The following is a 58749-nucleotide window of genomic DNA, read 5'->3' on the forward strand; positions in this document are numbered from 1 at the left end:
TCATGTTTGAAAGTCCTCTTGACCGGGTAACCATCATACTTTCTAACTATTTCTCAATTTTGCAAGACCATTTCTCGCATTTCTCTTGAGCAGGTTCAGGGTATGGAAGCCTCATTAGCAGCTCTGTTGCCGCCATCGCACAAACTCCAACAGCTGCCGGGACACCAACTCCCAGCTCTGCTGCCACCATCACACCAACTCCAACAGCTTCTGGGACACCAGCTTCCACACCTGTACCTACATACAGCACCTCACCATCACCTACACCCAATCCACACAGGCGAAAGTGTCGTAAATGGCAGAACTCATACTATTGTCCTGGCTCTTATAAGATGAAGGCTGTTTGCAAAGACGGATATTGTGTCTGCACTGGTCAAGGCTATAACTATGACACTTGCTTGCGTAAGTTGTTTTCTTATGATTTCAACATATAGGTTACAAAAAGCTGACGCTCAGATGTCGGCAGAAGACGTACAAAGGTGCCAAGACAGAGATATAACCACATCCCACAGCCAAAAAGGGCTGGCGCTTTGCATTGTCCCGCCTACAGCTGACCGTTTAGCACGTTGCTAATCATTTTGAAAAGAAGTGCTACTGTTTTATTTAAACAGAGATTTAGCCTTTTATTATGTCTACTCAAAAAAAAGTTTTTAGAATATGGAATCTTTATCTTTGAAGGAGGTTCCAAAATGTGTCGTTTAGGACTTCCCAGATTTTTTCTAAGAGAGGTCACATTTTCTTAAAAACGAAAACATTAATGGAAACTGCAGTTGTCTAAATAAAACACTCGCTCTTTATGGAATAACCATTATCACTGTTGGAAAGAGCGCCTTAAGACTGGAAACTTACTAAGTTTGAAGGTGATACGTTTAAAGGAAGCAGAGATATTGCTCCTCAAAGTCGCGAAATTTACAGACGTTTGCATGGTGGGCTCGACCTTGCCCCCCTATATTCAAACGTCGGTAAAAATGGGCGACTCTGCGCAGTAATATCCTCGTTGATGTTCAACAAATCACGTTCAAAATTGGCTTCTTCTTGTTTTTTAAGGCGTTCGTCTCAGCTGTGTTTACAGATTAATTTTCGCTAACTGGTCCAAGTTAAAAGTTGAGAAAACCGTGGAAGGGTCTATTAAAAGAAGAAGAATTGGTTAGACCACCAGTGATGCAGCAATCCCAAACATCAACTCCATCTCTGCATCTCTGATTGTGATTATTTTGTTCTATTTATGCTGATTATTACTCTGGTAACCTTTTCATTTCTTCAGCTGATGCATATGGATGTAAAATTGAGGTGAATTCTGCTACAGCTCTTGCCAAACCAAGGGATAACAACCAAAGGCGCCTGACCACCTACAGCTGTACCCCTGGCAGCAGTTCCACACAGTATGAGGTCCACATATTGACTGTGTACGAGGCTGAGGCTCTCCACAGGCGTCCTCCAGTAGGTGAAAATGCTAATGTGAATATCGTCAGTCGGGGAAAGCCAAATACAGCTATTGTACTCGTACTTGGTAGCTACGAACCTGTAAATTGGATTCTCAAGTTACCCGCTGGTATTTCCATCAGTAAAGTTATTTTGGTAAGTACACTTTCGTAATAGGAACTGATATTAGCGAAATTATTGTGTTAAAAGAAACCTTTTATATTGGAGGTAAGTGTGGTACGACTGAGGTACAGTCAAACAAAAGTGTTTGTACGAACGGGGTGTCCGTATTAAGCGGTCATGTTATTGAAGTCAAAAAACCCCTTTTTCACGAGAACAAAATACCAAAGAAATAAAAGAGGACATATGCATCGTCAAATTCAACTTCTCTGACCTTTACAAAGCCGTCATTACGTGGCTTAAGTCCACGGAAACACTTAAAAATCGCTCATTTACAAATCATCCTATCCAGTGTATAGTAGCCCCGGGAACATCGACATGCCGTCGACTGAAGGATTTTTTACCTTCGAAATGGAAAGGTCTATCACAGCCCACAGTTGATGTGTCCGCATTAGCAAGGTTAACTTTCTATGAGAATTCGTTGATTAGGCAAGAAATAAGTGTCCGTTCTTCGCATTAACAGGTGTCCGTATTAAGCGGGTTAAATTTAGAGAAAATGTAAGGGCTTTCCTCAGAGACTGTTTGTAAGAGCCATGGCTCTTGTTGTCCGTAATAACGAGGTGTCTGCATTAAGCGGGTGTCCGTAAAGCGGGATTCGGATGTATTTTAACACTACATATTAACGTAGGTTCAAAATGTTTGGGGGTGTTAGAGTAGTTGTTGAAAATCGATCGTTATAATGCACTTAAAAAGGTTAAATTGGTCAGTTTACCTTTGAGACGTAAAATCTTATGTTTTGAGCAATTGTTTTGTCACAAGAAGTTAAATTATTTGTCATACCTATTCAACAAATCTTTTAAGGCAGTTTGCTTGCCATAGCAGGTATCAATGTTGGGAAAACTTTCACCAAACTTTGGTAATAACTAAGAAATAATCCTATTTATGTCCTTTACGAAACGAAACAACGTGTAATATGTTGATGGTGATTTGTGTTTTATTTGTAGGTTGCTTATTATGTGGATGAAAGTTCCGTTACTGGAGACATAAACCAAGTGAAGGCAATTGAACGGAAGGGTTGGCGTAATTCAGAGTGGCGAGTGGGATTGGGCAGTGATTCGGGAGGAGGTGATACAGTGGCGCTACTTAAGTGAGTAACCTTACAGCAAAATAAAACATATTCAGGGTGATCTCCACAATTTTTACCATGTCTTAGTGACTTATCGGTTAGATTTTCACGTGCTTGCCGTCAACAGTGTTTTTGTAGCAACCTTTCCACCGGCCAAACACAGTCCCAATATAATGAAAAACCGTTATATTTGGGGGTATAGAGAGAGGGACCTGGAACAAACCATAATACAGTCAAAGAGAAAATTAAACAATATATAACGGGACCGATGATTAGAAAAGTTATTGGATTGCGGGAAATAGTCTAAAAAATAAGGGGAATTTTTCTGGGGTGCTTTCATAAATACAAATTTTTCCCAAGACTTTTGTCCATGGTTGTAGTTTAAGGTTTACAAGTTTTTATTTCAACATTAAAAAGCGAAAATGTACTCACTGCTCTAGCTATCCGCAATAAGCAGGGTTAATTTTGGAAGGTATTTTTGATACAATTTTAATGAAACACTTTGATATAAGAATTGTGTCATAGCTGTATCCCTGGTACTGTCGGTTTTGCTTGGAGTATCCATATAACTAAATTTCCCTTTTTTGTAGACAAGTTCACAAGAGATATGGCGTGGTGACATCATTTACGAGCACTTACAGAGCAGATGAATGGTCACTGAAGTTGTCTTCCTCACACGGTAACCAACAAGTACTTTATTCAGTACCGAGTTTAAAATGAAAGAGACCTCTTGTGTGTTTCAGGGACGAAATTAGCGTAGACTTCGGACAGCGTTTAAGCCACAATTATTTGTACCTTAATTAAACGCAAATTGAATTGCTACAATAGTTTGCTATAATGGTATAGCCAAGGTCTATTGGAAGTCAGTCTGTTTAAAATTTCTCCTTCTATTGTATTGCTATCATGACTTACCTATAGAGTGGCAATAAATATTAAAAGATTTGGAAAGGAGTAAAAACTATCGAAAAACTATGGAAAAGAGATGTACTAAAGTAGAACTGTAAGGTGAGGGCTAAAAAAGCTATTACAGTTATGCCGTGACATTCCCAAAGTTCAATGTCAATTAAGTTATATGCATTCTTAGAAGAAGACTTGCATTTGGACGAACATTTATCGTATTTATAACTATAATTATTGTTTATCATAATCGGTCTATTTCAAATATATACATTGTAGAAAGGGTATTATTTCAATTTGGCTCAGCCATTATACTCTGCTCTTGTCAACCGCAAAAAATCAGTGACTGTTTTTTATCAGAGTTCACTTGGATTATACTATTTTCCTGGTTAACTTGATTAATCTGATTGCCAAGAAATTTAAAAGCATCATTTTTGGGAAGTTGTTTGTGTACTATAGGTTACACTATAATTTCTGTCAATTTTAGATTTTACCAGACCATTTTTCGCATTTCTCTTGAGCAGGTTCAGGGTATGGAAACCTCAGTAGCAGTTCTGTTGCCGCCATTACGCCAACTCCAACAGCTGCCGGGACACCAGCTTCCACACCTGTACCTACATACAGCACCTCACCATCACCTACACCCAATCCACACAGGCAAAAGTGTCTTAAAATACGGCAGAACTCATACTATTGTACTGGCCAATATACCAGAATGAAGGCTGTTTGCAAAGACGGATATTGCGTCTGCACTGGTCAAGGCTACAACTATGACACCTGCTTGCGTAAGTTGTTTTCTTATGATTTCCATAGATCGCAGGTAGAATAAGCTGACGCTCAGATGCCGACAGACGACGTACAAAGGTGCCAAGACAAAGATATAAACGCATTCCACAGCCCGATTTAGCATTTTATTATGTTGACTCAAAATAACTTTTTTAGAAAATAGAGCCTATAGTTTTGAAGGAGGTTCCACACTGTGCTGTTTAGGCCCTCCCTGATTTTTTTCTTAGAGTATGAGGTCGCATTATTGCCTGAATAAAACACTGGCACTTAGCGAAAATCCATAAACACTGTTTGAAAAAGCGCCTTAAGATTGGGAAACTTACCAAGTTTAAAGGTAATACGTTAAAGCAACAAAGATATTGCTCCTTAAAGTCGCGAAATTTTACAAAGTTTGTAACGTGTGCTCGAACTTCCCCCCAAGATCCAAACGTCTGTAAAATTCGGCGGCTTTGCACAGCAATATCCTCGTTAATGTTCAAGAAATCACGTTCAAAATTGGCATCTTCATTATTTTTAAGGCGTTCTTTTTAGCCGTGTTTACAGATTTTCGCTAACTGGTCCAAGTTAAAAGTTGGAAAAACCGTGGAAGGGTTTATTAAAAGAAGAAGGATTGGTTAGTCACCACAGTACCACCAGTGATGCAGGAATCCCAAACATCAACTCCATCTCTGCATCTCTGATTGTGATTTTTTTGTTCTATTTATGCTGGTTATTACACTGGTAACTTTTTCATTTCTTCAGCTGATGCATATGGATGTAAAATAGAGGTGAATTCTGCTACAGCTCTCGCCAAACCAAACAACCAACAACAACTGGGCTATTCTACTTATAGTTGCACGCCTAGCAGCAGTTCCACACAGTACGAGGTCCATGTACTGTCTGTGTACGAAGTTATTAACAGGCGTCCACCAACAGCCGGTAACGCAAATGTGAATATCGTCAGTCGTGGAAAGTCAAACAGACCTATTGTACTCGTACTTGCAAGCTACGAACCTGTTAACTGGATTCTTCATTTACCCACTGGTATTTCCATCAGTAAAATTGTATTGGTAAGGACATTCGCACACCATGAACTTAAAAGGAAAAAAGTCATTCTACCCAGAGACCTGTCGTTACGCAATTTTCTCGACCAACAGCATGTCAATCAGGGCGGATAAAGGTTGGGCGGTGAAACGAGCGCTCCGCTCTTCATTTAATGTGTGATGCGGAGTAGGACTGGCACGAGCGCTCTTTCCGCGCTTCCGGTGCGCTTGAAGGCCGGCGAAATTTTCCTTTTTACAAACCGGAAATCCTATTTTCTTTCTGTAATTTTAGGCCAAAATGTTAAATAGATAAATTCGTTTCATAACAATATCAATAAACAGTTTCATATGTTTGTGTCTGTACGTCTATAAGTCAAACTTGTTGGTCGTATATAAGCCAAAATTTGAGTTTAATTTGAAAGTGTTGAATACCTCCTCCTTCCACTAAATATCACCTAATCGTCTTTCCCCGTTTCGTTTGCAAAAGCTTAACACTTGTTAACCTCAATTTTTACATATGTTAAAGGGGGATAAATTTTATACAACATAACAAAAAATTAGATTGATATATATTGATATAGTGGCGTTGTACTTCTTCAAACTTTGCTTCTCGGGTGCAACGCGCCATGGCGATTCGCGCAATGCGTTGAAAATCCGGCAACTGCATGTAAACAAAATTTAGTGAGGTTAGTTGTAAGGTTTTTTCTCCTTTTTTCTCTCTAAAACAAAACAAGGTAAACAGTAAAAACTGAGGGAAAACTAACTTTGAAGTTTCGAAGAACCAGAAAGACGTATGAGATGTTTTTTTCATAATTGAAAAGAAGGATGATGGTGATTGAAATTAGCATAATTTCACCTTGCACGAGCTTCACGCGTTTATAAAATACACGTCATCTAGTTATGAAGCACGATTAGTTTTGCCATGGATGACATGGATGAGATTTTCCTTCGTGTTTTAAACAGTACTTAGTTGCTTTTGTTTTGGAATAACATCGACATTGGCGAGTAGCAGAACGAAAATATAATTCAGTGGTAGAGTCATGGAAGTAATAAAAGAAACCCTTTGAAAGAGATGTTTGTCTACTCCAACTAAACCTCCCGCAAAAAATAACAACATTTGCCTCTCGGAGACAGCGTACCAGCACAAAGGAACGAGGAAGAAGTGCAAGAAAACAAATCAAGATGCCATAATTCAGTGACAGCGGCAGTGTCTAACGTACAAACCACATCGCAAGCCCTGACCGAAGTCGAAAACAAGCGACATTTCTAAGCAGAGTCCCAGTCCTCTGCATCACACCTTTTTGCTCGGACGGGCTCGTTTCACCGCCCAACCTTTATCCGCCCTGATGTCAATTTTAGGGTATGCTTTTTGAAAATATTGTTATTATACTTTCGGAATAAAACATAGAAATAATAATCGATCTTGTCTTTGAAACAAGAAAAGAAATGTTTAATGAGCAAGAGTTGTGTTTGATTTGTAGGTTGCTTATTATTTGAGTAAAAGTTCTGTTAGTGGAGATGTGAAGCAAGTGCAAGCAATTGAACGAAAGAGTTACCGCAATTCAGAGTGGCCAAGGGGCTATGGCAGTGATTCAGGGGGAGGAGACACAGTGGGGCTTTTAAAGTAAGTCCTCCCTTATTATTAGAGCAAACTGAATAACATTCTTTTTTGCGACCGGCCCCCCTCTTTTCTCTCCCCCCCCCCCCCCACCCCTTACCTGAAGGTCTGGATCCACCACCACTGCTAACTGAACAGCAATAAAGTTATTCGAGGTTATTCCACGTTTGTTATAGAAAAATTTCCACGCATCCTCAAGTCTGTTCAGATCTTGATAATTTTGATATAAGATAGTTTTATATTGTTCATTTTGCATGCCAACTTATATTTTGCCCATTTCATAGAAAAGTGTACAACAGATTTGGTGTGGTGACGTCATTTACAGGTACTTACAAAGCGAATCAATGGTCACTGGTGGTACGCTCCTCAAGCGGTGTGTATACATAATGTTTTGTCTTTTTTACAACCGAAATAACAGTGATGTTTTTGAAAAAGGTTTAAACCCGGGAGTCATATTTCACAAGTACGTTGAGCATAATTGTCTGGGTGAACATATAGTCCTGACTACGCTCATCTGGGCAACCACCCTCAAGCTACTTAAGTAATGTTTTCCATAATGTAACTACTTGAAGCTACTGGCAGTTTGTTAAAGATATGTGACCATGTTAGGTTCGTTGTTGTCATGTGAATAACAGACAAACAGCAAATTGATTGAAACAATTTATTACACAAGGAAAGTAAAAAAGGGTGAAAGCAGCTAAGGAAACAACAAATTACAAACAAAATAATTAAACTAAAAGAAAGCTAAAGAAAACTAAGAAAAACTATTTACAAAGCAAATAAACAGAAAATGGTTAAATGATAAAACTAGCCATTCTCGTTGTGAGATCTTAGTCACACAATAAACAGACAATAGACTAATGGTAAAATTGATCTGAAACTTATAGCTGAGTGAACACAAGAACAGTTTCACAGTGACTAATTTGTGAATTCAACGAGGTAATTGACCTAAAAGGAACTGAAACTGCTCATAATCACAACTAAGGAAGTAGTAAAAGGCTAAATACCGTAAGAAAACAAGGACTGAAGGTCACTAGAGTAGAACATAACAAAGCAATCTCATACCAAGGTGCTGAAGGTTGACTTGCTTGAACTACAGAGGTGTAGCTTCTGAAATGTGCTCTCCTCAAAGGTTTGAGTGCAACTGACCAACTTAGGCTAAAACTAGTGAATATTTAGTGCTAGGAAACTGGGTTCACATCCTGTTACTTAGGGCATAGAAATGTAGAACTCACCCACAAACTGCCATACCTAAATTCTCTTACATGTAAGCCTAGAAAACATTGAAGTCTTATTTACTTGCAGGCTTCTGTTTACTTAAAAGGAAATAAATTCTAACCACATTTGCTTTTATGCTCTAAAACCAGCTTACCTAGGACATGACACAAGAATGTGGTTTGTGCATGTAACATATGGAAACACATGCTTGCATATTTCTAAAGAAAAATAAAATAGCTACCAAAAGGGAAAATAAAAGGAATAAAATAATAATATAAAGTGAACTTGGTCACAGATAGTTCCATTTTCTGGTTTACCTGATTATTGTGGTCGCAAAGAATCTTTGGAAGCACTTCTTGTGCTTGTTACACTATAATTTTAATCAGTTTTAGATTTGGCTAGACCATCGATGGCATTTCTCTAATTCTCTTCTCTTGTTTCTCACCATCGTCACACAAACTCCAACAGCTGCCAGGACACCAGCTTCTACACCTGTACCTACATACAGCACCTCACCATCACCTACACCCAATCCACACGGGCGAAAGTGTCTTAAAATACGGCAGAACTCATACTATTGTCCTGGCCAACATAATAACATGAAGGCTGTTTGCAAAGACGGATATTGTGTCTGCACTGGCCAAGGCTACAACTATGACACCTGCTTGCGTAAGTTTTCTTGTTATGATAATGAAAAGCTAATACCTCATATATTGGGTGAAAATTGCTTTTTTTGTTCTATTTATGCTGATATTGCTCTGGTAACTTTTTCATTTCTTCAGCTGATGCATATGGATGTAAAATAGAGGTGAATTCTGCTACAGCCCTCGCCAAAGCAGAGTATAAAAACCGCCGACAGCGACCTACCTACAGCTGCACACCTGCCAGCAGTTCCACCCAATACGAGGTCCATATATTGACTGTGTACGAAGTTATTAACAGACGTCCACCAACAGCCGGAAACGCTATTGTAAATATCGTCAGTAGCGGAAAGTCAAACAGGCCGATATGTCTCGTCCTTGGTAACTACGAACCTGTAAATTGGATTCTCAAGTTACCCGCTGGTACTTCCATCAGTAAAGTTATTTTGGTAAGTACACTTTCGTAATAGGAACTGATATTAGCGAAATTATTGTGTTAAAAGAAACCTTTTGTATTGGAGGTAAGTGTGGTATGACTGAGGTACAGTCAAACAAAAGTGTCCGTATGAACGGGGTGTCCGTATTAAGCGGGTCATGTTATTAAAGTCAAAAAACCCCTTTCACTATATTGGAGGTAAGTGTGGTATGACTGAGGTACAGTCAAACAAAAGTGTCCCTACGAACGGGGTGTCCGTATTAAGCGGGTCATGTTATTAAAGTCAAAAAACTCATTTCACTAGAACAAAATACCAAATAAATAAAAGAGGACATAAGCATCGTCAAACTCAACTTCTCTGACCTTTACAAAGCCGTCATTACGTGGCTTAAGTCCACGGAAACACTTAAAAATCGCTCATTTACAAATCATCCTATCCAGTGTATAGTAGCCCCGAGAACACCTAAAAAGGTTAAATTTGTCAGTTTACCTTTGAGATGTAAAATCTTATGTTTTGAGCAATTTTTTTGGTTGGGATCACCGGCAAATATGTCACAAGAAGTTAAAATTATTTGTCGTACCTATTCAACAAAACTTTTAAGGCAGTTTGCTTGCCATAGCAGGTATCAATGTTGGGAAAACTTTCAGCAAACTTTAGTAATAACTAATAAATAATCCTATTTATGTCCTTTACGAAAAGAAACAACGTGTGATGTGTTGATGGTGATTTGTGTTTTATTTGTAGGTTGCTATGTATGTGGATGAAAGTTCCGTTAGTGGAGACTTAAACCAAGTGAAGGCAATTGAACGAAAGCCTTGGGGTAATTCAGGATGGAAAGTAGGATGGGGCAGTGACTCGGGAGGGGGTGATACAGTGGCGCTATTGAAGTGAGTAACCTTACAGCAAAAGAAAGCATATTCAGGGTGATCTCCACAATTTTTGCCAAGTCTTAGTGACTTATCAGTTAGCCTTTCACGTGCTTTCGACCCCCTCCCCCTTTTTCAACAGTGTTTTAGTAGTAACCTTGCCACAGGCCAAATGGAAAAGTGCTATGTTTGGGAGTATGGAGAGAGAGAGAGAGAGAGAGACCTGGGACAAAACATAACACAATCAAAGGGAAAATTAAACAATTTCTAAAGGGACGGATCATTAGTAAAGTCATTGAGGGGGGGGGGGCGTTCGATGAAAAAAAAGATCTTTACGCAAGAAAAAATTGAAGGGAATGTTAACGCAAAAAAAAACAAAACAACAACAACAACAACAACAACAACGTGCAGGTTGAAAACTCCCCACCCCCGCCAAAACTTTTCTAATGCGTCACCCCTGAAAATATCTGCCTCTGGCGATGGATAATTTCGTTGGTATTCTTAAACAAATAAACAACTTCAATCGGCTGCACAAGAGCCCTTGGGAAAGTGAAGCAATATTTGTAATTATCTGTAATTTTTGGGTGCTCTCATAAAACTGTACTACCTTATGGAAAATACCTTGCCAGTTCGTCCCAAGACTTTTGTCGATGATTGTAGTTTAAGGTTTACAAGTTTTCATTTCAACATTAAAAAGCGAAAATGTACACACTGCTCTAGCTATCCGCAATAAAGAGGGTTAATTTTGGAATGTATTTTTGATACAATTTTATTGAAACACTTTGATATAAGAATTGTGTCACAGCTATATGCCTGGTATTGTCGGTTTTGCATGGACTATTCATATAACTAAAGTTCCCTTTTTTGTAGACAAGTTCACAAGAGATATGGCGTGGTGACATCATTTACGAGCACTTACAGAGCAGATGAATGGTCACTGGAGTTGTCTTCCTTACACGGTAACCAAGAAGTGCTTTATTGAGAATCGAGTTTAAAATGAAATACCCTGCGAACAGAGGCTTCATTTTCGCTGTGTGAGCTGTCGTGCGAAAAGTAGCCTCTGCCGACAACCGTTCAAATCCGTCCAGAAATCTGGACGAATAAATTTAAAAAACGGGTTTTTTTCTGTTCTTGACCGGTTTAGAGCATTGCGTGAGTCTTGCGTAGCAGATCAGTGTTGTCGCAATTCTTTTAATTCCCGCGAAACTCGCGCCATTTGACGACAGACTGACGATTAATTTTGCTTACGAATCTCGTGACGACTTTCGCGCATGCACGATAGAAAATTTAACGGTTGTCGGCAGAGGCTACTTTTCGCACGCCAGCTCACACAGCGAATGTAGCCTCTGCTCACAGGGTAAAAATGAAAGAGACCTCTTGTGTGTTTCGGGGACAAAATGAGCGTACACTTCGGATAGCGTTTAAGCCATAAATTGAATTGCTACAATAATTTACTATAATGGTGTTGTCAAGGTTTATTGGAAGTCATTTTGTTTAAGAATTCTTCTTCCATTGGTATCATAACTTACTTATACAGTTACTATAAATATTGAAAGAAAACGTAAAACAGGTTTGGAAAGGAGTAGAAACAATCGAAAAACTGTGGAAAAGGGATGTACTCAAGTAGAACTGTAAGGTGAGGGACAGAAAAGCTATTACAGCTAACCGTATGTGCCATTCCCAAAGTCCATGTCAATTAAGTTATTTGGACGAAAATTTATCCTATTTATTGCTGATTTATCATTATCGGTCTGGCTCAAATATACACATCGTAGAAAGGGTATTATTTCAGTTTGGCTCAGCTAATAAACTCTGCTCTTGTCAACCGCAAAAAATCACTGTTTTTTTTTTTATCGGCGTTCAGTTGGATTATAGTATTTGGCTGGTTAACTTGATTCATCTAATTGCCAAGAAATTTCAAAGCATCATTTTTGGAAAGTTGTTTGTGTACCATAGGTTACACTATAATTTCGATCAATTTTTTTATTTTACCAGACCATTTTTCGCATTTCTCTTGAGCAGGTTCAGGGTATGGAAACCTCAGTAGCAGCTCTGTTGCCGCCATCACACAAACTCCAACAGCTGCCGGTACACCAGCTCCCAGCTCTGCTGTCACCCCCACATCAACTCTAACAGCTGCCCGGACACCAGCTTTCACACCTGTACCTACATACAGCACCTCACCATCACCTACACCCAATCCACACAGGCAAAAGTGTCATATATGGCAGAATTTTTACTATTGTTCTGGCCAATATAGTCAAATGAAGGCTGTCTGCAAAGACGGATATTGCGTCTGCACTGGTCAAGGCTACAACTATGACACTTGCTTACGTAAGTTGTCTCGTTATGATAGCGTGAAAGCTAAAACCTCAGATAGCGGGCAGATGTGTCAGTGAAAACTGCATTGCTAAGTTAATAGGTGTTTTAAGAATGGCTCCTTTTTGATTAACACAGAGGCTTTGCACTAATCTGTGACTACTTTAAAGCATAGTTTTGATATAGAGGGGTCTATTGCTTGGAAGGGGGTTCTCAAGAGTGTTGTTTAGGACTTGCTCTTCTTAGATGTTTCCTAAAGACACACTCACTTTAATTTATTAAGGCAAGCTGCAATTGACTGAATAAATCACGGGCTGTCTGGACAACCCCCAAAACCATCTCCATCTTTGCTACTCTAACTTACTTTTTCATTTCTTCAGCTGATGCATATGGATGCAAAATCGAGGTGAATTCTTCTACAACCCTTGCCAAACCAAACATCCAACAACAACAGAGCTATTCTACTTACAGCTGCACGCCCGGAAACAGTTCTACACAGTACGAGGTGCACGTATTGTCCGTGAACAAGGTTCTTAGCATGAGTTCTCCAACACCCGGTAACGCTAATGTGAATATCGTCAGTCATGGAAAGTCAAACAGACCGATTGTACTCGTACTTGCAAGCTTCGGACCTGTTAACTGGATTCTTAATTTACCTGCTGGTATTTTCATTAGCAAAGTTATATTGGTAAGTACATTCGCACATCATGAACTAAAAAAGCGAAAAATCATTCGACTCAGAGCTAGACTTAATAGTCTTACGCAATTTTCTTTTACCAACAGCATGTCAATTTTAGGGTAAGCTTTTTTGAACATGTTATTATACTGTCAGAACAAAACCAAGAATAATCATCTTGTCTTTCAAACAAGAAAAGAAATGTTAATGAGCAAGAGTTGTGTTTGATTTGCAGGTTTCTTATGATTTGAATAAATGTTCTGTTAGTGGAGATGTGAAACAAGTGCAGGCAATTGAACGAAAGAGTGTCTCCTCTTCAGACTACGGGGATATTGGCTATGGTAGTGATTCGGACGGAGGAAATACAGTGGAGCTTTTAAAGTAAGTCATTATCTGAACTACAAAATTACTTAAGGTTATTCCACAATTCTTATAGAAAAATATCCATACATCCTCCAGTCTGTTCAGATCTTGATAATTTTGACATAAGACAGTTCTATATTGTTGTTTAAGATACCAACTTACATTTTGCCTTATAGAAAAGTGTACAACAGATTTGGGGTGGTGACGTCATTTACAGGTACTTACAGAGCGAATGAATGGTCACTGGTGGTACGCTCCTCAAACGGTACGTTTACCTAACGTTTTACTATGTTACCAACCAACATTACAGTACTGTTTTTCTTAGCTACTTGAACCTCCTTGCGGTCTGTTTAGATAGTACCATTTTCCTGGTTAAATTGATTAATGTGATTGAAAAGAAAATTACAAGTATCATGTTTGAAAGTCCTCTTGTCCGTGTTAACATCATACTGTCTATCAATTTTAAATTTTATCAGACCATTTTTCGCATTTCTCTTGACCAGGTTCAGGGTATGGAAACCTCAGTAGCAGCTCAGCTGTTGCCGCCATCACACAAACTCCAACAGCTGCCGGTACACCAGCTCCCAGCTCTGCTGCCACCATCACACCAACTCCAACAGCTGCCGGGACACCAGCTTCCACACCTGTACCTACATACAGCACCTCACCATCACCTACACCCAATCCACACAGGCAAAAGTGTTATAAATGGCAGAACTCATTCTATTGTACTGGCCAATATACCAGAAGGAAGGCTGTTTGCAAAGAAGGATATTGCGTCTGCACTGGTCAAGGCTACAACTACGACACTTGCTTGCGTAAGTTGTTTTCTTGTGATTTCCATAGATCAGGTAGAGTAAGCTGACACTCAGATGCCGACAGAAGACGTACAAAGGTGCCAAGACAAAGATATAACCGTATTCCACAGCCCGATTTAGCCTTTTATTATGTTGACTCAAAATAACGTTTCTAGAAAATAGAGCCTATATTTTTTAAGGAGGTTTCATACTGTGGTATTTAGGACGTCCCTGATCTTTTTCTAAGAGTATGAGGTGTGAACACTGTTGGAAAAAGGGCCTTAAGATTGGGAAACTTACCAAATTTAAAGTTAATACGTTAAAGCAAGCAAAGATATTGCGAGAAATTCGCGAGAAAGTCGCGAAATTTTACAAGGTTTGTACTTGCCTCCAACGTCCAAACGTCTGTAAAATTCGGCCACTTTGCGCAGTATTATCCTCGTTAATGTTCAACAAATCACGTTCAAAATTGGCATCTTCATTATTTTTAAGGCGTTCTTTTTAGCCGTATTTAAAGATTTTCGCTAACTGGTCCAAGTTAAAAGTTGGAAAAACCGTGGAAGGGTTTATTAAAAGAAGAAGAATTGGTTAGACCACCAGTGATGCAGCAATCCCAAACATCAACTCCATCTCTGCATCTCTGATTGTGGTCTTTTTGTTCTATTTACGCTGATTATTACTCTGGGAACTTTTTCATTTCTTCAGCTGATGCATATGGATGTAAAATAGAGGTGAATTCTGTTACAGCTCACGCCAAACCAAACAACCAACAACAGCAGGGCTATTCTACTTATAGTTGCACGCCTAGCAGCAGTTCCACACAGTACGAGGTCCACGTACTGTCTGTGTACGAGGTTATTAACAGGCGTCCACCAACAGCCGGTAACGCAAATGTGAATATCGTCAGTCGGGGAAAGTCAAACAGACCTATTGTGCTCGTACTTGCAAGCTACGAACCTGTTAACTGGATTCTTCATTTGCCCGTTGGTATTTCCATCAGTAAAGTAGTATTGGTACGTATGTTTAGTTGTCTAGGACGCAAAAAAATACTTAACCTTTTCAACAATTGGGATCAAAGTTTGAACCGTACCCCTTCGTCAATAAAAATGCTCAAGCGATCCCATTTTCGAAAAAAAAACGCACTCAAATTGAGTGTTCATTTATTTACCAGGAAAGTACTAATGCAGGGGACACTATTTTCACGTCTCCTAGTGGAGACGGGGCTGCCATTTGTTGTGGTCATTTGAGCTACGCGAAAGACTTGCCGTTTGCCTGGAAAAGACAGTGCCTTCATTACTCATTTATTTTAAGATCCTCAGTATAGGTCCAACACCGGGAATCAAACCCGCGACCTGTGGTTCTGCAGTGAAGGGCTCTATCGACTTAGCTAATCCTGCCGCGTTAAAAGAAGAAAAAGACTGAGAAAAAAAGTTAAGGATTTACTTGGAAATTCTTCCTTTCAGAAGACGGTTATGATGAGTCCCTCGTCTTATAAAGTTGTTTTCTACTTCATCGCAAGTTACTTCGCTTTTATCTTAGTCTCCCTTGTTATTACTACTGTTGGCGGTTTATTCATTTCTATTTCATTTATGATCTTTAATTTATTGTACTGTAATTGTCGTCTAGTTCATCTTTATAGACGAGGAAAATATGTCTTTTTCCTTCCTCTGTCTCGTAGCCTGCAGTGCAGGCGTTTTCTTCGGGCGCGCGAATGTTTTGCTCGCAAAAGCGCCATGTTGAAACTCGAAAAGAGGGGAGAAAATGGGGCGAGTCAAAAGGAGCGGGATAGGGGGCGGGAAGAGAGAAGGGCGTATTTTTTTTCTCCCCTCCCCCTCCCCCCTTCCTTCTTTCGCCCTAGCACCTACCCTTAGGGTTACTATTTTTACTCTCGCTAATCTTCCTCCGTCATAATAAATTAAGCAAGTGTGAATAAATTTGTTTGTTGTTGTTGTATTCGCACAGCAGGAATTATATTTTTAAAAAAATCATTCTTCAGTTGCTCAGTGACAAGTCACTGCAATTAATTATGGTATAGGGTAGGCAATGTTGCTGTTCTCATAGTCGATCGGGCAATATAATTTTTACAAAGTCTTTTTACCCCTGATAGACATGATGTATTCCACATTGGATAGCCTGAGTGACAGGCGATAGTCTTGGGCCAGGATTTTAAACTTTTTACTCCTTAGTTTATATAACACAACGTCTGGTCAATATTTTGTTTACTTAAAATAAATGTATAGCCGAGGCATTTGAAAACTGAGCAATTTTTGCTGAATAGACCATTTTACAGTTGTGAGCTTAGTATGCTAGCCTTTGAGTGAATGTGAGCTTGAGGCAACATTCAGACGGTACCGGTCGAAAATTCGTACGTTTAGATCTTCCCTTCACACGGAACCACGCTAACCGTTCGAATATTTGAACGGTAAAATCGAGGTCAAATTTTTGACCGGTACGGTCAAAAATTTGAACGGCGAGGTGTTAACACAGTGACCGGCTAAATTTTTTAACGGTTTATAAGGCGACGTTGCATGGATCATGGTCACTCAGCTGGGAGACGCCACTTTGAATTTGCTTAGGTATCGCTCTGCGCATGAGCAGATGGTAAAACCTCTGACAAAAGCCATGCGCACAAGAGCTCTGGGGCCGAGATTGTGACAGAAGTTAAAATTCAAGCTGGTTCGACAGTTCCGTGTGATGAGCGCGAAATCCGTGTGAACAAAGTTTCTGTTAAAATTCTTCAATCGGTCGAAAATTCTACCCGCTGTAAGGTGTGAACGTGGCCGAGGTTGACCTTGTTTTGACCTCTGTCCTTTTCATATGGAAATTATGCCTAAAAAAACTACTTACCATAAGAACAACATGATTTACATAATAAAGCGGGAAGGGTTGTATCAAAACAAGGTCAACTCCAGCCTCATTTCCACCTGTAACTGTAAAATGGACTATAATTATTAGAAAGTGTGCAATGTCTGCGATCATGACACTCTTAAGAACTATGTAAATGTGTATACAATGACAAAAGACAGATGTTTTGATGGTTTTTATTGATTAGAAGGTATCATTTCAAGGGAAAGATACATTATTTATGTTAACCAAAATTCCAAAATATTCCGTGATGCTATCATTTTATGGTAAAATAAAGAAATAATCTTTCAAACAAGTCAGGACTGATCGAAATGTTGATAATGAAGAGTTGGTTTTATCTGCAGGTTTCCCATTATTTGGATAAAAGCTCCGTTAGTGGAGACGTAAACCAAGTGAAAGCAATTGAACAAAAGAGTTACCATTATGGATATGGCAGTGATTCGGGGGGAGGAAATACAGTGGAGCTTCTAAAGTAAGTAACTAACTAAACTGCGAAGTTATTTGAGGGAATTCCACATTTCTTAAAGAAAAAAAAATACAAGTAACCTCAAGTCTGCTGAGGTCTTGATAATTTTGATATACGAAAGTTTTTTATTGTTCATTGTTCATTTTGGATATCAACTAACATTTTGCCTTTATTTTTATAGAAAAGTGTACAACAGATTCGGTGTGGTTACGTCATTTACAGGTACTTACATAGCAGATGAATGGTCACTGGTGATACGCTCCTCAAGCGGTACGTATAAATAACATTTTATCTTCTTTACAACCGAAATAACTTTGATGTTTTTGCGAAAGGTTTGAACCCAGGAGTCATTTTACAAGTAGGTTGAGCGTGATCGTCCAGCTGAACTCCGGGTGAACGTAGTCCTGAATAGGACTGCTGTTATTGTCACTGTCAACAACAGTCCTATTCCGGACTACGTTCACCAGGGCGATCATCCTCAACCTACTTAAGTAATGTTTTCCATAACTACTTGAACCTACTGGCGGTTTGTTCAAATAGTACCATTTTCCTACTTAACCTGATTATTGTGGTCGCAAAGAATCTTTGGAAACACTTCTTGTGCAAGGTTACACTATAATTTCAATCAATTTTAGATTTCGCTAGACCATTGATGGCATTTATCTTTGCGCAGGTTTGGGGTATGGAAACCTCAGTAGCAGCTCAGCTGTTGCCGCCATCACAGACACTCCAACAGCTGCCGGTACACCAACTCCCAGCTCTGCTGCCACCATCACACCAACTCCAACAGCTGCCGGGACACCAGCTTCCACACCTGTACCTACATACAGCACCTCACCATCACCTACACCCAATCCACACAGGCAAAAGTGTTATAAATGGCAGAACTCATTCTGTTGTACTGGCCAATATTCCAAAATGAAGGCTGTCTGCAAAGACGGTTATTGCGTCTGCACTGGTCAAGGCTACAACTATGACACTTGCTTGCGTAAGTTGTCTCGTTATGATAACGAAAAGCTAAAACCTCAGATATCGGGTACATGTGTCAGTAAAAATTGCATTAATAAGTTTAGGTGTGTTATAAAAATTCTCTATTTTCCAATTCCCCATAATACACTCTGTTTGCCCCCCAAATTTTGCATAAACCATTGTTTTTAAATGCTCCTGGGAGTATTGCATTTTTCCAAGAGCATTTTAAGACAATAAGTTATGCAAAATTTGGGGGGCAGACAGAGTGTATTATGGGGAAATGGAAAATAGTCAATGGCTCCTGTTTGATTAACGCAGAGGCTTTGCACTTATCTATAACTACTAACAATTATTCTTTGAAGTCGGGGTGAATAGTGGCTTTCTGCACAACCCGCAAAACGATCACCATCTCTGACACTCTGAGTTACTATTTCATTTCTTCAGCTGATGTATATGGATGCAAAATCGAGGTGAATTCTGCTACAGCCCTTGCCAAACCAAGGTATAACAACCAACAGCGCCAGACCACCTACAGCTGCACTCCTGACAGCAGTTCTACGCAGTACGAGGTCCACGTACTGTCTGTTTATGAGGTTATTAACAGACGTCCACCAACTGCCGGAAACGCTATTGTGAATATCGTCAGCCGCGGAAAGTCAAAGAGACCGATCGTTCTCGTCCTTGGTAGCTACGAACCGGTGAACTGGATTCTCAATTTACCCGCGGGCATTTCTATTAGTAACGTAGTACTTGTAAGTACTCTTTCACGAAGGAACTAGTATTAACGAAATTATTCCGTCTAAAATTACTGATGTTGTCTTAATAAATAAACTCGAACTCGAGCTTGAACTTGGTAAGTACCTCTAATACCAAGGTATTTAAATTCTGAACAACTTGGGCTCGTCCATGATACACCGCAGAACAGTTTAAATTTGTTTTCGCTATAAGATACATAACTGAGTTGAACTTTTGATGGGTTTTTGCATGGATCACAAACATTTCACAAGAAATCTAAACTTTTTGTCCGGCTCCCCCTAGCCAAGTCTTGCAGCACACATGCCAAATTTGGAGAATCGCTAAAAAGCTAAGAAAAGACCTTGTTTATATCCTTCAAGAAAACTGAAAATTAAAAGTTGGCGAAGATTTGTGTTTTATTTGTAGGTTGCTTATTATTTGGATCAAAGTTCCGTTAGTGGAGACGTGAACCAAGTGGAGGCAATTGAACGAAAGGGTTTGCGTAATTCTGAGTGGAAAGTGGGATGGGGCAGTGATTCGGGTGGAGGAGATACAGTGGCGCTATTGAAGTGAGTAACCTTACTGTCAGCCTTAGGAAACAGCCGACATTTGGCGACGCTACCACTGGTTTCCCCGCCAAATGACGTCTAGGAAACTAGTGCAGAAATTCCATGCTGGTGACGCGTCACTACCCAGATGTGGGTAGTGCTTCTGATTGGTCGTGCAGCGTGGGAAATTTGATTCAACCAATCAGAAGCACTACCCAGATCTGGATAGTGACGCGTCAGTATGGAATGTCTGCGCTCGTTTCTTAGACGTGATTTGGCGGGAAACCAGTGGTAGCGTCGCCAAATGTCGGCTGTTTTCTCAAGCTACCTAAGTGTGAAGGTGTATAAGTTTAGAATTTTTATCATTTAAACAGAAAATTAAGATGGCTTGTAACAATCAAACCTGATGGTATTCACAATTTTTCCATGCCATCAGTTTAACAAATTGACGCCAGTTTTTTGTCATCTGTCTCCTTATTGATGATAAAATGAAGTCATAACATTGTCAAAGTGTTGTGGAACCTCGAGCCGTAGGCGATAAAAAACTGGCGTCAATTTGTTTTTTACAGTAATAAATGTTCGAAAGAGTCAATATTGCCTGTAAAAATGAAAATAACACAAACGAAAGAGAACAAAAAGGGAAAAAAAATCATCAAAGATAAATTGACTGCAGCGTTAAAACATCTGCGTTCGATGATGGATCCTTTTTTCTTCTAAAACAAGTAAACAACGTTTATTGGTTAGAATGCATTGTTGATACAATTTTACTGAAGTACTTTTGCATAAGTATTACGCTATAGCTGTATCTCTAGTCTTGTCGGTCTTGGACGATTCATGTACCAACCAAAATTTCCCTTTTCGTAGGCAGGTTTACAACAGGTTTGGCGTGGTGACATCATTTACGAGCACTTACAGAGCAAATAAATGGTCATTAGAATTGTCTTCCTCACACGGTAACGAACCAGTACTTCATTTAGAACCGAGTTTAAAATGAAGGAGACCTCTTGGGTGTCTAAGGGACGAAATGAGTGTTCACTTCGGACAGCGTTTTTAAAGCCACAATTATTTCCATGTAAAAGAAGATTGATTTAGTCAGGGTTTATCAGCGATCACCACGAGATGTCTCCTTCTTTTTCTAACATATAGCTATACAGTTTCAATACATTTTAAAAGGAAATGAAAACAGCTTTGAAAAGGAGTTATAAGTAATGGTAACAGGACTGAGTGGAGTCCAATTCGGTCTGTAATCATACGAGTGATTAACAAAATCGGACGACCGCGTAGCGGGAGCCCGATTTGTTTAATCACGAGTATGATTACAGACCGAATTGGACGACACGAAGTTCTGTTACCAATTAATCATAACTTTAACAAAATTTGTGATATATAGGGCTCTTTTAAAATCAAAACACAAGAAATTCCAAGATTTTTTCGCTAGCAATGAGAAAAAAAAGCCATTTAAGCGCGCGCGTGATGGCGCGTACTGTCCAATTACTTAGGCATGACGCGTACTGTCCTATTAAACTGTCCAATTAAGGCTGAAATCAGGGCAGTTGAGAACCAATCAGATTTGCGAATTTTGTTATAGTTATGATTACTACATATATAGAACCTCGGGCTGCCGATTAAGAGGGATGTATTCAAGTAGAACTGTGAGGAGAGGAATAGAAACGCTGTTACTGTTAACTGAATAAATTGTCGGAAATGACAATAAAAAAGTGCATTCCCAAAGTCAGCGCCAATGAAGTTATATGCATTCTTAGTTAGTTGACTTGCATGTGGATGAAAATTAATCCTACATATTATTTTTTTGCAATCGGTCTTGTAAAAACAAAAAAAATTAAGTCTATCGCGGACAGGATTTTATATTGATTCGGCTGAACCATTGAACTATGCTCTTGTCTTAAAAAGGTTTGGGACTGAAGCACATCACCAGTGGGGACAGCAGCCTGTCAGAGGTGGGTCTTGTAACGTAAAATTAAGTACTGTGATGATGGGTATTGTTTCAATTGCCAGTTTTATATATATTTAACCATGGCCAAAAGTGAAGCTCTCGTGGCATCTTTTAAGAAAAGTCTTTCTGCAGTAATTCAACATTTGTCATCATGAGCTAGAAGCAATCTGATTCCTCCTAAAAAAAATTGACCTGAACTTACAATCAATTAAAATCCAACAACTGGCCAGCGGAGAAATTTGAAAAATACGTCGCCTCAGTTAGTTGTACACCTGAGTTCGCGATACAGTCATGTGACACTGGTCAGCGTATACCTTTTTTGACAGCTGTCACATGACCATAACATGGATGTACAATGTCAAGTTTAACAGAGATTGTATATGTCGTGGTTCAGTTTTATCCTTGGTTTAAATTCTTTCTTTCTTTTGTTTTTGGGTATGGTAATGTATGATATACCAAGTATAAAACTGAACCACAACATATACATGTATACCCTGGACTTCAAGTTAGTAAGTGTGACATTTCAAGCCCGCTAAAAAGGGGTGGACGTAGGTACGTACGTAACGGAGATTTTGTCACAAAAAAAATTTCTTGGATGCAGAGGTCACCCACTTTATTACATACACTGCAACTCGCCTAGTCCCCAAAGCGTTTTTCCCTGGCTTTGGAGGTGGGGCGGAAAAGGTGCCTCGAAATGACCTAAGAAAGGCGAGGATAGGAGGCGTTTAAAAGAGAGGGGCGTTTATTCTCATTACTGTAACAAGCTCAAAAAAACTAATATGCTTTGGCGAAAACATCAACGGAGTTGAGAAATAGCGGAATATGTGATCCATCAATTAATACGTCTACGAGATCCAAATCGCTCTTTCAAATTCCGACATCGATGTCAGAATCCTCTCTCAGGGTTATTGTGTTGTCATCGTTAGTCTATCCTTTTATTAAACTTGGCCTTAGACAAGATGAAATGCGCAAAGTCTTGTTAATAAGGCAAGTAACTGAATGAATTGAATGATTTTGCTCCTTTTTGCTAATTCCTAGTATTTTGGAGTAATTCTCATAGGGGACGTTTATTAGACAGGGGGCGTTTATGAGAGAGGGGCGTCTTCTACAATTTTCACATCGTAGAGGGAGCGTGTTACAGGGCGTTTATTAGATAAGAGGCGTTTATTTGGAACTGGGCGTTTATTAGGTCATTTACGGAAATCACATGAAGTGGTGCAAAAGGATTGATACTCTGCGTTTGTCTTAGAATTGAAAAATTGCTCGACTCGCGTAGTATCATGAATTGAAATATATGAAATGAATCATATTTCGCGTAGTATCTTCGGGAAGATACTTTCGGTAGGATTTGGGTCATCTTCGAAATTTCTCGGGTAACCTCAGGAATCCTGTAGGCTATCGCGCAACCTTCGGAATTCCTCGGAGTAATTTTGTTATGATGCAATTCGTTCGATGTTAATACAAAAATATTAGTGAGAACCAGCGGCAGGGATCAACTGGATTAAACCAAGAACCTTTTTACCAGCTTTAAAGTCGTGGTTATTTTTCGGTTTGTACGGGAAAAAGCCAACGAACGTGGGCTTAGCATTCCATGAGGCACTTGACTGGAAGAGAGACTCAAGTTTGCCTGGTTGCGAAACAAATCCACCCACTTTTCGAATGCGTTTTTGTTGATATGTCAACCAATTTCTGGTCACTGTCATATTTAGATACAAAAGCTTGTTAAAGAACGGCCAACTTAAGACCCCTGGTGTGAGAGTTGACGACGATATGTAACTTTCCAAAAAATTGAAGACGAATTGTAAAGTTTTGTGTTGCTTGCTGCATTGTAAGCTAGCGTTGCCACTTTTTTTAATGGGATTGTTAGTATTTCCTTTTATTTCTACTTTTTTATTATTGTTTTAAATTACATACATTTCAGAGTATTCAGGAATTAACCAAGATGGTTAAGCAGTTGAAACAAGAGGTGGAGTCTCAAGAAAACCTCGACGAGAAGAGAAGTCTGTAGTTTCGGTCACTTGCTCAACACATCACTTTCTCTGTGTCCGGTTATAAGTAACAACAATTACTCAGCATGTGTGGTAGTCTACTTTTAGAGTGCGCCTATAAGTAATGGACAAGTCCGCATTATACTACACATGCGCCTAACGTTACCAATGATTAATGCGTAGCCTGCGTGGCAAGCGTTTTCGTTTGGTTCTCATTTATTCGCGTCATTTTTCGCGCGATCTTTGACTCTCGTTCCTCGTTCTTTGCTCCGAAACCGCACGGAAATGCTTGCTACGCAGGCGTTCTCCTGTTAGCCGCTGAAGTTGACGCTTTTGTTTCGCATCAACTTTGTTAAACACTGTTCTTATTAAACTGAATTAGACTAAATCTTGACAGTGAGGCTTGAAGTCACGGGGGGGGGGGGGGTAGGGGACAGGGGGCAGGGGGGGGGGTGCTTCTCGACAAAGTTTCATTCGCTGAGGCTCTTCAACAATATCCCAGCGGATTGTGAATTGAGAAACATCAATGAATGGAAACCTCAAAAAAGACCAAGACTGTTTGGTGCTACCGAGTTGCTAAATAAGTATATCCATCCTTGCGTCGTAATGTTAGTGACATGCTAATAAATCTTTCAATCTTCACTCAGTTCTGTAAAGCATTATGCGTTGTAGGAACCTGGCTTCTCAGCGTTATATATCGTTTCGTTGTCGTCGCACCGTTTCTTCGAGATGTTGACCTCATTTGTAAAGTTAAAATGAGTTAAGCATAGCCGAATATAATGAATGAATTAATCATTTGAGCACGTATGTCTTTATCCGATTTACTCCTTGAATGCAATTTTTTGGTAGACAGGTTTTCAAAAAAACAGCCAGACGTTTCCAAAGAATTGTGACAATCTTTGTCAACACCCTTTCAGGCCATTTGGCCTCAGACCCCTTGGTTTTGGAGAATCATTTAGCCGGATTTTTCGAAACATTGCCGCTCAAAGTATCTCCAAAGTATCCAGTATAAAAGCTAAGAGTCATAAGAGTTCGACCATTGTTGTTTTCTCTACTTCTCGCTCTCGCTATTTTAATCTCACCTTTTTAAATAGCTCTAAGTCCTGCAGTTAGTTGTATATATCCAATGATTTCTGTGATGTTGTTGCGCCAAACAGCTACGTGAAGCGTGTTGTCCGTTATCCCAGCCATCCTGTTTACCGCGAATATACACGCAAAATTTGGACGGCGCATTGGAATGTTTAAGCCCCAAGGTTGTTATATTTACTGTTCGTACTTGAAAGTGATTATACAACGAAAAGAGGGCCTACAATCAGTTATGGCAACCAAGAGAGATATTTATTCTTTCTTGTAGCAACTTGTCTCTAGATATCTTTGTAGTCCTGTTATGACTTTTGGCGGATAGTTTTGTAAAGAGAACTGTAGCCACAATGCGGACATAGAGTGATTTAACCCGTGAAATAGATAGTCAAATACTACGCTGTATTTTATTGTTTTCTTTTGTTTACTTCTGACTATTTGGCACTAATTTTTAGATACTGTTTCACGTGTTAAGTAAAATCACTCTATTAAACCATGTCATCGATATCAGTCTTAAGGTGAGGTTACAAAGGACGATTCGCAACGACGATTTTTATCGCAACACAGCGTTGCGATGTTGTAGCAATGTTGTAACCATTAGAAACAATGTCGTAACAATGTTGCAATGCTGTGTTGCGCTAAAAATCGTTGTTGCGAATCGTCTCGTGCAACATCTCCTTTAGAGTTAACTTCAACGGAAAATTACTTTCATAGCCGGTACGTCATTCTTGGCATGCAACCAATTAGTTGCATATACGGCTAAATTGTCTCAGTCTAATGAGAAGCGGAGTTTACTCTTTATGAACTGCGTGTGAAATTTATTCTGTTTGATTACACTTTAAAGTGTTCACTTCATTCATCCAATGAAAGTTCGTGTGGTATTAGCGAAGAGAAGAAATTAAACTTTACCTCTGCAGTTAGACTTGACCGCACCTGTAACAGTAAACAAAACAAGCCACTAAACCACTAACAAATTAAGGTAAGTGTCGGGGGTAGGAGCGGAATCCGTTAAATTGTGATGTTTGTTACCCCCGTCGTATTTTACTCCAATGATTCATGACTGATTCCTTCAAGAATTTTCAGCAAGGTTCATGATTTCTACGTCAATTTTGTCATCAATTTCAGTCTTTTAGACGTTTATTCACCTTTTGATGAATTCCGCAATGTTCTCTTGGTCTTGTTCGTATACATTCTTGCGAGACCAAAATTTCACTATATTACCTTTTGATGTTTGACGATTGCATCAAATTATTTGGTACTGCCGGTGAAAACGGAATTTAATCCATTCCTTAAAACACACAAATTCGACTCAAAATGCCTTTTGGAGTAAACGTAGTAAAATTTTTCTGCCTTTTTGCGTGTCTGAAATTAACAACATGCACTTATATTAAAGGCGTGAGGCTAAATGGCAACCGCGGCCTTTCTGCATGAGCAACAAGGACTGTAGAGAGGTTACCCTGAACAATTTTTTGAGATGGTCCATAAGACAAATATGTTAATAGGGTTGGGATTGGCAAATTTAATCTAGAAAAGAACTCTTGAGAAATATTCCTCCAACTCGACACTTTGGGTTGCCCTAAAGCGTCATGCATCAGGGGATCGGAGTCATGTTTCCGCAAAACATGCGTTGTCATTCCGTGCGCGTCATATACAACTGTAACCTTGGAAATGAACTGTACACGTGATTTATGGAAAAGTACTGTTTTTCGAAAGAAGAATGTAGCTGTCTTTTGGTGATGGTTGTAAGGGAATTTAACGGATAAATGCAAGGAACTAGGAAAGCAGGAAGGGTAATATACTCCCGGTTACACAAAAGAAACGGATTTGATTTTGGATGAAAAGATGTTAACTCTCAAATATAAGACACTCCAACCAGCGGGTTTGATTAATCATAGTTCACCGTCCCCTAAACTCCCATTAAGACTTTAGGAGCCAGAACAAGTAGCGCTGTTCTACCCGCTCACGAAGAGGCAAAAATTGTCTTACTTTTTGCGATCTTATAACATGTTATAAGTGTTGCTGTGACACGATACTTTACAGTCCTAACTTTACGAAATTCCTTCTAGCAAAAACGGCTCATTTCTCAAGGATCGATACTGTACACCTGTCAAATTGCGATTATTGCAACTCGCTGAATTTTTTCAATTGTAGGAGAATCTATTCGTGATCGCATGTTTACGACCCCCACAAAACTCTGTGCTTTAATTTAGAAGTTTCACGTCGTAGCCGTACAGGGACGGCAAAGAAAAACTGTAATACACAGTTGGATGCTACTAAAAGGAAAAACGGGAACAAAACAGAGAATTGGCAATGAATTTACTGATCGAGCTAGAGTTCATTTTCCCGTTGCCCGTTTTAGTAACATCCATGCACAGTTGTTCCTTGTATACTAAACTCATGTCGTGGTTGTTAAAACTTGCTCATGTTAGCTTGCAGTTCTACACTTCAGTACGATAAGCGAGAACATAGTGTGGATGGTGAAGATTGCGCAAAAACTATGACGTAGTAAGAACAAGACGGGATGATAATCCTCTCTTGGGTGGAAAGTTACACAGGAAGATATTTTTAATAAATGCGGAATGGCGTATTGAATGCATCTCTGTGATATCGTTACGCTAAGAAGATACGAAAAGCGAGTCGTGCGTATTGCATTCGTCCTGTTTAACGGTAAAGCAGTTAAAACTAGGAAATTGTAACAGAGAAGAAGAATAATCATTTTCTCATTGTGCAATCACACGTTCATCACGTGCAAACTCGTTCACGGCTTCGTGTCTTAAGCAAGACTCCAAAATATTAGAAAATTTTGCAATTTACTGTTATGTTTCCTTTTTGAGGTATTATCACTCCATCAGGACTTCTCAAGTGTCCGTTGACGGTTTCAAAAGCATGTCCGTTGTCTGTCTTAGAAAGGTGTCAGTCTTATAGAGAGTACAGTTGCTAACAGTAAAATGACTGAAGAACGGCAGGGATAAACACCAAGTGTCAATCTAATCTTAGAGAGGTGTTCGTCTTTAGAGGTGTCCGTTAAGAGAGATTGTACTCATGGCTTCAATTTGAGCTTGAAAAATATTCCTAATTCTTTTACTTATTTAATTTACGTCACCTTTAAGCCTTCAGCTATTAGTTTTTTCATGTATGCAATATATTGAACGACTTTGCTTGACGTATTTTTCCGATATACTGAAACTGAAACTCTCAATGAAAATTTACTCTTACATGCGTCACTTTATCCAACCAATTAAGGTGCAGTACATTCGACGATATTGTCGGAGTCTAACGGGAAGTGTTTTCACACTTTATAAACTAGGCCGTTGAAGCCGTTTATTCAGTTTGATCTGACTTTGAAGTATTCATTCAATGACTGAGTTTGGTTTTTAAAAGAAGACATTAAATCTTTCTCTGCAATTAGACTTCACTCCTGAAGCCAGCTAGTGTCTATAACTGAAAACAAGCTATAAATGTAAGAAATGTTTTGACTGCGTGACGTGTTGTTTTACAGCTTAAGAAATCGTTACTTTTATTTTTCATGTTGCTAAGTGATTAAACTATCGAATTTCGAATCACGTGATAAGTAGGATAGGTTTTCTAGAGCACGTACGGAGTAACTGAGATCTTTTCGGTTGATTGTTACACATTCTAGGATTTTATAGGCATTAAATACGTTTATTTCTACAACGCGAGTCTTCAGTGTCACAGGGAATTGGGGCCAGAGATTAGATTCCCCACACTGAAAGGTGGCGACCCTGCCAGGACTCACTAGGACTTAACAGGATCACAAGGTTGTTTCTTCGTACTGAAATCAACACACGTTGCAGCGAGTGGAAAATTATATGTTCACGTCAGCATGGCTCAAACGGAGGACAAATTTAGGAAGTAGCGAAGCTAAAACTGGACGAAATCGAGGAACTTTTAGCGAGTGGAAATGCAGAGGATATTTCTGGGACGTACGAGCAGATTGGAGAATTGATTAAGCGTTTGGAAAAATCAAAGGATGCGACCGCCGATTACTTGATGGAGACAGACAAAGACTTGGAGTACATCAAACAATGGACAATGGATCACAAAGAAGACATTTCACCATTCAGAAAAGTACGCGACCAAATAAAGGCTAAATGGAGGAAATCGCACGTAAAGAAGCAAAATTGGAACTTGAGAAGCAATTGTATATTCAACGCAAGGTGAACCAAAAGCAAACGAAGCTCAAATTGCATCAACAAAAGGAAATCGAGGAGGCTATTTTTGTTCAAAACCAAAGAGAAGAAGAGTGGTACAGAAAAAAGCTGGAATTCGAAAAGGAAATTACAGAAAGTCAGTTACAACGTATGGAAGAAGCGAAAGCCGGGAAAAACACAACTGCGCCGCAATCAGTGAAATTACAGAAATACACAATAACGCCCTTTTCCGGCGATTACAAAGATTGGTTACGATTTGGAATCAATTTACGGTCGAAGTGGATGGTGCCCCGGGGGGGGGCACTTTAGGATTTTCTGGGTGGGGGTGTGCCGCTGGGACCCTGGAACCCTTAACCTGTAACAGAGCTAGTTCAGCTGAATTTTGCTACCCTATACTAGAGTAAACTCCCCAAACCCCCTCCCCCCCCCTATCCTAGAGTAGCTGTTTTCCAGAAACTACTGAGGTCACTAGCTCACTTACTCCCGGGGCTGAGTTGCGTAAATTTCAACTTGTCGATTTGATTTTTATATGTTTGAGTGGCAATTCCCGGTTTCCCTAGTCTAGATAAAATCTTCAACCAACTGATCAGTTTCTTGAAAAATGATACCCTATTCTAGAGCCAAACGCTCTGATTTATATACCCTATCCTAGAGTAAACTGCTTGAAAACCATACCCTTCACAGCGGCACATACCTATATAGCCCATATATGGCAGTACCCCCCCCCCCCCGGGGATGGTGCCGCGATTTCAGAAATAAGTAAGTTCAATTGCCTTCTGGAACTAGTAAAAGGCAAGCCAAAAGAAGACATCCTCGGACTGCCGCACACAGAGGATGGATACTGCGAAGCGAAGCGGATTTTAGAGCAAACATATGGAAAGGATATCAAACTACACAAGGCGCTGATAAAAGAGATAGAGGAACTTCCGGCCATATTCAACATTCACAAGATCGCGATCATTCACGATTTCTATAATAGGCTCTCAAGAGTAGTTCGCACCCTTAATACAATGAAGAAACTAGCGTCCGCTCAAAGCATGGTGTATACGCTGATGGATAAGCTGGGTCCGGTGCGAGAAATATTTGTTCAAAAGGATGACGACTGGGAGGAATGGGGGTTGGAACAACTCGTGGAGAACTTACGGAGGTACGTGGAGAGAAACCCCTTGAGAGACAGCGAAGACAACAAAAGAAAGACGGAAGATTTCAAGCACCGCCCTTGGATAAAAGAAAAGGAAAGGCCCGAAAAGCTTCTTTTCGGAAACAATGGGGGAAAGACAGGCCGCAAACCTAATTGCGTGTACTGCAATTCTCAAGAGCATAACAGCCTTAACTGTACGAAAGTACTTGATACAGCCGCCAGACGGGCTATATTACAAAGGAGTGGATTGTGCTGGAACTGCACTGGTAGAGGTCATGGCGTGACGCAATGCAGGTCAAGAGGATGCAAAAACTGTAACAGGAAACATCACACCTCGATATGCGACCAAGAAAAATCTACACTTGATCAATTTCAGAATCCAAGAGTTGAGAAGAGTATGAGTACACTCATGAACCACGCCAGTACCCTTCATCCAACAGTACTAGCGAAAATTGGCGAAGAGGAAGTGCATGTGATGTTTGATTCGGGCGCTGGGAGTTCCTACTTGTGCACAGATGTGATAACCAAACTTAACTTGAAACCTGCAAGGAAAGAGCAACGCTGCATAGAACAGATGTATGGGACAATGCGGAAAATCGTAGAAGTATACAGTGTTACCGTACATTCACTTGCCGTTGAAGGGTTTTCAATCGACGTCCAATGTATTAACGCCGAAAAAGACGTACTGACTCACCTGCCCAATCCTAACATCAAGGCCCTAAAGAAACAGTGCGGCAGATTCAGGAGATTAACCTTTACTGAGGAAGCGACAAGAAGCGACACTATGCCAGTCCATGTCATTCTGGGGGCAGCAGACTACCAACGGATTCGTACTACAGAACCATTAATCCTGGGGGTGGATCCTGACAAAGATCCAGGCGTAGAATTCACGATGCTTGGTTGGACTGTTTATGGAAGTCGACCGGTGACAGAAGGTGTCACAGCAGAAAAGCAATTCCTTCTCACGACCGGTCAAGAAGAGTTTGAGAAGCTGTGCTCGCTGGACATCTTAGGGCTCAAAGATACAAGGACAACAAAGAACAAGAACTTACACGAAGATTTTCTCCAGCAGCTAAATAAGACGCAAGGCGGCTTTTATGAAACAAGGTTGCCGTGGAGAGAGGATCATGTACCACTTCCGACTAACAAGAACCTGTCAGTGGCTCGACTGAACAGTACAACCAGGAAGCTGGAGAGAATGGGTAAGCTGCAGGACTACGATCAGATAATGCAGGAACAAGTGGCCGCTGGAATTATGGAACCTGTACCCCCTCATCAAACGGGCGAGGTAGTGCACTACATTCCCCACCAGGCAGCCATTCGGGAGCAAGCAGAAACGACGAAGATGAGAATTGTCTACGATTGTTCATCAAGGGCCAACACCCAGACCCCCTCTCTCAATGATTGTTTGGAGACTGGACCACCATTACAGCCTCTCCTGTTTGACATTCTTCTCCGGAACCGGATGCGGAAACACTGTGTAACCGGAGACATTCAGAAAGCGTTCCTCCAAATTCGGGTACAAGAACAAGATAGAGATGCACAGCGGGTCCTATGGTACGATAACCTAACGGACAGAAACATAGCGGAGTACCGTTTTACGCGAGTGATATTTGGAGCCACGTCGAGTCCGTACATCCTTGGGGCGACTCTACAGAAGCACATCAAAAGTTACGACGAAGCGTTCAAGGCCACAGCGCAGGCGCTTTTAGAAGACACCTATGTTGATGACATTCAGGGGGGAGGCGATGTGGAAGAACACGCGGCTACATTTAAAGAAGAGGCTTCCAATATCATGTCAGAGGGCGGTTTCACCCTACACAAATGGCACAGTAACGTGGAACAGCTAAATTCAGTTGAGAAAGTCACGGAAGGAGAAGAGACGTACGCCAAGAGTCTGATAGGAAACCGAGGAAACAAGGAAACTAAAATCCTGGGCACACTGTGGAACAAGGCGCACGACACGTTGAGTATCGACTTCAAAACTTGCTTAAAGGAGGACAAACCTCTGACAAAGAGGAAAATGATCTCAACAATCAACAGCATTTATGACGTGCTAGGATGGGCTTCCCCAGTCACTATCACTGCTAAGCTCCTTTTTAGTGAAGTATGCCTTCTGAAGTTACATTGGGACACAGAAGTACCAGCCGAGATTCAAAGAGAATGGAAATCGTGGAGAGACAGCCTGCAGAAAGCGCCAACCTTGACCGTACCACGCTGTGTTTTCAAGCATAATCGAACCCACTTTGAGATTCATGGTTTTGCGGATGCGAGCAAAGTTGCTGTTTGTGCTGCTTTGTACATTGTGTCATATCAAGACTCGACACCAGTAGACCAGAACTTACTTGCAGCCAAATCAAGAGTTGCGCCAAAAGAGATGAGCATCCCGCGTCTGGAGTTGGTCGCCGCGCACACGTTGGCGAAACTTGAAAACAACGTAAGCCGAGCATTGGCTTCCTTTCCCATTACAGCCTACCATAACTGGGTAGAGAGTATTACAGTACTCTGCTGGCTGGCGAATCGTGGAGAGTGGACAACTTTCGTACGCAATCGAGTGAAGGTAACTGGCGAGCTCACAGTGTCAGGAACTTGGGGGTACGTCCCTACAACGGAGAATCCCAGTGACCTTGGTACAAGAGGATCAGCGTCAAACAAGCTCAAAGAGTTTTGGCTAAGGGGACCAAGCTAGCTATCGGATGAGTCCGCAAGACCTGAGCAACCAGCCACTTTGGAAACGGATGAGGCCAGAGCGGAGAGACACAAGAAAGAAACAATGCTACTGGCTGAGGACAAAGCGCATGGAGCCGTGAAGGACTGGGCAGAAGGCCTGTTGAACAAGTTCCCTTACTGGAAGTTACTGCGCATAACGGCATATGTGAATCGATTCATAGATGGCTGTAAGAAATCAAGACGGGTTGGACCAATCACCAAGTCTGAAATTGGAAAAGCAGAGAAAAAATGGATTCAGATTACACAAGAGACATGTAACATGAAAACTGACCTCAGACTGGCCAAAGATGAAGATGGATTAATTAGGTGCAACGAAAGAATCCAGGGCTACACTCCTATCTTCATTCCGAGAGAATCAGCGTTAGCGCGTCGGATCATTGAACACTACCATGTACAAACCTTGCATAGGGGAGTGGCGGCGACCATGAACAAAGTGCGACAGAGGTATTGGGTTCCAACACTGAGATCCCTGGTTAAGAGTGTTCGACGCAGTTGTAACTATTGCAAGAAATACCGCGTGACAGTCCTAAATGCTCAACCCACCTCAGCCTTGCCGAAGTTCAGAACAGAATTCACCGAGCCGTTTAACGTCACTGGGGTAGACTTTGCTGGGCCACTCCTGTACAAATCTGGAAGCGAGACTGGAAAGGCTTACGTTGCACTGTTCACATGCGCAAGTACAAGGGCGGTACACTTGAAGCTTTGTAAGGACATAACAGCCGAAGAGTTCAAAACGAGGCTTAAAAGAGTTCGTTGTACGACGAGGCGCGCCAGATTTGATAGTCAGTGACAACGCCAAGACCTTTCAAGCAATGAAAAAGTGGCTCTCGACCCTACAGAAAGACGAGAACCTCTTTAACTATCTAGCCACAAAGGAGATCGGATGGAAATTTAACATGTCCCGCGCGCCGTGGTGGAGTGGATTCTTCGAGAGGTTGATTGGCATCATGAAGAACGCTCTTTCTAAAGCAATTGGACAAGCTTTGTTGAGATTTGAAGAGCTTGAGGAGGTTTTGTTGGACGTGGAATCATTCCTGAACAACCGACCACTTTGCTACATGGGAGAAGAATTTGAAACACCGGTGATCACACCAAATCTACTGTTGCGTGGGCAACCAGCACCTTACCTTGAAGAAAATCGCGATGAGATGAGCGACAGGGAAGAGATGACCAGACGACTAAGATATTTGAAGACTTGCCGAGATAACGTCCGTAAACGTTGGCTAAATGAGTACCTTCACGCCTTGCAGGAGCGTTTTAACTCTCGGCCCGAAGCGCGACATGGTACGACTTGTATGGAAAAGGGTTCACTGGTATTGATAAAAGACACGACGAAGAACAAAGCAAACTGGAAAGTTGGCCGTATCATTAACCCAATCGTTGGAAAGGATGGAGTCACCAGAGGATACAAGATCCTAACTGGCAGTGGGTACGTCATCGAGAGGCCCCAACAGTTGGTGTGCGATTTGGAAATCGGTGGCGTAGGTAATGACTCCAGTACCTCTGATGGTAACGACGGACCGAGCGGCGATGTTCAACAGCAGCGACCGGTGGTCAGGGCGGGGCGAGAAGCAAGGCGCGCAGCGGCGGATCGTTTGGTAGGAATAATGGCGAACGAGAACGAGGAGGACTGAAGTACCGACGCCGAACTTCCTGTAGATGAAGTTGCAAAGAACATTGTGTGACAGTTCGTCACGCTAATGAACTCAATATCGGGACTATTTTATGCATTTATAATCGAACGAGTTAGCATTTTATTTCGCAATTATTCTTTCTGATTTAGAGGATACAATGAACAGTGAGATCAATTGAGTACCAATAATTAGCTATATTAAAGTGTTTTCGAACTTTAATAGGGGGAGTGTGTAAGAAATGTTTTGACTGCGTGACGTGTTGTTTTACAGCTTAAGAAATCGTTACTTTTATTTTTCATGTTGCTAAGTGATTGAACTATCGAATTTCGAATCATGTGATAAGTAGGATAGGTTTTCTAGAGCACGTACGGAGTAACTGAGATCTTTTCGGTTGATTGTTACACATTCTAGGATTTTATAGGCATTAAATACGTTTATTTCTACAACGCGAGTCTTCAGTGTCACAGAGAATTGGGGCCAGAGATTAGATTACCCACACTAACGAGGTAAGTGTGGCGTCTCGGTTTAGTCCACCTTTCAACTAAACAAATCTCTGAAGTCTTATTTAACGGACTTGCATTTGATTTGACCCCTTTAACCGAACTGTAACTCAGGAATTCCTCGTAACATTCAATGTACAAAGAGTAACAGCCATTTATTACGGTCTTTAAGTAAGCAATGAACCATTTATCAAGCGAACAGAGAGATTTAGACTCACGTTTACGGCAAACGGCCAACGTCGGATTCAAGTTGACAGTTTCTCAAACACGTAAATGAGCCTATAAAAACTGTCCAAAATATTTCCTTATGAACGAAACTGGCACGAAACTACTTATTTCTCGGTATATGTACCAGACAAAGCGAACGGGAAAACTTGGGCACCTGGAAAGGGGAATCAGTGCAATACCGGAGTCTGTCTGACACAAAGTGGTAGCGAGGCCCTGCGAATACAGTAAAAACCCGCGAGTAAGTTTCCTCAGTTTCCTCCTCTGATAATGCCAACCATGCTTTGGATCGAAACCAACCAACCATGAGCAAGGTGATACAAATAGTCCTACAGTACTCAGTAAATTTTACACTATCGCGGTCGAGGCGTCGCGATCAATATCTAAGTGACAAACTGAGACAAACGATAAACGAAATCCTTTATATTTAAGAATGTCATATAAGGAACAATGCCACTGTCAACGATTAATTAATTCGAGATATTTCCTTTCTCCTGTAAATGCGGTAATGATAAATAACCCTTCAATCTAGATAAGAACCTCCAAGTAATATTTAGTAGTCTATCTATTGAGAAGAGGGGTCGCATTCGGTCATCCTGTGTGTATGGTACACAATATTGTAAGTTCGTAAATTTTCTGTACATGCGATTTATCATGATTTATGCAAATGTACTGTTGTTAGTATAGCGGGAAAACCAAAGTCCTTTTAGAGTGTAGTAAGTTCTTGTTTAGGATTGTTAGGGAATTCAACTGATAAGCACCGAGATACAAAGACTACAAAAGAAACAACGCCTCAGCTTTTCCTGACCTGATTCGCCGGTAAGAACTCGATTGTAGCAGTCCAACGACAGCTTTGATTCATTAGTAGTTTACTCTTTCCTAAATCCCCCTTTAAGACATTAGGTGTTAGAATTACATGTAGTAGCGCTGATGTTCATTCATCAGAGGCAGACAGGTATTTATTAGGTGTGATATAATCCCGGAAATTTCCCAATTTTAATGAAAGATTCTTGCTAGGAAGAGTTTCACAAACTTCTTAACCTTAAAAAACTTTTTGTCTTCGCAGTAAACAGCTGAGGATCATGAACACCAATTTCTTTGCGTTAGCTATTTTGCTTACCTTGATCAGCTCCTACTTAAATAATGTTTCTGGACAGCGGCAGAGATGTTTGGGAAACTACTGCTCTGGTTCGTATAGAATGGGGGCTGTCTGCAAAGATGGTTACTGCGTCTGTAATAGTCAAGACTACGATTATAATACTTGCTTGCGTAAGTAGTTTTGTTACAGTTGTACAGACAAATCAATACAATCAAATGCATAAATCTAGAACAGATCACAACCGTTAACATACTACGAAATGTGTTTTAAGTAATAAAACTTAAATGTAATTCGCTTAACACACACACACTCCTTTAATTCTCCAACCCAGCCCCCTCAACTTGTTGTGTTATTCAACTGATGCTAATTTCTAGTAACTATTTCATTTCTTCAGCGGATGCATATGGATGTAAAATCGAGGTGAATTCTGCTACAGCCCTTGCCAAACCAAACAACCAACAACAACTGGGCTATTCTACTTATAGTTGCACGCCTAGCAGCAGTTCCACACAGCACGAGGTCCATGTACTGTCTGTGTACGAGGTTATTAACAGGCGTCCTCCAACAGCCGGTAACGCAAATGTGAATATCGTCAGTCGAGGAAAGTCAAACAGACCTATTGTACTCGTACTTGCAAGCTACGAACCTGTTAACTGGATTCTTCATTTACCCGCTGGTATTTCCATCAGTAAAATTGTATTGGTAAGTATATTCGCACATCATGAACTGAAAAAGAAAAAAAGTCATTCTACTCAGAGACCTGTCGTTACGACATTTTTTTTTTACCACATGTCAATTTTAGGGTATGCTTTTTGAAAATGTTATGTTATTATACTTTCAGAATAAAACGTAGAAATAATTATCGATCTTGTCTTTCAAACAAGAAAAGAAATGTTTAATGAGCAAGAGTTGTGTTTGATTTGTAGGTTGCTTATTATTTGAATAAAAGTTCTGTTAGTGGAGATCTGAACCAAGTGCAAGCAATTGAACGAAAGAGTTACCGCAATTCAGAGTGGCCAAGGGGCTATGGCAGTGATTCGGGAGGAGGAAATACAGTTGGGCTTCTAAAGTAAGTCAGTAACTGAACAGCATTAAAGTTATTCAAGGTTATTCCGCATTTCTTATAGAAAAATATCCATGCATCATTGAGTCTGTTCAGATCTTGATAATTTTGATATAAGACTGTTTTATATTGTTGTTTAAGATATCAACTTACATTTTGCCTTTTATTATAGAGAAGTATACAATAGATTTGGTGTGGTGACGTCATTTACCGGCACTTACAGAGCGAATGAATGGTCACTGGTGATACGATCTTCGAGCGGTACGTATACATAATGATTTATCGGCTTCCTCACAACCTAAATAACAGTAATGCTTTTTCATATAGCTACTTGAACCTACATGCAGTCTGTTTAGATAGTACGTACCATTTTCCTGGTTAAAATGATTAATATAATTGTAACGAAAATTACTAGCGTCATCTTTGGAAAGTCTTTTTGTCCAAGTTTACTCTATAATTTCTATCAATTCTAGATTTTACCGGTTCGCATTTTTCTTGTTCAGGTTCTGGGTATGGAAACCTTGGTAGCAGCTCTACTGCGGCCATCACCCCAACTCCAACAGCTGTCGGGACACCAGCTTCCACACCTATACCTACATACACCACCTCACCATCACCTACACCCAATCCACACAGGCAAAAGTGTTTGTTCAACGTAAGCTATTGTCCTGGCTCTTATAAGATGAACACTGTTTGCAAAGACGGATATTGCGTCTGCACTGGTCAAGGCTACAACTATGACACCTGCTTGCGTAAGTGGTCTCGTTATGATAACGAAAAGCTAAAACCTCAGGTATGGGATAGATATGTCAGTGAAAATTGCATTGCTAAGGTAATAGGTGTTATAAGAATGGCTCCCGTTTGATTAACACAGAGGCTTTGCTTTTATCTATGACTACTTTTAAGTATAGTTTTTATATAGAGGGGTCTATTGCTTGGAAGGGGGTTCTCAAGAGTGTTGTTTAGGACTTGCTCTTCCTAGATGTTTCCCAAAGACACACTCACTTTATAAAGGCAAACTGTAATTGACTGAATAAATCGCGCGATGTCTACACAACCCCCAAAACCATCTCCATCTCTGTCACTCTGAGTTATTTTTTCATTTCTTTAGCTGATGCATATGGATGCAAAATCGAGGTGAATTCTGCTACAGCCTTTGCCAAAACACGGTATAACAACCAGCAGCGCCAGACCACCTACAGCTGCACCCCTGGCAGCAGTTCCACGCAGTACGAGGTCCACATATTGTCTGTGTACGAGGCTGAGGCTATCCACAGGCGTCCTCCAGTAGGTGAAAATGCTAATGTGAATATCGTCAGTCGGGGAAAGCCAAACAGACCTATTGTACTCGTACTTGCAAGCTACGAACCTGTTAACTGGATTCTCAATTTACCCTCTGGTATTTCCATCAGTAAAGTTATATTGGTAAGTACATTCGCACACCATGAACGTAAAAAGGAAAAAATCATTCCACTCAGAGCTAGACTAGTCGTTATTATACTTTCAAAATAAAACCATGAAATAATCATCTTGTCTTTCAAACAAGAAAAGAAATGTTGGTGAGGGAGAGTTGTGTTTTATTTGTAGGTTTCTTATTATTTGGATGAAAGTTCTGTTAGTGGAGATGTGAAGCAAGTGCAAGCAATTGAACGAAAGAGATACCGCAATTCAGAGTGGCCAAGGGGCTACGGCAGTGATTCGGGGGGAGGAAATACAGTTGGGCTTCTAAAGTAAGTCACTTACTGAACAGCAAAGTTAAGGTTATTCCACATTTCTTATAGAAAAATATCCATGCATCCTCAAATCTGTTCAGATCTTGATAATTTTGATATAAGACAGTTTTATATTGTTGTTTAAGATACCAACTTACATTTTGCCTTTTATCATAGAAAAGTGTACAACAGATTTGGTGTGGTGACGTCATTTACAGGTACTTACAGAGCGAATGAATGGTCACTGGTGATACGCTCCTCAAACGGTACGTTTACCTAACGTTTTACCATCTTACCAACCGACATAACAGTAATGTTTTTTGCCAAAGAGGCAACCGAGCTAAGAAGAGAGGTTGACTCGGCGGCAGAATTATAACGCCGCGCAATGTAGGCAAAAACTCTCAAATTCTGCGTAACCCTCTAAAATTTTCATTGTTGACCATATTTGGGTGTAAGTAAGACCCCATATTTGGGTAGTAACGTCATGGTGTTGTATTTAAAACTCGTGGTTCAAGGTTGGGTGATTAAGTGGGCAGCTGTTCGTTGTCTGTTCAAGAGGACCTAACTGGTGAGCAAGCTTTAATACGATTTCTAGTTTGAAAGGGCAATTAGTGCTCTGGTTTGCTTTATGAATTGTGTTTAAAGCAGCAGCTGATCAAGGAACAGGGTTTTACGCTCAAATTTTTGTCAGAACTAGCTTGTTCTTTGCAGCTCGATTTGTATTGAGGTAGCGTGTTCGCTTCTCGACTCAGAACCAGGGTTTTCAGTGTTCTCTTTCCCTTTTTGAACTGAATTTTAAGCGGTAGTTGATCAAGGCATAAGGTTATATTCTCAAAACTTATATCAGAACCAGCGTGTTCTTCGCGGGTCGATTTACATTGAGCCAGTCCTCACCTCCCGCGAGGAATGCAACGTATTCGCGGACCTTTTTTTTAAATTTATTTATGTTTTTCGAGAGATTTTGTCAACCAGCATGTTTTTTTGCTGCTCGATTTACATTGAGACAGCCCAAAACTCCCGTGAGGAATGCAACGAATTTGCGGACCTTTTGTTTTTCAGACTGTGACACTTGCTCATTAGATCTTTGTATTTTATTTAAGTTTATATTTTTATACCTCTAATACATTCCGCCCCATTCTTGCGCGCTTTTCACACATTTTAGTTTACACCAACTTTTTTCTTCTGTATATTACCACGCAAAATATTTTTCTTATCTCTGATGACGCTGTTGCTCGGAATTTAATCATTATTTTTAATTTCAGCAGTCAAAGGCCTCATTTGAACTATATTTTTCTTTCTAACGTTTATAGCTTTGATACAATGGAATTTTCCATGAAACATAAGTACTAACTTGCTCATATTTACCAACAAAGCTTTAAGCCATGTTGTTATTGTTTAATAAAAGTGAAAGCCTAGAATGTGCCAAAGTTGTTGTTTTGAAGTCGGGTGCCATCCTTTTCTATAGCGGAATCCATTTTAAACCTCTAAAATTATGAAAGAAGATCTGAATAGGCACATTCCACAAAAGATAAGCGAATTCTCCTCGTTGGCACTTGCCGGAAGGTACCCCTAGTCATAGCTACTTGAACCTACTTGCGGTCTGTTTAGATAGTACTATTTTCCTGGTTAAATTGATTAGTGTGGTTGTAAAGAAAATTACAAGTATCATGTTTGAAAGTCCTCTTGTCCAGGTTAACATCATACTTTCTATCAATTTTAGATTTTACCAGACTATTTTCGCATTTCTCTTGAGCAGGTTCAGGGTATGGAAACCTCAGTAGCAGCTCAGCTGTTGCCGCCATCACAGAAACTCCAACAGCTGCCGGGACACCAACTCCCAGCTCTGCTGCCACCATCACACCAACTCCAACAGTTGCCGGGACACCAGCTTCCACACCTGTACCTACATACAGCACCTCACCATCACCTACACCCAATCCACACAGGCAAAAGTGTTATAAATGGCAGAACTCATTCTATTGTACTGGCCAATATACCAGAAGGAAGGCTGTTTGCAAAGACGGATATTGCGTCTGCACTGGTCAAGGCTACAACTATGACACTTGCTTGCGTAAGTTGTTTTCTTGTGATTTCCATAGATCAGGTAGAGTAAGCTGACACTCAGATGCCGACAGAAGACGTACAAAGGTGCCAAGACAAAGATATAACCGCATTCCACAGCCCGATTTAGCCTTTTATTATGTTGACTCAAAATAACGTTTCTAGAAAATAGAGCCTATATTTTTAAGGAGGTTTCATACTGTGCTGTTTAGGACGTCCCTGATCTTTTTCTAAGAGTATGAGGTGTGAACACTGTTGGAAAAAGGGCCTTAAGATTGGGAAACTTACCGAATTTAAAGTTAATACGTTAAAGCAAGCAAAGATATTGCGAGAAATTCGCGAGAAAATCGCGAAATTTTACAAGGTTTGTACTTGCCTCCAACGTCCAAACGTCTGTAAAATTCGGCCACTTTGCGCAGTATTATCCTCGTTAATGTTCAACAAATCACGTTCAAAATTGGCATCTTCATTATTTTTAAGGCGTTCTTTTTAGCCGTATTTAAAGATTTTCGCTAACTGGTCCAAGGTAAAAGTTGGAAAAACCGTGGAAGGGTTTATTAAAAGAAGAAGAATTGGTTAGTCACGTCAGTACCACGAGTGATGCAGCAATCCCAAACATCAACTCCATCTCTGCATCTCTGATTGTGGTCTTTTTGTTCTATTTATGCTGATTATTACTCTGGGAACTTTTTCATTTCTTCAGCTGATGCATATGGATGTAAAATAGAGGTGAATTCTGCTACAGCTCTCGCCAAACCAAACAACCAACAACAACAGGGCTATTCTACTTATAGTTGCACGCCTAGCAGCAGTTCCACACAGTACGAGGTCCATGTACTGTCTGTGTACGAGGTTATTAACAGGCGTCCTCCAACAGCCGGTAACGCAAATGTGAATATCGTCAGTCGTGGAAAGTCAAACAGACCTATTGTACTCGTACTTGCAAGCTACGAATCTGTTAACTGGATTCTTCATTTGCCCGTTGGTATTTCCATCAGTAAAGTAGTATTGGTACGTATGTTTAGTTGTCTAGGACGCAAAAAAAATACTTAACCTTTTCAACAATTGGGATCAAAGTTTGAACCGTACCCCTTAGTCAATAAAAATGCTCAAGCGATCCCATTTTCGGAAAAAAACGCGCTCTAATTGAGTGTCCATTTATTTACCAGGAAAGTACTTATGCAGGGGACACTATTTTTACGTCTCTTAGTGGAGACGGGGCTGTCATTTTTTGTGGTCATTTGAGCTACGCGAAGGACTTGCCGTTTGCGTGGAAAAGACAGTGCCTTCATTACTCATTTATTTTAAGATCCTCAGTATCGGTCCAACACCGGGAATCAAACCCGCGACCTGTCGTTCTGCAGTGAAGCGCTCTATCGACTTAGCTAATCCTGCCGCGTTTAAAGAAGAAAAAGATTGAGAAAAAAAGTTAAGGATTTACTTGGAAATTCTTCCATTCAGAAGACGGTTATGATTAGATCCCCCGTCTTATAAAGTTGTTCTCTACTTCATCGCAAGTTACTTCGCTTTCATCTTAGTCTCCCTTGTTATTACTACTGTTGCCGGTTTATTCATTTCTATTTCACTTATGATCTTTAATTTATTGTACCGTAATTGTTGTCTAGTTCATTTTTATAGACGAGGAAAATATGTCTTTTTCCTTCCTCTGTCTCGTAGCCTGCAGTGCAGGCGTTTTCTTCGGCCGCGCGAATGTTTTGCTCGCAAAAGCGCCATGTTGAAACTCGAAAAGAGGGGACAAAATGGGGTGAGTCAAAAGGAGCGGGGTAGGGGGCGAGAAGAGAGAAGGGCGTATTTTTTTTCTCCCCTCCCCCTCCCCCTTCCTTCTTTCGCCCTAGCACCTACCCTTAGGGTTACTATTTTTACTCTCCCTAATCTTCCTCCGTCATAATAAATTAAGTAAGTGTGAATAAATTTGTTTGTTGTTGTTGTATTCGCACAGCAGGAATTATATTTTTTAAAAAATCATTCTTCAGTTGCTCAGTGACAAGTCACTGCAATTAATTATGGTATAGGGTAGGCAATGTTGCTGTTCTCATAGTCGATTGGGCAATGTAATTTTTACAAAGTCTTTTTACCCCTGATTGACATGATGTATTCCACATTGGGTAGCCTGAGTGACAGGCGATAGTCTTGGGCCAGGATTTTAAACTTTTTACTCCTTAGTTTATATAACACAACGTCTAGTCAATATTTTGTTTACTTAAAATAAATGTATAGCCGAGGCATATGAAAACTGAGCAATTTTTGCTGAATAGACCATTTTACAGTTGTGAGCTTAGTATGCTAGCCTTTGAGTGAATGTGAGCTTGAGGCAACATTCAGACGGTACCGGTCGAAAATTCGTACGTTTAGATGTTCCGTTCACACGGAACCACTCTAACCGTACGAATATTTGAACGCAAAAATCGAGGTCAAATTTTTTACCGGTACGGTCGAAAATTTGAACGGCGAGGTGTTAACACAGTGACCGGCTAAATTTTTGAACGGTTTATAAGGCGAAGTTGCATGGATCATGGTCACTCAGCTGGGAGACACCACTTTGAATTTGCTTAGGCATCGCTCTGCGCATGAGCAGATGGTAAAACCTCTGACAAAAGCCATGCGCACAAGAGCTCTGGGGCCGAGATTGTGACAGAAGTTAAAATTCAAGCTGGTTCGACAGTTCCGTGTGATGAGCGCGAAATCCGTGTGAACAAAGTTTCTGTTAAAATTCTTCAATCGGTCGAAAATTCTACCCGCTGTAAGGTGTGAACGTGGCCGAGGTTGACCTTGTTTTGACCTCTGTCCTTTTCATATGGAAGTTATGCCCAAAAAATACTACTTACCATAAGAACAACATGATTTACATAATAGAGCGGTTTTCATTTGAGTGTCGAAAAGTAATTGGTTTTGCACTTTCTACACGATGTGATTGGCTTAAAAGATTCGCGTCACCTTTTCATCCAATCAGAAGTAAAACCAAAGCCAATTGTGACGCGCTCGCATGCATTTTCCCGCGCTTTGCGTCAGCCGCATGTAATTACTTCGAGTTTTGATTGGTTCGATGTATTTTCTGTGTCCTATGTGATTGGCCAGAGTAATTACTTTGGTTTTGGTTTTACGACACTCAAACGAAAACCACTCTAAAGCGGGAAGGGTTGTATCAAACATGGTCAACTCCAGCCTCGTTTCCACCTGTAACTGTAAAATGGACTATAATAGACCTTGTCACGGTTTTCGACGCCATCTTGACGAGTAGGCAAACCCATGAGAAATTACAGTGATTGTATGAGAATCTAATGTCGAGCAATTTCCGTAGAACGGCTGTTCTGAAAAAAATATGATTTGTAAACTAAAGCTTCACTCCTAAGGATTCTCCTGAAAAAATCTGAGGGCGTTCCAGGCACTAGAAGGCCTAGAACCACTTTTTAAAATTTTCTATACATTTGTCCGTAAGAAAGTCCCGCGAAAATTACAGACAAATATATCGAAAATCTAAAGCAAGCCTCTGGAGAAATTTAGGCACAGGTTCGCCCCCCAATTTTTGTAGGACAATCCCTTGCTTTGTAGCTTAAGTTTACAATTGATATTTTGTTCAGAACAGCCGTTTTACGGAAATTATTCGACATTAGATTCTCATACAAACACTGTAATTTCTCACACGTTTGCCTACTCTTCAAGATGGCGTCGAAAACCGTGACAAGGTCTATTATTAGAAAGTGTGCAATGTCTGCGATCATGACACTCTTAAGAACTATGTAAATGTGTAAACAATGACAAAAGACAGATGTTTTGATGGTTTTTATGGATTAGAAGGTACCATTTCAAGGGAAAGATACATTATTTATGTTAACCAAAATTCCAAAATATTCCGTGATGCTATCATTTTATGGTAAAATAAAGAAATAATCTTTCAAACAAGACAGGACTGATCGAAATGTTGATAATGGAGAGTTGGTTTTATTTGCAGGTTTCCTATTATTTGGATAAAAGCTCCGTCAGTGGAGACGTAAACCAAGTGAAAGCAATTGAACGAAAGAGTTACCATTATGGATATGGCAGTGATTCGGGGGGAGGAAATACAGTGGAGCTTCTAAAGTAAGTAACTAACTAAACTGCGAAGTTATTTGAAGGAATTCCACATTTCTTAAAGAAAAAAAAAATCCAAGCAACCTCAAGTCTGCTGAGATCTTGATAATTTTGATATACGACAGTCTTTTATTGTTCATTGTTCATTTTGGATATCAACTAACATTTTGCCTTTATTTTTATAGAAAAGTGTACAACAGATTCGGTGTGGTGACGTCATTTACAGGTACTTACATAGCAGATGAATGGTCACTGGTGATACGTTCCTCAAGCGGTACGTATAAATAGCGTTGTATCTTCTTTACAACCGAAATAACAGTGATGTTTTTGCGAAAGGTTTGAACCCAGGAGTCATTTTACAAGTAGGTTGAGCGTGATCGTCCAGCTGAACTTCGGGTGAACGTAGTCCTGAATAGGACTGCTGTTATTGTCACTGTGAACAACAGTCCTATTCCGGACTACGTTCACCAGGGCGATCATCCTCAACCTACTTAAGTAATGTTTTCCATAACTACTTGAACCTACTGGCGGTTTGTTCAGATTCAGTACCATTTTCCTACTTAACCTGATTATTGTGGTCGCAAAGAATCTTTGGAAACACTTCTTGTGCAAGGTTACACTATAATTTCAATCAATTTTAGATTTCGCTAGACCATTGATGGCATTTATCTTGCGCAGGTTCAGGGTATGGAAACCTCAGTAGCAGCTCTGTTGCCGCCATCACAGAAACTCCAACAGCTGCCGGTACACCAACTCCCAGGTCTGCTGCCACCATCACACCAACTCCAACAGCTGCCGGGACGCCAGCTTCCACACCTGTACCTACATACAGCACCTCACTATCACCTACACCCAATCCACACAGGCAAAAGTGTTATAAATGGCAGAACTCATTCTATTGTACTGGCCAATATACCAGAAGGAAGGCTGTTTGCAAAGACGGATATTGCGTCTGCACTGGTCAAGGCTACAATTATGACACTTGCTTACGTACGTTGTCTCGTTATGTTAACGAAAGCTAAAACCTCAGATATCGGATAGATGTGTCAGTAAAAATTGCATTGCTAAGTTAATTGGTGTTATAAGAATGGCTCATGTTTGATTAACACAGAGGATTTGCACTTATCTATGACCAATGTTAAGCATATTTTTTATATAGAGGGGTCTACTGCTTGGAAGCTAAGGGGGTTCTCAAGAGTGTTGGTTAGGACTTGCTCTTCCTAGATGTTTCCCAAAGACACACACACTTTATATAGGCAAACTCCAATTGACTGAATAAATCACGCGCTGTCTGCACAACCCCCCAAACCATCTCCATCTCTGTCACTCTGAGTTATTTTTTCATTTCTTCAGCTGATGGATATGGATGTAAAATTGAGGTGAATTCTGCTACAGCTCTTGCCAAAGCACGGTATAACAACCAACAGAGGCCGACCACCTACAGCTGCACCCCTGGCAGCAGTTCCACCCAATACGAGGTCCACATATTGTCTGTTTACGAAGCTGAGGCTATCCACCGACGTCCTCCAGTAGGTGAAAATGCTGATGTGAATATCGTCAGTCGTGGAAAGTCAAACAGACCTATTGTACTCGTCCTTGGTAGCTACGAACCTGTTAACTGGGTTCTTCATTTGCCCGTTGGTATTTCCATCAGTAAAGTAATATTGGTAAGTACATTCGCACACCATGAACGTAAAAAGGAAAAAATCATTCCACTCAGAGCTAGACTAGTCTTTATTATACTTTCAAAATAAAACCATGAAATAATCATCTTGTCTTTCAAACAAGAAAAGAAATGTTGGTGAGGGAGAGTTGTGTTTTATTTGTAGGTTTCTTATTATTTGGATGAAAGTTCTGTTAGTGGAGATGTGAAGCAAGTGCAAGCAATTGAACGAAAGAGTTACCGCAATTCAGAGTGGCCAAGGGGCTATGGCAGTGATTCGGGGGGAGGAGACACAGTGGGGCTTCTAAAGTAAGTCACTTACTGAACAGCAAAGTTACTTAAGGTTATTTCACATTTCTGATAGAAAAATATCCATGCATCCTCAAATCTGTTCAGATCTTGATAATTTTGATATAAGACAGTTTTATATTGTTTTTTAAGATACCAACTTACATTTTGCCTTTTATCATAGAAAAGTGTACAACAGATTTGGTGTGGTGACGTCATTTACAGGTACTTACAGAGCGAATGAATGGTCACTGGTGATACGCTCCTCAAACGGTACGTTTACCTAACGTTTTACCATCTTACCAACCGACATAACAGTAATGTTTTTTGCCAAAGAGGCAACCGAGCTAAGAAGCGAGGTTGACTCGGCGGCAGAATTATAACGCCGCGCAATGTAGGCAAAAACTCTCAAATTCTCTGTAACCCTCTAAAATTTGCATTTTTGACCATATCTGGGTGTAAGTAAGACCCCATATTTGGGTAGTGACGTCATGGTCTTGTATTTACAACTCGCGGTTCAAGATTGGGTGATTTAGTGTGCAGCTGTTCGTTGTCTGTTCAAGAGGACCTAACTGGTGAGCAAGCTTTAATACGATTTCTAGTTTGAAAGGGCAATTAGTGCTCTGGTTTGCTTTATGAATTGTGTTTAAAGCAGCAGCTGATCAAGAAACAGGGTTTTACGCTCAAATTTTTGTCAGAACTAGCTTGTTCTTTGCAGCTCGATTTATATTGAGGTAGCGTGTCCGCTTCTCGACTCAGAACCAGGGTTTTCAGTGTTCTCTTTTCCTTTGTGAACTGAATTTTAAGCGGTAGTTGATCAAGGCATAGGGTTATATTCTCAAAACTTATATCAGAACCAGCGTGTTCTTCGCAGGTCGATTGACATTGAGCTAGTCCTCACCTCCCGCGAGGAATGCAACGTATGTGCGGACCTTTTTTTTTTAAATTTATTTGTGTTTTTCGAGAGATTTTGTCAACCAGCGTGTTTTTTTGCCGCTCGATTTACATTGAGAGAGCCCAAAACTCCCGTGAGGAATGCAACGAATTTGCGGACCTTTTGTTTTTCAGACTATCATTATGCCTTTAAGAGACTCTTTGTCCTGTGACACTCGCTCATTAGATCTTTGTATTTTATTCAAGTTTATATTTTTATACCTCTAATACATTCCGCCCCATTCTTGCGCGCTTTTCACACATTTTAGTTTACACCAACTTTTTTCTTATGTATACCACGCAAAATACTTTTCTTATTCCTGATGACGCTGTTGCTCGGAATTTAATCATTATTTTTAATTTCAGCAGTCAAAGGCCTCATTTGAACTATATTTTTCTTTCTAACGTTTATAGCTTTGATACAATGGAATTTTCCATGAAACATAAGTACTAACTTGCTCATATTTACCAACAAAGCTTAAGCCATGGTGTTATTGTTTAATAAAAGTGAAAGCCTAGAATGTGCCAAAGTTGTTGTTTCGAAGTTGGGTGCCATCCTTTTCTATAGCGGAATCTATTTTAAACCTCTAAAATTATGAAAGATGATCTGAATAGGCACATTCCACAAAAGATAAACGAATTCGCCTCGTTGGCACTTTTTATAGCTACTTGAACGTACTTGCGATCTGTTTAGATAGTATATCTATTTTCCTGGCTAAATTGATTAGTGTGGTTGTAAAGAAAATTACAAGTATCATGTTTGAAAGTCCTCTTGTCCAGGTTAACATCATACTTTCTATCAATTTTAGATTTTACCAGACTATTTTTCGCATTTCTCTTGAGCAGGTTCAGGGTATGGAAACCTCAGTAGCAGCTCAGCTGTTGCCGCCATCACACAAACTCCAACAGCTGCCGGTACACCAACTCCCAGCTCTGCTGCCACCATCACACCAGCTCCAACAGTTGCCGGGACACCAGTTTCCACACCTGTACCTACATACAGCACCTCACCATCACCTACACCCAATCCACACAGGCAAAAGTGTTATAAATGGCAGAACTCATTCTATTGTACTGGCCAATATTCCAAAATGAAGGCTGTCTGCAAAGACGGTTATTGCGTCTGCACTGGTCAAGGTTACAACTATGACACTTGCTTGCGTAAGTTGTTTCGTTATGATAACGAAAAGCTAAAACCTCAGATATCGGGTACATGTGTCAGTAAAAATTGCATTACTAAGTTAATAGGTGTGTTATAAGAATGGCTCCTGTTTGATTAACGCAGAGGCTTTGCACTTATCTATGACTACTAACAATTATTCTTTGAAGTCGAGGTGAATAGTGGCTGTCTGCACAACTTCCAAAACGATCACCATCTCTGCCACTCTGAGTTACTATTTCATTTCTTCAGCTGATGTATATGGATGCAAAATCGAGGTGAATTCTGCTACAGCCCTTGCCAAACCAAGGTATAACAACCAACAGCGCCAGACCACCTACAGCTGCACTCCTGACAGCAGTTCTACGCAGTACGAGGTCCACGTACTGTCTGTTTATGAGGTTATTAACAGACGTCCACCAACTGCCGGAAACGCTATTGTGAATATCGTCAGCCCCGGAAAGTCAAAGAGACCGATCGTTCTCGTCCTTGGTAGCTACGAACCGGTTAACTGGATTCTCAATTTACCCGCGGGCATTTCCATTAGTAACGTAGTACTGGTAAGTACTCTTTCGCGAAAGGAACTAGTATTAACGAAATTATTCCGTCTAAAATTACTGATGTTGTCTTAATAAATAAACTCGAACTCGAGCTTGAACTTGGTAAGTACCTCTAATACCGAGGTATTTAAATTCTGAACAACTTGGGCTCGTCCATGATACACCGCAGAACAGTTAAATTTGTGTTCGCTATAAGATACAAAACTGAGTTGAACTTTTGATGGGTTTTTGCATGGATCACAAACATTTCACAAGAAATCCAAAATTTTTGTCCGGCTTCCCCTAGCCAAGTCTTGCAGCACACATGCCAAATTTGGAGAATCGCAAAAAAGCTAAGAAAAGACCTTGTTTATATCCTTTAAGAAAAGTGAAAATTAAAAGTTGGCGAAGATTTGTGTTTTATTTGTAGGTTGCTTATTATTTGGATCAAAGTTCTGTTAGTGGAGACGTGAACCAAGTGGAGGCAATTGAACGAAAGGGTTTGCGTAATTCAGAGTGGAAAGTGGGATGGGGCAGTGATTCGGGTGGAGGAGATACAGTGGCGCTATTGAAGTGAGTAACCTAACATTTGGCGACGCTACCACTGGTTTCCCCGCCAAATGACGTCTAGGAAACTAGTGCAGAAATTCCATGCTGGTGACGCGTCACTACCCAGATATGGGTAGTGCTTCTGATTGGTCGTGCAGCGTGGTAAATTTGATTCAACCAATCAGAAGCACTACCCAGATCTGGATAGTGACGCGTCATCAGTATGGAATTTCTGCCCTCGTTTCTTAGACGTGATTTGGCGGGAAACCAGTGGTAGCGTCGCCAAATGTCGGCTGTTTTCTTAAGCTACCTAAGTGTGAAGGTGTATAAGTTCAGAATTTTTATCATTTAAGCAGAAAATTAAGATGGCTTGTAACAATCAAACCTGATGGTATTCACAATTTTTTCATGCCATCAGTTTAACAAATTGAAGCCAGTTTTTGTCGTCTGTCCCCTTATTGATGATAAAATGAAGTCATAACATTGTCAAAGTGTTGTGGAACCTCGAGCCGTAGGCGATAAAAAAACTGGCGTCCATTTGTTTTTTACAGTAATAAATGCTCGAAAGAGTCAATATTGCCTGTAAAAATGAGGAAAACACAAACAAAAGAGAACAAAAAGAGAGAAGAAAATCATCATAGAGAAAATTGACTGCAGTGTTAAGACATGTGCATTCGATGATGGATCCTTTTTCTTCTGAAACAAGTAAACAACGTTTATTGGTAAGAATGCAATGTTGATACAATTTTACTGAAGTACTTTTACATAAGTGTTACGCTATAGCTGTACCTCTAGTCTTGTCGGTCTTGGACGATTCATGTAGCAACCATAATTTCCTTTTTCGTAGGCAGGTTTACAACAGGTTTGGCGTGGTGACATCATTTACGAGCACTTACAGAGCAAATAAATGGTCATTAGAGTTATCTTCCTCACACGGTAACGAACCAATACTTCATTTAGAACCGAGTTTAAAATGAAGGAGACCTCTTGGGTGTCTAAGGGACGAAATGAGTGTTCACTTCGGACAGCGTTTTTAAAGCCACAATTATTTACAAGTAAAAGAAGATTGATTTAGTCAGGGTTTATCAGCGATCACCGCGAGATGTCTCTTTCTTTTGCTAACGTGTAGTTATACAGTTTCAATACATTTGAAAAGGAAATGAAAACGGCTTTGAAAAGGAGTTATAACTACGTATATAGAACCTCGGGCTGCCGATTAAGAGGGATTTATTCAAGTAGGACTGTGAGGATAGGGATAGAAAAGCTGTTACTGTTAATTGAAGAAATTGACGGAAATGACAATAAAAAAGTGCCATTCCCAAACTCATTGCCAGTGGAGTCATATGCATTATTAGTTGGTTGACTCGCATGTGGTGAAAATTAATCCTATAAATTATTTATCGCACTCGGTCTTGTAAAAACAAAAAATATTAAGTCTATCGCGGACAGGATTTTATATTGATTTGGCTGAACCATTGAACTATGCTCTTGTCTTAAAAAGGTTTGGGACTGAAGCACATCACCAGTGGGGACAGCAGCCTGTCAGAGGGGTCTTGTAACGTAAAATTAAGTACTGTGATGATGGGTATTGTTTCAATTGCCAGTTTTATATATATTTAACCATGGGCAAAAGCGAAGCTCTCGTGGCATCTTTTAAGAAAAGTCTTTCTGCAGTAATTCAACATTTGTCATCATGAGCTAGAAGCAATCTGATTCCTCCTAAAAAAAATTGACCTGAACTTACAATCAATTAAAATCAAAAAACTGGCCAGCGGAGAAATTTGAAAAATACGTCGCCTCAGTTAGTTGTACACCTGTGTTCGCGATACAGTCATGTGACACTGGTCAGCGTATACCTTTTTTGACAGCTGTCACATGACCATAACATGGATGTACAATATCAAGTTTAACAGAGATTGTATATGTCGTGGTTCAGTTTTATCCTTGGTTTAAATTCTTTCTTTCTTTTGTTTTTGGGTATGGTAATGTATGATATACCAGGTATAAAACTGAACCACAACATATACATGTATACCCGGGACTTCAAGTTAGTAAGTGTGACATTTCAAGCCCGCAAAAAGGGGTGGACGTACGTACGTACGTAAAGGAGATTTTGTCACAAATAAATTTCTTAGATGCAAAGGTCACCCACTTTATTACATCCATTGCAACCTCGTCCCCAGGGCGTTTTTCCCTGGCTTTGGAGGCGGGGCGGAAAATGTACCGTAAATGACCTAATAAAGGCCCGGGGCGTCTAATTAATTTTAGGAGTCCAAGCGGGGGCGTTTAAAAGAGAAAGGGGTTTATTCTCATTACTGTAACAAGCTCAACAAAACTAATATGCTTTCGGCGAAAACATCAAGGGAGTTAAAAAATAGCGGAATATGCGATCCGTCAATTAGTACGTCTAGACCGTCTAGAGATCCAAATCGCTCTTTCAAATCCCGACATCGATGTCAGAATCCTCGCCCAGGGTTATTGTGTTGCCGTCGTTAGTCTATCCGTACTTTAAACTTGGCCTTAGACAAGATGAAATACGCAAAGTCTTGTTAATAAGGCAAGTAACTGAATGAATTGAATGATTTGCTCTTTTTTGCTAATTCCTAGTATTTTGGAGTAATTCTCCAGTCATAAGGGACGTCTATTAGACAAGGGGGCGTTTATAAGAGAGGGGCGTCTTATACAATTTTCACAGCATAGAGGGGGCGTTTTACAGGGCGTTTATTAGATCAGAGGCTTTTGTTTGGAACTGGGCGTTTATAAGTTAGGTCATTTAGTTTACGGTAATCACATGAAGTGGTGCAAGTTAAAAAAAAAAGTTAAAGCCATGTTTATGGTGCACTTAGCTAGTCAGCTAATTTACAGGCACTCCACTCAAATATTTAGAAACAAATAATTCAAATACAACATAACAGGATTAAAAACCCCAACTGGCAGAAGGCAACCAGTTGGCTATATACAAGCATGGCCGAGAATTTGAACTCGGGACGACCGAGCGCAAATCCAGCAAGCGGCCAGAGCGGGACCGCCGGATTGCGAGTCCGACGCGCTGACCACTCGGCCACGCTGCCTCCCTACAAAACGATTGATACTCTGCGTTTGTCTCAGAAATTGAAAAATTGTTCGACTCGCGTAGAATCATTAATAGAAATATATGAGATGAATCATATTTCGTGTAGTATCTTCGGAAATATACTTTCGGAAGGATTTGGGTCGTCTTCGGCAAACGTCGAGAGTTCTCGTGTAACCTCAGGAATCTTTGTAGGCTATCGCGCAACCTTCGGAATTCCTCGGAGTAATTTTGTATGATGCAATCGATGTAAATACAAAAAAATTGTATGCAGAACCAGCGACAGGGATCAACTGGATTAAAGCAAGAAGTAACCTTTTTCCCTGCTTTAAAGTCGTGGCTTTTTTTCGTTTTGTACAGGAAAAAGCCAACAAACGTGAGCTTAGCATTCCATGAGGCACTTGACTGGTTGCGAAACAAATCTATCCACTTTTCGAATGTTGATATGTCGACCAATTTCTGACAACTATCATATTTACATACAAAAGCTTGTTCCAGAACTGCCAACTTTAAGACCCCTGGTGTGAGAGTTGACGACGATTTGTAACTTTCCAAAAAAATAAAGACGAATTATAAAGTTTTGTGTTGCTTGCTCTATTGTAAGCTAGCGTTGCCACTTGATTTTTTAAGGAATTATTAGTTTTTCCTTTTCTTTTTTACCTTTTTATTGTTTTTTTTAATTACATACATTTTTAGACTATTCAGGAATTAACCAAGATGGTAAGGCAGTTGAAACAAGAGGTGGAGTCCTAAGAAAACCTCGAGGAGAAGAAAAGTCTGTAGTTTCAGTCACTTGCTCAACACATCACTTCCTGTGTGTCCGGTTATAAGTGCTTCAAGGACTCCATAACCTAAACTACGAGTAGTCCCCCATTTTTCCTCAAGGATAGTAGAGCGAGCGAAACGCGAGCGCGCGTGAAAATCACCCCATGCGAGAAAAGGCGACACGCGGCGAGTGTCGCCTTTTCCCGGATGGGGTGTTTTTCACGCGCGCTCGCGTTTCGCTCGCTCTACTATCTCTGAGGAAAAATGGGGGACTACTGGTAGACTACCCATAACCCGGAGCGAGCAACTTCCATGCGCTCGCGTCACGGCGTTTTCACGGACCAGTTTGTTTTTAGAACGGTTTTGGCGCGAATTTTGAATATCTTTTAAATATCACAAACCAATCGGCAAAATCTTTAGACGTTAAATGATATGTTTTCCTTTTAATAACGTTTAGTTTAATTTGCTTTTTGATATCTTGTCCTTTGAATGCACTCATACAGAGACATGGTGCAGGGAAAATGTGCCCTAAAATTGTCTAAAAATAAACTGGTCCGTAAAAACGCCGTGACCTGACGGGCCTAGCATGTGAGTTGCTCGCTCCGGGTTATGGGCTCCTATTGCTTCTTAGGCTTTCTACTTATAACAGTAATTATAGCAATTATTCAACATGTGTGGTAGTCTGCTTCTAGAGTGCCTAACGTTACCAGTGAGTTGTGCGTAGCCTGCGTGGCAAGAGTTTTCGTTTGGCCGGGTTCTCTCTTATTCGCGTCATTTTTCGTGCTGTCTTTGACCCTCGTTCCCCGTTCTTTGCTCCGAAACCGCACGGACACGCTTGCTACGCAGGCTACATAACTCGTGAAGCGTTTCCTGTTGGCCGCTCAAGTTGACGTTTTTGTTTCGTATCAACTTTAACACTATACTTATTAAAATTAATTAGTCTAAATCGGACAAGGAGGGGAGGCTCCTCAACAATATCCCAGTGGATTGTGAATTGAGAAAGATCTATGAATGGAAATCTCAAAAAAGACCAAGACTGTTTGGTGCTACCGAGTTGCTGAATGAGTGTCCATTCTCTTCGTAATGTTAGTGTATACGCTAATAAATCTTTCAAACTTAGAGTCACTATCTCCCTTACTTTATTATGTAGCCATAGCAACGGTGATATTTTTACTTGTGAAAATGATATGTTCACATTTTTACGTGTGAAGATATCATGTTTTCGCGCGAAAGCTCATCTGGTATCTCATGGGTGTTTATATAAAAAAACCAAATATTTTTTCCTTCACAAAAATAACCTTTAAAGGCCTGACCTCGTAATGATTGAATTAAATCACCAGGATGTAGTAAATTTTAGCAAGTCAGTTTTCAGTTTCAATGATGCATTAATTTACTGCTTTCCTGCAACGGGTCAAAGAAAATAAATCAAAAGACATATAGGTTATGCTGTCTAATGTTAGGTATAGTGTACCTTGCTGAACTCCCTTGTTTCACACAAACTGATTTAATTATAGCTTTTTATTGCTGAAGAAAATTGCTCGCTTCGGAAAAAGTCGATTTACGGTTTTTTCTGAACGTTGGAACTCCTTTTAGATAATGACTGGAACACAAATTTTACTGTACGTTTACTTGAGGTGGGAAAAAAGAAACATACATTTGTAGGAATCTAAAAACGGATAAGGAAGAAAATACGAGTAATAAACGATTTCACCAAGACACAAACATCGTGATTTTTTACATTTTTTAAATTTCAGTAGAGAATTTTGAAATTCTCTACTGAAATTTAACGGCTTGCAGCTCGGATCGTGTGAAAACGTTCTGTACGATTCATGAAGTTAAACATGACGTGGGTTGGGCAAAACTACTGAAGTAGTTAGAACAAGACATCGTCTGATTATCAGGCCATCCGTAGGAGTTTGGGGTAGCTGCCCCTTTTGCTCTCTCTTCTCCTATAGCCCCGAGGGATGCTCCCCATAATGGCCTAAGCAAGGAGAGTAAGGAGGCTCCCCGCGAAAGGGGAAGCTTTTTCATGCTTCAGGTGTGTGAAAGGGTCTGAGGGATCTCATCAGTTGAAGTGCATGAAAGGTCATGAAAATCTGCCATTTAGCCCTGTAAAATAAGCCACCTAAAATTGAAGGCAAGGCTGATCGGACAGCTAACGTTTACAAATTTATTTGCTCAATATTTCGACTAGACAAAACTAGTCTTGCCAGGGGCTGGCTGGAAAAGCTAAGTGACTTAGCTTTTCTAGTCCCGGATGAGGACTAGTTTTATCTAATCGAAATATTGGGAAAATAAGTTTGTAAACCTTAGCTGTCCGATCAGCCTTGCCTTCAATTTTAGGAGTTATTTTATATTGCTGATCCTGATATACGACAAGATCCGGCTTTCCCTCGCTGCTATTTGTCCAAGAGGTCCTTGCAAGAATTGTTCACTAAAAAAAGCAAAAGGGCTAACCGATGCATATTATGAATGAACAAGTGGAGAAAACTTTCTGGTTTTGTGTTTTATTCTTATTTTTAAGACAGTGCATTACAGCAGTTAAAAGGGATGCAACATTCTTAACTCTGTTAACTAGGTATACAGGTATGAAAGCAGGGGCGTAGCTAGGGGGGGTCCTGGGGTGCCCGTGACCCCCCCTTAGTAGGCCTTCTTTTGAGAAAACAACCTACAATATTCAGGTGGCGAAAACGCCATGACAATATCTTAGCCGTAAAAGCGATTGTTGAAGAGCCCACTTTTTTAAAATTTGTTTTTTTGTGAAGTATTTTCGTCAACGGCTCTTGTCTTTAGTTAATATGGGCCTTCATGCTGCGATAATATGACTGAGCCTGCTGATACACGAGGGAGAGCAGCGGTATAAACCATACATAGTCGGCGATCCCCGGATGGTGTCCCTGTCTGTGACCCCGCCTTTGAAAAATCCTGGCTACTCCCCTGGAAAGAGTTACCATTTGTCAATAAATTGTAGATACGGAAGGGGTATATTTTCTGCAAAGATGGTATATAAAGGGGTAAGGGTTGGACTTCGGGACGGAGCCTCCCAGTATTAAACGTTGTCACTTGAGTATCCTACTCTCCCCCTCTGGTCTCTAGCCTCTTGCAGCAGCGCCTGATGATACTCAAGTTTTACAAGACAGGATGACCGTGGGCCATGATCAGTAATGGTAGCTAAGAAAGTCATCTCCAGATGTGTCAAGATGTCTTTAATATAGTCCTTTTATGAGTTTAATCGGTATGCAGATACAATATCAAGCAGTATACAAAAAATAAGATATTCTCTCTTGTTAATTTTAATAAAATTTAAGGAGTTGGGTATACGGAAATTACTCTTATACGTCACTAATAAGGCGCATAATGGGAAGTGTTTTTACAATTTTAACTGCGCTTTGTGGAGTTTATTCAGTTTGATCAGAGTTTTCGAAATATAAATTCCATTGATTGAATGTGAGTTTGTTTGGCCAGCGAAAAGAAGAAGTTCAATTTATCTCTACTGTTAGACTTGACACCAGAAACTTACCCTCAGTATCTGTAAACACAACATGCTCACGAGGTAAGTGCGTCTGAGTTTTCAACTGAACTAACCTCGGTGCCTTAGTGAAAAGGACGTTAATTATATATAATTACCCCTTTTGGCCGTGGAACTAAAACTCAAAGTAATCCTACTCGAAGGCTTCAAAGTACAAAGAGAACTGAACTGCCATTTATCAATTAGTCTTCAATTAAGCAGTGAACCAGTGATCCAGTGAATAGAAAGATTTACAAGATTTACTGATCCCAGAGGAGTGAATAGAAATTTTTTCAGAGGTATTAACAGTTTGCCAAATCGTTTTCATGGGTGATTTGATATCATGTTTGTTTTGTCTCAATATCTTGAGGTAATCATCTCTCTTCGTCTTTGGACAATGGTCGTATATAGGTGAGCCATTACGCAGCTTACGCGTTAAGGACAAAATCGCACCGGAAAACGTCGCATTTAAATTTTAAACTGATTAACGGTAGAGGAGTCACGTAGGCAGATGCACCCTTTATCTTTTGTTCTTTCTTTCTTTCTTTTTTTTTTAATAATTTCTCTTCGACATCAGTTTTTTTGCAGATACGCATGCGTGAGGTTTGTCTGTCACCGAATGATGACTTGCCATGCGAACACAGCAACATTCTTGCGAAACGTCTCAAAGACGATGAGCGATGATAGGTGGCTGTATTTGCAGGCTAGGTGGTGGCAAAATGTAAGGACTCGTCTTCAACGTTATCTCTAAAAGCATGAAAAATTATAATACGTCTGTCAAGAAAAGACCGCAGGGATTACTGTGGTGAATTTGCATCCGCTCTCTAAAAATTCATTACCATGTCAATTGTATGGGGGTGCAATGCAGAGAGATATTTCCCAGCTTTCTTTTGCAAATCCTGACTATGTTGCTTTTTAGGGTAATTATTAGCAACT

At 40.3% G+C, this 58749-nt stretch overlaps 3 protein-coding genes across 3 annotated transcripts; all 3 read left to right on the forward strand.

Annotated features, from left to right (window-relative positions):
- Positions 1-254: 254 nt before the first annotated feature.
- LOC140953868 (uncharacterized) lies at positions 255-8745 on the forward strand (the record flags this gene model as incomplete). Its single annotated transcript, XM_073403246.1, has 9 exons — positions 255-402; positions 1265-1578; positions 2547-2689; positions 3259-3333; positions 4118-4350; positions 5093-5400; positions 6855-6997; positions 7276-7364; positions 8678-8745. Coding segments are annotated over exons 1-9 (1443 nt in total), but the record flags the coding sequence as incomplete, so codon positions are not given.
- Positions 8746-8781: 36 nt separating this feature from the next.
- Positions 8782-54407, forward strand: LOC140954055 (uncharacterized). The gene is made up of 29 exons (XM_073403457.1): positions 8782-8878; positions 8992-9299; positions 10032-10174; positions 11024-11112; positions 12176-12487; positions 12853-13160; positions 13384-13529; positions 13688-13776; positions 14015-14329; positions 15014-15321; positions 17518-17645; positions 17821-17909; positions 18313-18627; positions 38589-38902; positions 39065-39207; positions 39367-39455; positions 40946-41260; positions 41954-42261; positions 45221-45348; positions 45525-45613; positions 46018-46329; positions 46693-47006; positions 47169-47311; positions 47475-47563; positions 49070-49384; positions 49635-49942; positions 50352-50494; positions 51318-51406; positions 54237-54407. The coding sequence occupies exons 1-29, from the start codon at positions 8809-8811 to the stop codon at positions 54368-54370; spliced, it is 5853 nt and encodes a 1950-aa protein (XP_073259558.1). The 5' UTR covers positions 8782-8808; the 3' UTR covers positions 54371-54407.
- LOC140921785 (uncharacterized) lies at positions 35937-38342 on the forward strand. The gene is made up of 6 exons (XM_073371785.1): positions 35937-36134; positions 36382-36584; positions 36809-37116; positions 37341-37483; positions 37650-37738; positions 37981-38342. Exons 2-6 carry the CDS (start codon positions 36398-36400, stop codon positions 38340-38342), a joined length of 1089 nt encoding a protein of 362 aa, XP_073227886.1. The 5' UTR covers positions 35937-36134; positions 36382-36397.
- Positions 54408-58749: the final 4342 nt, after the last annotated feature.

The sequence above is a fragment of the Porites lutea genome, chromosome 12 (genome assembly GCF_958299795.1).
Source record: "Porites lutea chromosome 12, jaPorLute2.1, whole genome shotgun sequence".
Lineage (NCBI taxonomy): Eukaryota > Metazoa > Cnidaria > Anthozoa > Scleractinia > Poritidae > Porites > Porites lutea.

Excerpts from the sequence above, each read along its gene's own strand:
- LOC140921785 (XM_073371785.1), top strand. The coding sequence starts at position 36,398 with ATGAACACCAATTTCTTTGCGTTAGCTATTTTGCTTACCTTGATCAGC. Across the intron at positions 36,585-36,808 it reads CGATTATAATACTTGCTTGC|CGGATGCATATGGATGTAAA; the intron begins GTAAGTAGTTTT and ends TCATTTCTTCAG. Across the intron at positions 37,484-37,649 it reads AATACAGTTGGGCTTCTAAA|AGAAGTATACAATAGATTTG; the intron begins GTAAGTCAGTAA and ends CTTTTATTATAG.
- LOC140954055 (XM_073403457.1), top strand. The coding sequence starts at position 8,809 with ATGAAGGCTGTTTGCAAAGACGGATATTGTGTCTGCACTGGCCAAGGC. Across the intron at positions 45,349-45,524 it reads AATACAGTGGAGCTTCTAAA|AAAAGTGTACAACAGATTCG; the intron begins GTAAGTAACTAA and ends TTATTTTTATAG. Across the intron at positions 45,614-46,017 it reads GGTGATACGTTCCTCAAGCG|GTTCAGGGTATGGAAACCTC; the intron begins GTACGTATAAAT and ends TATCTTGCGCAG.